The 67,293-nt window shown below is 43.0% G+C and overlaps 2 protein-coding genes and 1 long non-coding RNA gene across 3 annotated transcripts; 2 read left to right on the forward strand and 1 right to left on the reverse strand.

The window, feature by feature from the left end:
* The first annotated feature begins 31,478 nt into the window (after window positions 1-31,478).
* On the forward strand, window positions 31,479-32,273 carry LOC136546838 (uncharacterized). Its single transcript, XM_066538807.1, has one exon. The coding sequence runs from the start codon at window positions 31,583-31,585 to the stop codon at window positions 31,940-31,942; it is 360 nt and encodes a 119-aa protein (XP_066394904.1). The 5' UTR covers window positions 31,479-31,582; the 3' UTR covers window positions 31,943-32,273.
* Window positions 32,274-44,900: 12,627 nt separating this feature from the next.
* LOC136546839 (uncharacterized) lies at window positions 44,901-50,061 on the reverse strand. The gene is made up of 3 exons (XR_010781437.1): window positions 49,708-50,061; window positions 46,090-46,247; window positions 44,901-45,077 (listed from the first exon to the last, which is right to left on the reverse strand). It is a non-coding gene; the product is annotated as an uncharacterized lncRNA (long non-coding RNA).
* A 479-nt stretch (window positions 50,062-50,540) lies between these two features.
* On the forward strand, window positions 50,541-51,555 carry LOC136546840 (uncharacterized). Its single transcript, XM_066538808.1, has one exon. The coding sequence runs from the start codon at window positions 50,650-50,652 to the stop codon at window positions 51,010-51,012; it is 363 nt and encodes a 120-aa protein (XP_066394905.1). The 5' UTR covers window positions 50,541-50,649; the 3' UTR covers window positions 51,013-51,555.
* Window positions 51,556-67,293: the final 15,738 nt, after the last annotated feature.

Below are 67,293 nucleotides of genomic sequence, written 5' to 3' on the forward strand. Positions count from 1 at the left end.
AAAAGAGCAGAACAATGGTAATCTTTCAGCTAATGATTTTAATGAGGTGTTTAATGAGATTGTTGCTAAACAATTAAAAGCACGTGGGTACTACGATGATAAGTACTGGAGTCAAGTGCAAGTTTCTAAAGGTATACTCTTGTTACTGAAACTGAAGAAGAAAGAAGGTACCGTGACAAAGTGAATACAATGGACAATAAGATGCAATGCATGAGTGGTGCTATGAAACTTTGGCTTGCTTTTGTGTCACAAAAGTACCCAGATGATGATTTGCTAAAAAGAATGGAAAGAGCTCTACATGATGAAGTAAGCCTCCATGGGGTTCCTGTCTATGTCTCTCTCTCTTAGGAATGAGTTTACTCATATCTTGTAACTAAGCGTATGTTTTTTCATTTTTCTGTAGGTTGTTGATACTGAAATGGATGGTCAGACTGACACTGAGCAAGACTGTAGTGATGACGGTACCCATGGCGCATGTAGCTATGATGGTATTGAGATCGACAATGATAATGCATACTCTCTAGAAAAATATGTTCAGGTAACACTAACCTTTCTTCACCCTGCTTGTTTGTGATTCTACATTATTGTAGCTATGAGATGCAGCTACAGGAATTAGAAGGGAGCACAACCCTTATTTCTAATTTCTAAGATACAATATACCATGTAAGTACATTCGAATGTCTTAAATTTTAAGGTTACAAATATGCAGGGGGCACATACCCAGAATTCTAGTCAAGTCAACAAGGATTGTTCCGTGCCAAAGTTACCACGTGAGCCAATGGTTGCAAAGGTATGTTAGAAATATACAAGGGGCAAGAAAATTAAGGTCTGCTCTTTTTGGTTGTCCACGTAGCTTCAACAGTGCTTACTGCTGATTGCTTCTCAGACAGCCTACATTTGTGATTTTCCAGGGATAGTTCTTGCCAAACTCTGCTCACCGATCTGCTCTTAGAAAATAAAACCTTGCAGATTTCAATTCACAAAAACTAGAGACAAACCTGAAAACTAAAACCTTTCAGATTTGAACCACAGATCATAACTCTTTTATTATTTAGTGTAAAATGGTCTCACTGGATGCTTTGTCCTGAAAGAAAGCACAAAATAAATATTCCAATGTATTGCTATTTTATGGTCACATGCAGCAACAATTATTTTGTTGTTATCCTTACTGCAGGCAAAAGAAAAACTATCATAGCAAGTAAATAGGCATGTGACTAAAAGTAAATTTACTTAGCAAGTAAATATTCCATACTTGGCTTGTTCAGATAGGAAAGACTGGTGGGAGATTGCAGCTCATAAACACATTTGAAGGGAAATATGCTGCTTCCTTAGTTCCATCTAGTATGTATGATATTTTTTTGAAGGGGTCTTAATGTGAGATTTGGTTAACAATCTTGCTATAGCTCCCAATATGAAGTTAAAAACAATAATCTGATTAAGAACTATTGTATGAGATGTGCTAACATTATGAACTATTCTAGTCATGTACATCTATTTGATTATCAAAATCCGAATTGAGTGCAACATAAACCATGTTACATGTCACAAAATTGATAGTGCAACTATGACTGCAGGTGGCACATATTGAGAATCAAGGTCATGCAGATAAGGGTTCTGAAGGTCTAACTTTTCCACGTGCTACCACAATGACCAATATTGTATGTCTATATTTTATATTATTGTAACACTTCAAAGTATGGCTGAACTTGCTAGATCAATGATATGGTTTGATTGTGTCTATTGCAGAGATCTCAAAGAATTGAAGCTCCTGCTTGTAATCAATCAGGATCGGTATGTGCTTGTTTCCTTTGTTTTGAAGCTAAATTAATTACAAGTTTGATGATCATGACTATGTTTTACAAAATGATAGAGCCAACTGGAAGTCTATCTTATTTCACTAATAAAATCGTGGCCAAAGGAAAGCTAGTGACTACTGATAGCACTCGAAGCATTGGTGGCACTGTGCTTGGAAAAGAATTTGTTGGGGTTTATGTTGAGACCCTTGAAAATAATGGCAATGGAAACAATGGATATGAGATGTTACCTAGACCACTCTTTTCTATCAAAACTATGAAAGATGTTATTGGCTTTCTTGTTGCTTGGCCTCGTTCGCATGTAAGTTCTCTCTTATATTATCGATTTTTTTATTTTGTATTTCTAAAAAATATACTACATATCCCTCTAAACACATGTCTCATTGTAGGTTAAAAAACTTAAGAGTTCAACTCAAGCTGGTACAGCCTTGGTATCTTTCATTCTTGCTATATTGGTTTTATTAGAATTCATGTGTCAACTCAATCTTGTCTTATTTTGCAGCTTGATGGAAACGTGTAACTTGATGTGCTTGGAAAGAGAAGCTACAAGTTTCAGAGTGAACAAGATAGACTTTAGATGTTAGTGAAAAATATAGATATTTGTATAATATTGCCACTTTTCCTATGCTTCTTTATGAATACGGTTTGCTTCTAAGAGTGCACTTTAATGGGTCATTAAACATTATCTTGTTTTGTAAAGACAGTGGATTTTTCAATGCAATGCCTTCGTGATTCACTTCCTCATTATCTAGTCATTCCAATTCATGTGTGTCCAAATTTGTAGAAGTCTCTTTATTTCTAGTAAGAATGTGTAACTATAAATATGGCTATAATAAAAATATACACATTATAAAATGGATAAATATCTTTTTTTAGATGACGTTATAAAACGTTACTATATGATGTTTCTATATTAGTACACACGAAATATAAATGTGTGTAAAATTGTCTATTTTCTTGAAACGCAAAATGATGTTACTAAACAATGTATCTATTTTGTTAGACATGTAATATAAATGTATTACTTAAACGTCTCTATACTTTTTGATACACAATTTGATGTCATTACAAAACGTGACAACATTAGTACACACATAATATAAATATATCTATGAGAACGTCTCTACACTTTTTAACACACAATACAACATCATTACACACCGTTACTACATTAGTACACACATTATACGAATGTATCTATGAGAACGTCTCTAAATTTCTTAGCACATATGAAGCGCTGCTATATAACGTAACTACACAAATAACCACATTATACAAATGTATCTATAAAAGTGTATCAATGTCCGTAGGCATGCAACAAACGTCTCTACAATACGTCTCTTTATCACCTTGACACGCTAAGAGAACTCGTCTCTACAAGTCCTGACATGGTCCATGCGAAGACGCTTCTAACACACTTTATAAAAACATGCCTACAATCTTGTAGAGACGAAATAAAACGTGTCTATCATATAAATAAAACATCACTACAGGGGGTATTTCTAGTAGTGTTTCTTGATCAACCCTTTTGATTGCTTCAACTAAGCATCTCAAATGTTCCTCGGATCACCACTGCCATGTTAGCCTTCCAAGTACCACACTTGGTTCACCTACACATAGGCGGCAAGCCCCTACACTAGGGAGAAGTGACCTCTCTCCAAGAACCATTCTTGACACTCACTTGAAATAACTTGATTGATTGATCTAAGTGATTGACTTAACTTGATGAGTAACCTTGATTCATTCTTTAAGTCCTTTTCTTTTTTCTTGTTTAAGTTCTTTTCTTTCTACCAAATGATTTCCAATAGTCACTAGAACTTAAACTTCAACTTCATCTTCAGTTTGATCTTGATCTTCCAATTTGAGTACCAAATATATGCAAAGTACACTCCACAATCAAATAGCCTTGTACTCTTTGCTTGTCATGCTTCTAGATCATCTCAAAACCAAACTTAGGTACCTCAAACACTTATAAACATGTTTCCAACTTGAGGACCTTTCAATCAAAGCGACTCTAGATCAATCCAACATTTTGTCACTTTTCTGACAGATTTTGTACCCTTCAAAGAAATAAACATATATCCTAAAGTACAAATCCAAAGACCACGAAATTTGGTGGAGATGTTCTTTACTAGGTTATATAGCAGCTATAAAAATTTGAGCTTTATTTGACTTCTAGATTGCTGCTATATATAAATTCTTCCACAACTGCTATATGCTAAAAATGGCTGCACTATAGCTGACAAGAACCACTCCAAAACCGAAGCATTTCTTATCCAATTTTCATGAAATTTCTACAGCATCTTATACCATAAGTCTAGAGCATGTATACCAATTTTTATGCCAATCCAATATGTTTTGATCACTTAAACATGGCTAAGATCACAGCTAGCTCAGATTTTGCAATATAGGACATATTTCAACAATTGAGCTATACTTTATCAAATATGAATCAAACTTGAAGCTAACTTGTTTGAATACTTCTATAAGACATATATCCATTCAAATCACTTACTAAATGTCATCTTATTAATTTCTCCAACACAGATCAATCCAAACTTGATTACTAAGCAATTATCCATTCAATCAACTTATAGCAAGCAACTTTGCATATTTATCCAATTCAATCAACTCATATGCACCCAAATGAAATGATCAACAAGAGATATACCTTGGTTAGCTCATGATCATCCAACTAGCAAGCTTTAACTCAATTATTTGCAAGTCATTAAATATATCTAATGAATCATCAACAACTTGAAATTGACACTTGTATGTTGTCGCACATTTGGACTTCACTCAATTTGTCATGGCATTGGGATAATGATTATCACTTGGCAATACTTGGCTCAACTACATGATCAACAAGATGAATATCATTTGAACCAAGCTTCCAATGCCGATGGTACCTACAATCAATCATCCACTTTTTGATGGTACCCAAATAAGTTTGGGTCCTCCCAAGTTAGGAGCAACATACTTAGGCGTAGCCTTAGTATGAATAGCGGGATGTTTTGCAATTACAACCAATGAGGTACCATTGCCATCCTTTCTAAGCATATCATGATCATCATTGAAATAGGCTTAGAAATTTTACCTAGGGGATATGAATATGCCATGTGTCCCCTTTCTTGGCATGAGTAGCACTTTCTTTTTGCTTGAGCCTTCTCTTCTTTGCTCATGTGGTGCTTTTCATTGCCTTGCCTCTCATGGATTGCTTGAGCCTTCTTCTCAAGCTTGGTAGGACACTTAGAGGCAAAGTGTCCCATGCTTCCACACTTGAAGCACTTGATGTGACCATGATCTTTCTTCTCATCTTCATTCTTGGCTCATCATCTTGGCATCTTGAGTTTGCATTGGATGCCTTGCCTTTCCACCCCTTCTTGTTTTCTTCTTCTTTATCATCAAATCACCACCATCTTCATGGTTGATCTTGATTTGAACTTGGGGTGTCTTCTCTTGCTCAACTTGTGGCTTTGGTTGAGGCTTCACTTGTTGCTTCACCAATTGCTTGGTTGGGCACATTGAGGTAAGATGACCCCAAGTGCGACACTTGAAGCACTTCACATTCCTTAGCCTCTCTTCTTCTTTCTTCAACTTGAGCTTTTCTTCATTGGGGCAACCATTTGCAAGATGTTCCACTTCATGGCACTTGAAGCACATGAAATGAGAGAGCTTCTCTTGTTCTTACTTCTTCATCTCTCTTTCATATCTTCTTTTGCCCCATCTTTTGCCCTTGATCTTGCTCTTGTTGAAGCCAATGCCACTATGTTATTGCGGCTTTCTTGATGATTGACTTTGCTAGTCTTGAAGCCGACTCCACTCTTGTCACCAAAGTTTCTTTGAGTCTTCAACATATGCTCAAAGGTGACTTGAGAGTTGTAGCACCTCTCTAACTTGTTGCTCAATTTCTTCACTTCACTTTTGAGCTCAATGTTCTCCTTCAAAATGTTAGTCTCACAAGACATGGAAGTAGAATAAACATCTATATGTGAAGAGCATGGCATATAAATAAATCATCACAAGAGGTGGATACATGCTTCTTGCCTACATCACAAGGGTTAGCAACAATTTGTGATTTATCATTTGATCCATGTGATGAGCTCTCATTATTTTTTAGTTTCTTTGTAAACACTTTAATGAGAGAAGCATGTTGTTCTAATAATTTATCATGAGATGCAAGTAGTGTCTCATGATTCAATTTTAGCTCATCAAGTGAAGATTTATAAGCATCAAGTAATTTCTTATGTTCTTCACAAGAGTTCTTTAGAAATGCGTTTTCATTTTCTAATTTCAATGTTTTAGCTTTCTCATTTTTAAAGACATGGTCATGCTAGCAAGTCTACTAACAAGCTCATCATATGAATCAACATGATCAACCACATTATCATTTGATACCTTGGTGTCACCTTGTGACATGAGACAATGTGGTGTGGTTGGAGAGCATGTAGTAGCATCTTCGTCATGGCTTGAGCATGAACCATCATTACCATCAAGTGTGCATAGGGTAGCATCAATACTTGCAACACTTGTGGCATCATCATCAACCTTGTCAAGTGAACTTGTAGTAGATTGATTATCATCATCTTCACTTGACCATGAGGTGGAGCAATCTTCCACAATCACCAAATTGTGGTTATGCTCAACACACTCATGCACCTCCTTCTTGGGCTCATCCTCCTTCTTGAATTTGCCATCATCCCATGTGGAGGAATCATCGAAGGTTTCCTTGATGGACTCCCATATCTCATGAGTAGTTCCATTGATGTTTACTTGTTTCATCAAATCAAAGCTTAAAGCATCCATTAGAAAACAACAAGCATGTGCATCAAATTCATAGAGAACTCTTTGAGCTTTGGTGAGATTTTTATGGTCCAAGACATGGGTGAGACCACTTGTGACAACCCACCAAAATTTAGGTCCCGTTGCACGAAAATGATCAAGCATGTGATTTTTCCAAAGTGCAAAGTTTGTGCCATAAAAAATGTGTGCCTCACAAACATCTAGCCCATTAGACGCCATCCTCTCGGGTCGGTGAAGACCACAAATAAGAGTCCAGGCTCTGATACCACTTGAAGGGTCAAGATGGCAGACTAGAGGGGGTTGAATAGTCTTTTCTAAAATTAATTGCGTCGGCTAATCGAAACAAGTGCGGAATTATAACTATCGGTCTAGCCAAAACTACACCCCTCTATCTATGTTTACTAGCACCTTCCAAAGATACTAATCAAGCAACAAAGGTGTTGGGCTAGCTAGAGCTCTCCTAACCAATTCTAGAAGCAAGCTCACACAAACCTATGCCACTAGTACTTTAAGCTACAAGAGAGCTCCTACACATGCTAGTAAGCAAAAGCACAAAGCCAACTAAGCTCACTAGCAATGCTCAATAACAAGGCAACCAATGCCAAATTAAAGAGCGCAATTACTTAGCTACACAAACTAAGCAATGTGACTAACAAGGTTACACTAGCCACACAGGGTGCTACTTCTATGCTACACAAGCAAGAAGATAATTAGCAAGCTACACAAGCTAACTAATTACTAAAGCAACAACACAAGATCAATGTATATGAAAGTAATTGCAAGCTTGTGTAACGGGGATGCAAACCAATGGGAAGAATAAGGTTGACACGATGATTTTTCTCCCGAGGTTCACGTGTTTGCCAACACGCTAGTCCCCGTTGTGTCGACCGCTCACTTGGTGGTTCGGTGGCTAATTGGCATCACCCGCCAAGCCCACACGTCGGGCGCCACAAGAACCTACCCCGGAAGTGAGGGTAGCTCAATGACACGGTTTACTAAAGTTGCTCTTCGCGGCTCCTGCAGGACGAGCACAATGCCCCTCACAAGCACTTCTCCGGAGCGCCGCACAAGCTTCTTGCGGGCTTCCACAGAGACCACCACCAAGCCGTCTAGGAGGTGGCAACCTCCAAGAGTAACAAGCACCACCGGCTTGCAACTCAATCACCTAGTGCCACTCGATGCAACCTCACGATGCAATCACACTAGAATTGCTCACTCACACAATCGAATGATCACTATCAAGTATGTGTGAGATGGAGGGCTCCCAAGCACTACTACACAAGCCACCAAGGCTCTAGTGTGCTCTGCTTGCCGGCCCAAGGCCGACCATGGCTTCTATTTATAACCCCACAAACAAATAGAGCCGTTACCCCTTCACTGGGCGTTTTTCGGGCCGACCGGACGCAGCACCGGACGCACCGACTGTGCATACCGGACGTGTCCGGTCGCTATACCGGATGTGTCCGGTAGCTGTCTGACCACCATGTGTCCGACCATTGCCTCCAACGGCTCTCTGACAAGACGACCGGACGCATAGTCCGAAATGACCGGACGCTCACCTGCTGCGTCCGATCGAGTCTAGTAAGCCTCCAGGGCCGACCGGACGCGATAGTTAGAAACCGACCAGACGCTAAGCCTCAGCGTCCGGTCAAGTACAGCAAGCACCCACTGACGACCGGACACGTCCGGTCACATCGGACCGGACGCTGCCAGCGTCCGATCGACTGTACTACTGAACACCGCCTTTTCTGCTTCACACCGGTCGCGTCCGGTGTGGCGACCGGACGTGTTCGATCGCTGAGTACACCGCCAAATACCGGACGCGTCCGGTCACTCTGTAATCAGCGCGACTCACTCGTTTTCATCACCAACTTCTTCTCCTTTGCAAATGTGCCAACACCACCAAGTGTTCACCATCATGTGTATGTGTGTTAGCATTTTCATAATCATTTTCCAAAGGATTAGCCACTCAACTTGCCACGCCACTCGATCCTAGCGACGATGCAAAGTTAGATCACTCGAGTGGCACTAAATGATCGATATGCAAATAAGTTTGCCCCTCTTGATAGTACGGCCATCTATCCTAAACCCGGTCATAAACTTCTCTACACACCTATGACCGGTGAAATGAAATGCCCTAGGTTATACCTTTGCCTTGCGCATTCCATTCTATCTCCTCCAATGTTGATGCAACACATGCACCAACACGATCAACAATGATATGATCCACTTCATATCATCACGTGATCATATTGGTTCATCGATCTTGACTTTACTTGCTCTTCACCGTTGCCATCGTCCATCGGCGCCAAGTCTTGCTCAAGCTTCACCGCCACGCGGTCCATCGCTCCAAAGCCTTCGACTTGCCCTTCACGCTTGCAACCGGTCCATCAAGCCAAGTCCTGTCTTGATTTTCTCCACCTTGATCACATGACTCAATGTCATGTCTCATGTGCATTTAAGCTCCTTCATCATCACATGTGTGAGCTTTGCAACATCTCCAAGCCATTTTCACCTTCATGGCATATGTTGCTCACACACATGTACCTATGGACTAATCACATGTGTATCTCACATAAATACAATTAGTCCGCCTAAGTTGTTACTCAATTACCAAAACCAAACAAGCACCTTTCAGCGCCGTGGGATCCTGTGGTTGCATCGTGTCGCCGTTTACCTCCGCTGGCACCGGGGTGGTGCTGGCGGAGCGTTGATGTACGGCTGCGCCGCGTACGGCCGCCAGCCACAAGGTGGACGATGAAGTTGACGTGCGGGGCCCGGGCGTCAGCGAGGAGGAGAGGAGGAAGGGAGGGGCGTGGGCGCGTGTTGGGACAGAGCTGGGCCACAGCGTCTACGGTGCTGGCTGGGCCGGCTCGCTTGGGAGAAGGGAAGGGGAGAGGGGAGGGAATGGGCTACTGCTGCGGGCCGAAAGAGGGAGAGGGGAGCGATTGAGCCCAAGTGGCTTTTCTTATTTTCCTTTCTCTTTTCTATTTCCCAGATTATATATATATATATATATATATATATATATATATATATATATATATATATATATATATATATATATGTGTGTGTGTGTGTTTATATGATTTGAATTCAAAATTGAATGCATGAGTATGCAAAAGTGTATCACCATAAGTTCAACAAGTCAAGCAAACATTCACACGCGAAGTTTCACACATCGTGTTTTGTTTCTTACGTTAATTTATTTTGTAAATATTATCTATGTTAGGTATATATTCTAGTTCCTATGCATAGTTTTAAAAAGTTTAAATTTTTAGTGATTTTCAAACTAGGTCAAATTTTTAGGGTGTTACAATGTTGAATTGTACATGAAGTATGGGCCTGCATGTTACTTGTGTACGCGACCTGATCTCCGGTATCATCGGTACAGCTCACGAGAGTCACCACGCACGCGCTTGCACGCATGTTCGTGCATAGGCCTGCGCTGCAGTACTGCATGTCGCCGTGCTCACGGTCTCAGGCTCGCAGCCCACATGCAGTCATGCAGAGTTTCACATCTGTCCTATGGGCCTATGGCACTTGGCACGCCGCCCGTCGCCATGCAAGCGAAAAAATAAATTGGGTTGCGAGAATTCGTGAAAATCTAGAAAAACAAGAAAGACCGTATTAATCTGAAATTTTACGGTAGGCTCATAAATCCTGCAGATTGCATATATGTCTCATATATTCTCGCCGTGACTCACATGCCATCGCACCGGCGGCCTGAATGCCGCTTACTCGTCCATCTATACATGGTTTGCTCGTCCTAGCCTTGAAGGATTTTAGATTTCAGAAAGCAAAACGGGATCAACCTGTACTAAATATTATCCAGTACTATCTAATAGATTGATTCTGATGATCATACATCTGTTAGATCAAGCAACTGCTAGATTAATTTAGGAACCTGTAGTTTTCAGTATGCTGATCTACTATATAGGTGCCGTTCCGCTAGTCACAAAAGCCGGTTTATTCGGCTTCTTTTTTCAGTCAGAACAGTGTTTTTCTCTCCTAACAATTCAATCGGAATAATATTTTTCAGTCAAATTCAGCCCAACAAACGGGGCCATATTCTTGTCTTTGTCTGGCCTTGGAAATCTTGTAATCTACAGTTTCAACATGCACGACGAATTGTTAATACGATGCTAGCATGCAGCTCATCACCGTGGCTAACCAGCAAGCTTGCAGCTACATCTATCTACCCTACTAATACACCAAGTTTTCTTCGCTTAGTCCACAAAAGTGTCCTCCACTGAGATGGCCATCCTAAATGCACCCCAATAATTGTACACACAAAACCAACCACATCCGAATCAACCGCCCAGATCTGTCCTCAATATTCTCTCTCATTACTCACGCACGATCCAACGATCAGCATATTTTATATGGTATTCCTCCTCCCCCTCCATGCGTCGCGGAAAAATCTACCCTACTAATGCACCAAGTTTTCTTCGCTTGGTCCACCCAGAAAAGCGTCTCCCGCTGAGATGGCCATCCTAAATGCACTCCAATAATTGTACACACAAAACCAACCACATCCGAATCAACCGCCCAGATCTGTCCTCAATATTCTCTCTCATTACTCACGCACGATCCAACGATCAGCATATTTTGTATGGTATTCCTCCTCCCCCTCCATGCGTCGTGGAAAAAGGAATATTGACACGAGAAAAATTGACGCACGAGAAATCCGCGGCTCTTTCCACGCGGAGTCTGACTCCGCTCGATCTCCTGCCTCCGCACCTACGAAGCCTCGCCGCAGCACGTCCGCGCCGCTGTGGCCGTTCCGGCGTTCTCAATTCCCGTAAGGCGTAAGCCGTAATCCCGTGATCGTGATCCCCAGAGGGCGGCCGCAAACGTAGCGGCGCTACGGTCCCTCTCCGTCCCTGAAGGCCTGACTCCCTGCCGCCCTGGTGGTAAGTGATTTGAGTTCATCAATATTCAGTTATAGGGCCTGGCGGTGTTTGTTTGATCTCATCTGACAACTTCAATTTTCTATTCGACCTTGCAATCCAATCCATACAGTACAGGCATCAAGCGACCCAAGCCAATAGTTGATCCATTAATTTAATTATTTAATTCATCAAGCTACATAGGAACAGGCCGTAGGCTACAGGTAATTTTTTCTAAACTCCATATTACTGTGATAGACCGATAGGGTTCTAATTTTCTATTTTTCTATTTTTCAGTACTCCTCATCAACGGAACCAGCGACAAACCCCAACCAAGAGGACTAACCTGGCAGCCGGCGTACTTTGTCAACAACGTCGTCGTCAACGGCAAGGCATGGCCGTACCTCCGCGTGCGACGCCGCTGCTACGGCTTCTGCATCCTCATCACCAGCAGCGCGCTCATCTACCACCTGTCGCTCAGCATAGTCCCCGGACGACCCCGGCGACAAGGCTTTGTCCACCGCCGTGATGAAGGACGTGATCGAGGTCGGCAACACCATCGACCGTGCCGGCGACTTGTATAGGTTATTAGTATTTCCATCCGATCTCCGCCTTATCATTTCCTGCAGCCTGAATGCCCGATTAGATTGCCATTTGCAACCTGAATGCACGATTCAGGTGAATTCCTCTAAATCTTTGTACTTGTCAATTTAAACTATGTTTGGTTCCTACCTTTATTAAATTTAATCTATGTTTAATTATGCTAACCTTTTAAATTTAAGTACATTATTTAATATTGCTTTGATCATATTAAGATAATGTTGAAATAGTAGAGGGTGAGGCAACAATCGAAGCCTCTAGCCAAGAAAGGCAGAACAAAGAGAATGCCGAAATAATAGTTCCGCCATCCTCGCCCAAAGCTGAAAAGTTTCCGACACCAGATAACTCAGGTGAATTACTCTAAATACTTTTACTTGTAATAAATTTATAAGCTATGTTCGATTACTACTTTTAGTAAATTTATTTAAGCTATGTATGATTAATCATCATTGCAACCTCATAGATTTGGTCTCCCAAATTATTAATTATTATTAAATAATACTTTGCTCATCTGTAGAGATTAAAAAGTATATAGAGAGTGAGTCAAGAATTGTAGCCTCTAGCCAAGAAACGTTGGACAACAACAACGTCGAAATACTAGTTCGGCCATCCTCACCCGAAGGTCAGAAATATCCGAGCCTTTAATAATAATTTCACCCATTTCTTCGTTTATGATGAACCTCACTGATCAGTCCGTACAACTCACAGATTGGCTACACAAAAATGATGCATATATTCCCATGTGTACAGTCAAATGTACGGTCCGTATTGATGCATTGCCTACTTCTGATGAGCCAAATTAGCACAACATCATCATGCTACTTTTCAATATGAAATAAGGCATTTGTACGGCATGCTAATGTACTAAAGTGGAGCTATATTGATGTAGATGTTGATCAAGAAAGATGCCAAGACAAGAAGCGGAAGCGTGCTCATGAGGATGACGTACACAATGAACTCTTAAGCAACACAAATCTCCTCTCATATTTTGTCCGAGTGGGCCATTGCGTACAAAATGTACAAATATGGAATCTCAAACTGATATTATATATTGCATCTGCAGATCATTATTAGGGGGGAAGCGAGAGAAGTACAGGTCAATGACGATGCCATACAAACGCTAGTACTACAAAAGGCACAACATATGATGCGTGCTGACGATGATGTGACGCCGTTGCCTCGGTATAATAAGCCAAAGAAATCAAACAATGCACAAATCATGACTCAAGGTGAGCCATAATTAATTGAAACTTACTTCTTTAATTTAAATAATTAATTACTTATTACTAATAATAATATAAAATGATACCTCTGCAGATTATGTGTCTACGAAACAAGATGATGAGGTCATTGAATACATGAAAGGAAAAAGTATAGATCATAAACTCGTCAGAATCAATGATGCTTGGGGATGCAGGGATGACCTAGATTGCCTTTTTGAGTCGAATGAGCAAGTCAATGGCGCGGTAAGCATGTTTAACACTGCTTCTGCATTACATAGTGTCCATACAAACTATCTGCCAATCTTTTAATGACAAATTAAAAACTTACAGGTCATAAGTTTGTATATCGAATTGATGCGGCATGAAGAACACCTACTTCATAGAGATGGTGGAGATGTATATTTGGAAAATTCAATGGTTTCTCAAATGCTACGAATTGATGGGAAGAAAGATGAGCGGGATTTGATCTATAATAGAGATGAAGTGGTTCAAACAAGGGCACACAATTATTTAAATGCTGATATGGTAAGCTTTACCATAATTCTTGACAAATGCTAATTTTTTACCCTTTCAAATCTAGAGAAATAATTTAGATAACTCTCTAATACTGCAGGTGTTCCTTCCAATCAATATTGAAAAGTTTCACTGGTACCTGGGTTTTGTGAACGCTTCTTTAGGCCAGATACATGTTTTGGACTCTTTTGGAGATAATATGACAAACTTTGAAGATCTATGGTATACAGTACGTCTAAATAATTGGTATACATATTTATTTATTTATTTATTTAAAATTCTTCAGTACCTGTTCTGTTTCTTAATTAGCCTTGGTGTTTTGATCATACCAGCTCTTAGGAATGGAAAGACTAATAAAATATGCAACGGGGCTTACAAAATTGGACCAAAGTAAATGGAAACACGGTACCAATATGACATCTTGACCAATGAAATATAAGATCAAGGTCCCAATGCAAACAGATGGGTAAAATATCTTTACGTTTTGTGTATATGTCATTGCCTAACCATTATCTGTATGCCTCATATTTGATTGTTTGGAATATTGACCAGCTATAGTTATGGTTTATGGCTTCTTAATTATATGGAGTATTGGACCGGAAGTACTTTATCTGACCATGTAACCCAGGTACTTACTTAAGAATCTACTTCTAATACATATCAGTTATTTTTTAATTGGTTAGCATATAAGCAATTACTGTTTGCAGGAAGATATAAGTAACTTCAGGTTCAAGCTACCTGCGATCTTATATAACTCGCTGTTAAATGAAATAAGAGGGTTACCGGATAAAGAGCAAAAGACTAAGACCGGCGATGACCTACATGAACTTGTCGAAGAGCTCAATGACCTCGATATTTTGATGTCGGGTAACACGAAGTTGACAAGGACGCTAAAGTGGACAAACAGAGAAGACCTATTGACGACAATTTGTGGGTTGTTCCACTTGATCGCCGATGATGAGACTTTAGAGTAAGTCATGCATTCTAAAGTACAACATACTGTTCTAATATAGATATTGCCTTTGTCCATTCTAGATTGCTACAGCAAGTAATTTGTTCCTTGTCCTTGTTTTTAGGAAAGAGTGGATACGAAGTACACGACCATATCCAATTTCTTTAAGTCTTAGACAAATTATAAATATTTTAGATGACGATAGACAGCTGGAACATGAAACCTTTAATATGGCTATTCGAATGGTCGCGTGCAACCAAGACATAGCGCAGAAGAAACAAATATTCCACTACATGGATCTCAAATTTGTTGTAAGTTGATATATATATAAATCATTCTAAAAGATTGTTTATACATGTCATACTTAAATTATGTAATTGTATAATTATCAGGAAATAACTCATTTTGGACGAGATCCACGATGTTGTCCCAAGATTGACAAGGCATACTAAGATCAATTAAAAAAGTATTTGAGTGCTGGTCGGAAAAGCAGTACGACATTAAAGAATGTAGCAATGTAAGTTGTGTTTTGTGTATTACTTTAAAACCTTTTAAATTATTTACCACTTACAGTCTGTGTGTTTGTTTATAGATTCTACTACCATATTATCAAGACGGTATATACACTTTATTCATAATCGACATGCAAAAAATAATCGTGCATATTATGGATCCACTTCAAGATCATGTATGCTTGAAGGGTTATGATCACAGAGATTCATATATACCTACATTACACACTATTGCTAGAAGGTTCAATCTTGCCATGGGATTGTTAAATTATAAGATGAACGACAATATTTATCACTGGAAGCGAGAATACCCTACGTGTGTAACAAATGTTACACATAATAAACACTGGTAATCACTTGTAATATATTTCAACTTTCATATCACAAAAATAGTTATTTGATCTATGTACATCAAATAAACAATTGATCTTCTGCAGGAATTTGGGAGGCTTTCTTGTATACAGTTTCATTAAGTCATGGGATGGCATAAGATTGCCACTGATCAACAATGTAAGCATGTATAGTACATAACTAAGTTTCATAAACTACATTGAAAAATAATAACTTATTTATTGTTATCTGCCATGCACAGCTATCAACTTTGTTGAGGAGGGAATTCTTGGCCGATATTTTGATGAGTAATGCAAAAGAATGTAGCGACAACATCCCTGATAATCTGCAATACATGATTAAGGAGTTAGGTAGAATTTAACTTTGCAATGTGCACTTATATGAAAAGTGTTCCCAGATTATATATAGACTCAAATACAATTGTTGTGTAATAGTAATATTATGAAGAATAAATTGGTTATAATTATGAGCATCCCAAGATTAAAACTGTAGCGTTAGTACGAGCATTATACTAGTGTACACAAGTTACCTGAATTTCTAGAAGAAAATTATTTGATAATAAAATCCTTCTATTTGTATGCATTTATAGTATTTTATTTATGTTCATGTATACGTACCACGTGTTGATAATTTTTTATGCCCTTTTGAATGCATTTATTTACATATCACACATCATGAATCATATACCGTGTATTTGCAAGAGTAAAATTTTGAATTATTACACTAGAAACATGATATAAGGTATATGGTCTCTCTAAATCCTGCAGACCTTAGACTTATCACCTTTGAGAGGCTCATATTATTTTCCTAGCATAATGAATTTTTGGGATGAACGAATGTTTGGTATTAATTCTGAAATTTTGTATATGCCATAATCCTGAAAAATGTTAGGATGCTTCTAAGAATATTTTATATAACCAACCACTATCTTTTTGCACCTTACAACTTGTTTACACGTAGTAAACCCATATGCACATGATTTAGTTATAATGATATATGCAAAACTTCATGAAGAAGGAATATCCTGGACTTGCCCTGAATGATATAATTATATAGCATGATCATTGTTAAATCCTAGTATGATATTTTACTGTCGCTGAAGTGGAGTAGATTTTAAGCATAGTAATTCTTGGTATTGCTCTCAAAGAATGAGTATGTGACCAAGCTAAATCCTAAAGGTTTTATGGGACTCACTGCATGAGAAGTTCTAAAAGATACCATATATTATGATGATTGAATAATGTTAGAAATATTAGAAATTAAATGTTCAAGCTTATATGACCATATAGAATATAAATGCTACTCTATAAACAAATACAATTAGCTTTAAGCTTTGTGTTAAAAGTCAAAGAAGACGAGATGATAAAGATGAATTTGTCTAATTCTAGAAGAAATGTTTCTTGAAATAGAATATCAAGAGCATTGAAGTACTAGAAGTATCCAATATCATCCAAAATTACTCAATATCAAGTAGAAAAGAATTTTTAGATAGCTCTATAAATCAGGATATGTGACTTGCATATATTATACTTTTAGAAGGATTGAGCAAGCATTAAGCTGCTAAATGTCAAGCATTGAAGCTAAGACATGTAAGAATAGATAGAAATTAGAATATTTAAAGTTTCTCTTGAAGAAGAACTTAAATCATGTGCTTATAGATTTGTTGCTCATATCCTGAAGTATTGATAGTAGTGGTGGTAGTGCTTTAAGTTTTAATTCCCTTTGAATTACGTGGATTATGTAAACCCGTAGAAGAGTTAATGGTTACTTTATTAGCTTGAAGACTAATATGAAGTTCTTAGTTGCAATTTTTACTTGCACTAATATATGTTAATCTTGCATAAAATAAATTAGATTTATATGTTTTACATATAAACAATTGCTTATTGCCTATCTAAATAAATTTTATATTAATTTTATCCACAAAGAAGCCTCAATTAACCATGAAGGTTATAGTTCTTTATGCACTACTACCATTGTAGGTAGAAAGGAAACTAAATTTTTAGAAGCACATAAATAATTGGACTATACTAGCATATTAACTGATCTAGGAAGGATCAATTTAGTCAAGAAATAGTATAATCCATAGACTAAGTATTTAATACTTTAGCCTAGAAACTAGAAGTTTAAGTCCTGCCCTGAATATGTTGTTGTACACTAAATAGTGCACTTGATATGTGAATTTCATGCCAGAACCAATGAATACCAGAAGTATGATTGAATTCTATGAAACATTAAAAATGATTATTCATAAATGATGCATGTAGCATATTACTACTTGAAGTAACTATGACATAAAAAGGGGGAGGAATTTTGGGTAAAGGCATAAGAAAATATGGGTAATATATAATAGGCATAGCCTTCCTAAATCTATCCTTAAGTGCATATATTAGGACTTAAAATCCTAGCCGCATCCCTTCCGGCCGAGTTAACTTTCTCTACATTGCACTAATTGCAAGCAAGCTTGTAGCTTTGTATTTTGTTGTTATCTATTACGTTAGATTGAATACCAACATTTCATATTACACATGAATGTGTATCACTAGGTTGTACTAAAAGGTCCTAATGGCTAGAGCAGGGTGAATAGCCTATTAAAAATTTCTACAACAATACTTAGCAAACCGATTAGATAATTATGAGGCGAAGCAAGTGTTGCGCTTGCCTACTAAAATTGCAAGCCACCTACCACAATTTTAGTTTCTATAGTCTCTATCCACACAATGGCTATGTCACTACACTAAGTTAGTGTGCTCTCAAAGGCTAACTAAAGAGCCACACTAACTAAACTAACAAGCTCTCACGACTAGCTACACTAAAGAGCTTGACAACTAGTTTATGGCAATGTAGAGAGAGAGCAAGATGGTTATACCACTGAGTCGAGGAATGAACCAATCAATCATAACAATGAATACCAATGAAGACCAATCACCTCAGAATTAAGTGATGACACAATGATTTTTTTACTGGGGTTCACTTGCTTGCCGGCAAGCTAGTCATTATTGTGGTGATTCACTCACTTGGAGATTCATGCGCTAATTGGCATACACGCCAAACCCTTAATAGGGTGCCATACAACCAATACAAGATGAGGGTCACATAAGCCATGAGCAATTTACTAGAGTATATTTTGGCTCTTCATCGGGGAAAGGTCAAGAACCCCTCACACTCACCATGATCGAAGCCGGAGACAATCACCAACCTTCGCTCGATGCTCCTCATTGCTCTAAGCTGTCTAGGTGGCAGCGACCACCAAGAGTAACAAGCGAATCACGTAGCGAAACACGAATACCAAGTGCCTCTAGATGCAAACACTCAAGCAATGCACTTGGATTCTCTCCCAATCTCACAAAGATGATAAATCAAAGATGGAGATGAGTGATGGGGCTTTGGCTAAGCTCACAAGGTTGCAATGTCAATACAAATGGCTAAGAGAGTGAGCTAGAGCTATCCAAATGATATTTATAGTGTCGATGCAGAAAATGACCAACATGTAAATACTTGTAGTTTTGTCATACGTTGTGATCGGATGTGGCCTAGCACTCAATGACATAGGGTTTATACTAGTTTAGACAACATGCCCTATGTCCATTTTAAGTCGGTCGGTGACTTTATTCCTGAGCCTAGGTGCTTGAAGTTTGTCATGGGGTTACAAATGCAAGTGAGAAAGATGGGGGGTACAGGAGGTCTGGTCGGACTCTGGTCTGAAGGGCTGAGAGTGATAGGAGCTTCGTTATGTGCTAAGTGTTTGAACATTTGTTGTTCATTGGGATCCTTGGTCGTTTGGATCGTGTGTGTTGTTCGAGTTGTTGTGGACTGATTCTCCCCTTTGGGAGACAGTGCACCCCTTTTATAGATGAAGGGGGTGGCCTTATAAGAGAGAGAGAGAGAGAGAGAGAGAGAGAGTGTGTGTGTGTGTGTACATATGCTACGTCTCGTTGCCCATGCCATTAGGTACAAGATGATTGTAGGCGCCCATAACACTATTAATGTCAAATGCATGTGGGAGGTTGTGTCATCTTCTTCTAGTATGGCAGACGTCGGTGCCTGCCATACTGTTGATGCCCAGAGTCATGCAAGGGGTTTTACCATGCTCGTCTGGTATGGGAGTTTGCGGGCACCCACAACACTATAGAGCAAATGTCGGCACCCACAACACTACTTGGGTTCTGACATGCCTAGAAGGTTGCAGGGTACTCTTCTGATATGTCCTGTCGGTACTGTCCTATAGGTGTACAGGGTATGGTCCTTGGTATTGCGGTTAACTTGAGTGACCTGCCTTACTTGCTACATCTGTTTCCCGGTCCTTACCGAGTGGGCGTCCCTAGTCCGTTGGTCCTAGTTGGCTCCGACTATGCCAGTCGGTGAAGAGCTATAAGCAGGGGTTCAATACGTCCCCGGTCGAAGATGCGGGTCGGAGTTCGGAAGCGGTGTTTGGCCAGGCTTTCCAGTCGGAGAGGCGGGCCAAAGTCGGAAGCAAGCATTGTTCCTCCTTGGCTAGGCCTTCTAGTTGGAGAGGCAGGCCGGAGTTGGAAGCAAGCGTTGTTCCTCTTTAGCGAGGCCTTCCGGTCGAAGATTGGATCACCCTTTTGGCCTGTCGTTTAGGTATTTTGGCTGGCCCAGGAGTTTGCACGTCATTCGCAATGTCATCTCTTGGACTGAGCTTTTGCTGGGAAGCCAATCCATGAGGGACCCCGGGTTTATGAACCCAACATATAGACACCCCCAAACAATAGAGTCGTTGGCTCAATTATTGGGCTGACTGTGGGACGACCGGACGCACAGGTCGTTTGGACCGGATGCGTCTGGTGTGGTGATCGAACATGTCTGGTCGCTGCGTCTGGTCGCAGCTTGACCACCATGTGTCCATTTCAAATTGTTTAGCCACTTGCGCCCAATGGCTACCTCTGCGTACAGTATTACTACATGATCGGACGCGCTATTAGAAAATAATCGAACGCGGGAGACACAGTGTTAGGTTGAGTCTAGAGAGCTCCTAGAGCCACTCTGGGCTATACTTAGCCATGCAGCCTGAGGCACGACAGCATGGCACGAAGCCTATTTTTTTAGCCCGACATGAGCACGGCACGGCCCGATGACATGCGGGCCCAGGCTGGCCCGGCCCGAGGGAGTAGGCCGTGCCTAGGCCGCTGCTCAGGCCTGTGGGCCAGCACGGCATGGCCCGGCCTAAGACAGCCGGCCCGACCACCCCCCTTCGGCCCTCCCCCTCCTGGCCTCCTCCCCTCCCGCTCCCAGCCTCTCCGTGTCCCAGAGCGCTGCTTGGCCTAGCCGCCCCACCTCCTCCCTCTCCTCATATATAAGCCACACACCGCAGCCGCGACGGCTCTCACACCCTGAACCCTAGCTCATTTCTCGTCTCTCTCGCCTCGCTCTCATCTCTCTCGCCTTGCCTCGCTCTCGGCTCTTGCCCTCATGGTCTCACCTCCGTCCTCCCCGACTCTGGTGAGGTGACCTTGATGCCTCCCCCCCTCACCTCATATATAAGCGCACGCCATGGCCGTGGCGGCTCTCACACCCCAAACCCTTGCTCATTTCCTTGCCTCGCCTCTCTCTCGGGTCTCACGGTCTCTGTCCTCCCCGACTCCGATGAGGTGACCTCGACGATCCATCTACCACCGGCGAGCAGCTCTCTACTCCTCCTACCTGATCCCCTCACTGTTCCCTCTCCGTCTCTCCCTTCTCCCTCTCCGTATCTCCTCTCTAGATCTCGTTGATTATGTGAGTTGGTTGTCTTTGTTTGTCCCTCCTTCGCCGTCCGCCGTCGTTGCTGACTAAGTGTCGTCTTCTCTCTCGTCGTCTTCTCCAGCACCAGGCTCTGGCTGCGTAGGTGAAACCCTAACCCTAACCCTAACCCTAACCATGTTCTAATTTCTTCTTTTTCTTCCAATGTATGCTTCTGATTTCTTCTTCTTCCATTGTTTCACGGGTCGATAGCTGACGCATCATCTTCTAGCTGTGGCTTAGAGTGAGCAAGGCGGCCACCCGCACCATCGAGGAATGGGGCTGGAGAGGCGGCCATGGCCGATGAGGATGGCCTCCTGCTGGTTGGCCTAGCCCTAGAGGGCGAGAATGACGACGACACTCGAGTCGATGCTGCTGCGTTGTTCGGTATCGATCTTGGGGACGGCTCTGCTACTCCGATCGATGTGGACATGGACGATGGCAAAGGGGCGACAGCGACTGCGAACTCCAACGGCTCTGCTCCTTTGGTTGCTGGTACAGGTAACAATAGTAAGTGCAAATCGCCTGTGTGGGCTAATTTTGAGGAGATCTATGAGGTTATTAATGGTTCTAGAATTTGCACCAAGGCTGTTTGTAAGATGTGCAAATCTACCTTGTCTGCTAGATCTGCTGCTGGCACTGGTCACTTAAAAAGGCACCAAAAATCATGTAGGATTAAAACTGATCAATGTGCTAGGGTTCAATCTAGGCTTTCATACAATCCTGATGGTTCTGTTTATAACTGGGATTATAAATCTGAAGTTGCTAGATCTGAATTATGTCGTTTGATTGCTAAGCTTGATCTGCCTTTAGGAATTGGTGAGACTAATGCTTGGGAAGAATACATTGTTAGAGCTCATAATCCTAGGTTTGTTAAGGTCTCTAGACAGACCATCACCAGAGATCTTGGCAAACTTTTTAATGAACGACATAATATAATTAAGAACTGTGTGTTGTCTAGTGCTTCTTTTGTTGGTCTGACATCAGACATTTGGTCTGGTAAAGCAAAGAAAGACTATATCAGTGTTGTTGCTTATTGCTTATTATGTGACTACTGACTAGGAGTTGCAGAAAAAGGTAATTGGTCTTCGCTTGATTGAGGTAAAACATACTGGTGAGAATATTGTAGAAAAAGTTGCTTGTGTGATTGAAGAATTTGGTTTGCTTGACAAGGTGTTCTCTATTACTCTTGACAATGCTTCTTCCAATACTAAGGCTATGGAAACATTGACACCTATGTTTGCTGGTTATCTGTGTTCTGAACCTACACCTACACCTTTAGATCCTAAAAAGGTTAAGTATCATCTTGTGCATCAATGTTGTGCTTGCCATATTATTAATCTGATAGTAAAATCTGGCTTAAAAAGGTTCAAACCTTACACTAAGGATTTCAGAACTGCTATTAACTTTTTGAATTCATCTAATCAAAGGATTGCTTTGTTCAAGAACTTTTGCATTGCTAAGGGTGTTAGACCTAGAAAGTTTGGTTTGGATATGGATGTTAGATGGAATGCTACATATCTTATGCTTAAACATCTGCTTCCATATAAGGATGTTTTTTCTGTGTTCATTAATTCCAACTATGGCTCAACGTTATTAACTGCAAGTCACTGGTATATTGCTGATAAAATACTTGAATTCCTGGAAGTTTTTTATGACTCCACAGTCACTCTTTCTGGTGTTTACTATCTAACTAGTCCACTTATTCTGCACCATCTGCTAGATATTATAACTCATTTGCATGAAAGTTCAAAGGATCAGAATATATTTTCTATTGTCTATCCTATGAAGCTTAAATACCTAAAATACTAGAAGGACACACCTCTGTTGTATTCATTTGCATTCATTCTTGATCCTAGAGGTAAAATGAGAGGTTTATTTAATGTTCTTACCATAATACAACAAAAAACTAGTTTTGACTATAGTTCTTATTATGGAGGGCTACACAACCTGCAAGCATCACAGGTAAGAGGAAGCATGCATGGGGAAGAATTTTTGGAGGCCCTAGAGCATCTGGTGTTGTTGGACCTTCCCCTGCCTCTGCTCCTAGTCCTTCTTTATCTACTTCTGTTGCTGCTTGTGAGCTATCTGCTTATCTGGACAGTGACAATATCACTACATATGAGGATGACTTTGATCTACTTCTCTGGTGGCGTGACCATAAGCTAACATATCCAGTACTTTCTATCATGGCTAGAGACATTATGTCAGTTCCTGTTTCAACAGTGTCTTTGGAATCTTGTTTCAGCTTGACAGGAAGAATACTTGAGGAGCGGCGCCGACGACTATTGCCTGAACATGTGGAGATGCTTTCTTGCATAAAAGATTGGGAGCTGGGTGAAAGAAGACTACAGCATGATGTTGACAACTAAGAACTAGTAGACTCCTTTGAGCATCTCTATCTTGATGAAGATGCATCTACTTCTGGGGCTCCTTCTACTAGCACATCTGCATCTGTGGCTTCTGCATCTGGTGGTTCTTGAGTTGAGAGTTGAGATTGAGACAGTGAGAGTGTGAGACTTGAGAGGTGAGCTGAGAGCCTGAGACTTGATTATGATCTATATCTGTGATGTATCATGTAAACCTTTGAACATGTTTAAGACTTATAAGAGCTGTGCTGCACTCTTTTTCCCTTTCTGGGGTTTCTCACAAGAATGAATTTTACCTAGAAAGGTTTTTAATGAGGCAGCATTGCACACAGCTCAGTTATCCTTTTAATTTTCTCTTGTTCTCTGTGTGTATGGTTTTGGTTTTGGTTTGAAGCTCTTCTGGGAAAAAATACTTCAAATTTGAATACTTCTTGTTGAGATGAATTTTTTGATGTGTTTTGAACCTACAGGCCTCGGGCTGGCATGGCCTGGTGATTTGGCCGTGCCTAGTAGGCCGGCCTGGCATGGATTTAGGCCCACAGGCCCGTGCTTGGGCTGATGGCAAGGCACGAGGCCCGTAGTGGCACGGCACGGGAGGCACGGCATGCCATGCCAGCCCAACATCCTCCAGGCCATGCCTGGCCTATGCTCGGGCCATGCCGAGCCGGGCCAGCCCGATGGCCAAGTATACTCTGGGCTGACTAAACACGTCCGATCACACCAGACCGGATGCTCCTAGCGTCTGATGAATTGTTGCACTAAAAACCCGAGACTTGTTGGTTCACACCGAACACGTTCGATAGCTCTCTACAATCCTACATCGGGCTATATCACTTTGACCTGATGCTGAACAGTAACTCGTCAGCGTCCGGTCACTCCACTGAACCAAAGTCCGATCACTTTCACTTAGTTGCTCACCTCGGGTCCAAATATCGGACACGTCTGGTCACTTCTGTCTGACTATAGGACACGTCTGGTACCAATTTTGGACGTGTCCGGTCACTCTATGACTAGAACGACTAACTTCTTTTCAACTCTATCTTCTTTACCCTTGCTCAAATGTTCCAATCACCAAGTGTATCACCTTGTGCACATATGTTAGCATATTTTTCACAAATGTTTTTAAGGGTGTTAGCACTCCACTAGATCCTAAATGCACATGCAATGAGTTAGAGCATCTAGTGACACTTTGATAACCGCATTTTGATATGAGTTTCACCTCTCTTAATAGTACGGCTATCGATCCTAAATATGATCACACTCACTAAGTGTCTTGATCATCAAAACGAAAATCTCCTATCAATTTTAGCTTTGCCTTGAGCTTTTTATTTTTCTCTTTCCTTTTTTCAAGTCCAAGCACCTGATCATCACTATGACATCCCTATCATCATGTCATGATCTTTATTTGCTTCACCACTTGGAATGTGTCACCTATCTCATAATCACTTTGGTAAACTAGGTTAGCACATAGGGTTTCATCAATTCACCAAAACCAAACTAGAGCTTTTATGTGCTCTCATCGAGCTACAACTATCTCCACTCCTGCATGAATATTAGTATAGCAGATACATTTGTAGCTAGTAGCTACCTTTGCACTTCCCTCATAATTACATTGGCTAGCTAGTATGCTATGTCTATATAGTTCTTGTTAAACTAAGGAATATTTTGCTTTTAATGCATTGCATGCATAAGCAAGTCTAGGGCCAAGTAGCCTAAGATTAGGGGGAGTTAGTTAATCTAAAAGGGCCAATATGAAATTGGCCAAATGGAGAAGTGACCATTTGAATGGGCTGAGATATAGTGGAAATTGAGTTAATAGATAAAACACTTAATAATGACTTGAGATTTATGAAGAAACGACATTTGGGGAATTTTGCATTCATGGCAATTAGAAAGTCTAGAAGAAATTCCATGTGAGTTTGAATATTGCACGTATTCTATACTATTGAAGTATATGGTCCATTTTTATGTATGGGTAATTGGATTGATTTTTTAGGCTAAACAATAAAGAAGCTAGACAATGAAATAGTTTTCTAAACTATGATATGTGAAAATCAGAAGGAGAACATCCCTGAGTTTGTAGGAATGTTGAACATTCTTAAGTGCACTTTATGTATTCTAGCTCACTGTATTTAATGAATAATAACCCTCGTGTTTAAATATATGCGTGAATATTTTCCATAAAACTCCATCATAGCATACATGAATCGGCCTCCACTTGTAGTTAGAGATACATGAATTTGAATTATTTTAAGCCCATGATAGGGGATATCTTTTGAAGTATGCTTAAAGATTTAACATTGGCATTAGGGGGAGAGAAAGCCTATTTTAAATGCCAAATATTAAATATTTCTTAAAGCTTGAAGCATGAGTAGTATCACACACTAAATCAAACAATAGTTTGACTAATGCTCTTGTGAAGCATGAAGCGAAGCATATGCTAGATATTTTTAAAAAATGATAGAAGTAAGTTAAAGTTATAAACCATAAGTTATGTTTACTAGTAGTAAACTAATTATTATATACTATCAAGCTAAAATCTACGGAGACGCATGTGGGTTCTAGTTTAGTATATACTTGTTAAATAAAATAAGAACAAACTCCGTCATTCTCGTGAAGAGAACACCTCATGAAGAAGGTTAAGCACCTCATGAAGAGGATCATCATGAAGATGAAATCCAACACACTAAGCGCGCGCATCATAGTGTTGGGTACGCAGAACAATAAATTATCTCTTATTTGCGAAATGACAAAGAGATAGAATAATATCATATTATGAGAATATTGGGAGAAAATAATATTTGTCGACAATGGTACCTCTATAATTGAAATGCTTCTCTTATGAGAACCAGGATCTAGAAAACAAAGTTCATGGCAAAATTGCTTGTAGCGATTATATCGGGTCAGTGAAGAAAGCAATTGAGGTTAAATCTCCTACTAAAAAGAAATAAATGTTCTATTATATCTCTGGCAAATGAAATGAATGAATATGAAATATGCAGTTAGTAAGTGGATTCTAAAAATCCATATAGTTCTTGAAGAATAGAAATCACAACATATGGAAATTAAATCTCATACTAAGTATTATGAAGTCTAAGGTAGAATATATATTCATATATGAATATTGAAGTCTCAAGAAGAGTATGTCCTAGAACGAAAAGAGTCATCGAATGACTTTGTGGTGAATGCCACTATCTCATTGTGTATATCACATAATAATCTCTCATGTAGTAGAGAATATATCTCATAGAAGAGAAATGTTATTCAATAAGAATGAGAATATCCTTGGAAGATTTAATCCATGAAGGATTTACCAATCAATTCTTAAAAAACACCATTAATTCCTAAAGTGAATGTAGACCTGAGCGAGAAAATGAGGAATCATACAAACACTCAGAAAGTGTATATTATAAAGCTAGCAATGAAGTGTTGATATCCTTTAAATACCATAGAAGGTATACGAATAATAGTAACTTTGGCAATTGAATTATCCCCTAAATGCCAAATGTAAAAATGGATTTATCATTTAGTGGTACAATCAAAATCTCGAAGATTTATAGAAGATATAATTTAAAAATCCACTAAGGAAGAATTATCAGTATTCAAACTCTAGTATAAGTTTGATACACTATCTAGAAGATATTGAATATTAATTTATTTACCCCCATAATCTTCTGAAAGGATTTATTACCCTAAAAGATAAATTTTATTTATTTTTCACAACTAATAAGTGGTTATTATGCATGAAGCATATTGCTCTTGTTTATACCCATATAATTTATAGAAGAATTATGAGCCAACTTTTTGAAAGATATAGTATTGGGTGCTGCATACCATTAATTAAGCATATATATTATGAAAAATGTGGTTTGAACAATGAAGTCCAAATTTTGGCTTTATGAGGGGGAGCATATTTTTATTGAATCTACCTTGAATATAAACCACTAGAATTACAAAGATCAAGTAGATCATATTTGCTAAAACACTAAAGTTTATGCATAGATCATGAAGATCAATATCTATTCATGAAGAATAGAATATCTTGAAGAATACATGACCAAGAAGGTTAAATATTGTAATCTTTTCCCAATGTAAGTTTTTACTTGAAGGTTTCGGACAAAAGATTTTTAATGAGACAACATATGCAATGCAATTAACGAATGTGATGTATTCTTTTCTCCAAGAACCGTTTTTCCCACTGAGTTTTCGGATGGGGTTTTTAATGAGACTTGTGCATATCATTGTAATCACCAAAGGGGGGTGTTGTAAAATATACGGACTCTGTCCTAGAAGGAAAGGAGAAGAAAGAATTCTAATCCTAGTCCGTTTGTATGTGGGCTCTTATCAAACTCTTAGGTCTTGGCATGGCTATATATACGTGGGAGCTCTATGTTGTAATCACCAATATTCAGAGAAATAAAGAATAGTTGTAATCACCAATATACGCTGAAAACATGTTTTATAACATATACAAAGCTCATGTACCCCAAAGTCCAATGCCAAAACGAATTGTTGGTTTAAAAATGACGCAATCGAGCAAAGACAAAGTGGGCCGCTCTCAATTGGGCCTAAGCTTCCAGTGTACGGTCCATGCTTTAGCGAGCCCGTCGCAGTGAATGTGAAACTGCCCCAACGACAATTTCTCGCCAGGCCGGGACCCGTCGTCTTGTGATCAGCTCGCGCGCGGCCAATTGGGCTTTTCTTCCAGTTCCAACGCGTCCGTCCATCCACACTTACACAAGGCCCAGGCCAGTCTCTCTCCTCAAAACACTTTACTCACTCATACAGGCCCAACGTCTCATCTTGTAGGCCGCCTCACTTGGGTTTTCCTCATCTAAGCGATCCAAGACGATTGTAGCAGCAGAACCAACAAGTCAGCAACCGTTTACTCTCAACTTTTATCAAAAAAAAAACCGTTTACTCTCAACTCACAAGCACATGATCTTTTTTTTAAAAAAAAATCCGTAGTATGCTTACAACTTTCTCTAGGGCATCTCGCAAAAAAAATGAGAATCCGAGCATTCTGTGCCAACACAAAAGAAAAAAAAATGGAAATGTGTGTACATATACCATCCTAATAATTAATACAATAATGCCTGGGTTCTTGTTATGCAAACTAGCTTAGCATTCTTTTTATGGCCCCGTTCGCGTGCCCTTAAATCCGGCTTAATTCGTTTTTTTATTCGGAACAGTGTTTTCCTCTCACAAAATTCTTTAGATTTATCCAGATTCCTCCAAATTTCCTCGCAGCGAACGGGGCCTACGAAGGAACCTTCTTATTTCACCACCAAACAGTTCCCGGTCTCGTCTTGTACCGAGAGTGCACACGCGGTGTATGTAAAGCACTCAAGCATGCTAAGCTAGTTTGCATAACAAGAACGCAGGCATTATTGTATTAATTATTAGGATGGTATATGTACACACATTTCCATTTTTTTTAGGACGGAACTTGTTGCGATAGCTGCAGTATGCAAAGTTTCGTTTATTAGGACGGAACTTGTTGCGATAGCTGCAGTATGCAAAGTTTGGTTTCTGTTGCCACGTCGGCGTCGGCGACCCAGCGTCCCAATCAGAATCAATCGTCCTCCCAAGTCCCAGGTCCCAACAACAGCACAACTTCACAATCACAGTTCACACGCAGAAAATAAACTGATCGATCGCCAGTACCATCACAATGTCAAACACTGAAAAGGCAGCGCGCTGGTGGTCAAATGAGCTCGGTTGGGTTGCCTCCGCCTCCACGGGAAGCAAGCCAGCCAGCCGGCCGGCCGGCGGCGACCGCGACCGGCCAACTCCTGGCCGGTGGCGGCGATGTGGGGGTGTGAGGCGGGCGGTCCCAAAGAAACCAATCAGTCAGGTGGCCGGACCAACCCGGCATATATTCCCAACCAACCGCCAACCGGGAATTGTTGACCTAGATCTCAGGTCATTTTAGAGGTTGGAGTATAATCGATAATGCATGATTGATCGGATAGATATACTGCAACTAATCAAAGGTCCAAGCTCGTCTAATAAAAATCCGGCAAATCTCTTGCCGCCTTTCTAAAAAAAAACTAATCAAAGGTCCATCTTATTAACAGTTGAATTCGATGCAGCTCTCGAGTCTGAACTGAACCATTTTAGCTTGCATCGGTTGGCACTACCATCCCATGATTGTTTTAAGAACACCGCAACCTGCACCATCTTTTTAATCTGGGAATTAAAAAGGATCGGTGGTTATTAGAAAATTAATTTTTAGTACTAAGCCGGAGTTAGATTCGAAGCTGCAACGTACTTGGATATATATACATATATATGCCGTCATGGTTTGTTCTGAAGGTTGCAATATTTTAGTACCAGTACTGTAACACGGTGTATTATTATTCAGAGAGGTAGCAATGGCATACGCTAACTGCTAATAATTCTTCGGTTGTGATATGGTTCATGATTACAAGTCAGCCTAATGATCAGCTGGAAATCCAGAGGATTCAGATGGCGACTACTCCACCACTAGAACAAATTATTACTAGCCCGTTTCCGTGTTTGAGAAAATACTTGGATTTGGTATTTGCAACAGGGAAAAAAAACAGAGAATCGTGTTAAAACTCTGCATTCGAGCTTAGTTAATAAGCCCTGATAATCTGACGGCAAGTGGACAAAACTGTACCGATGATGAACTGTTGCCTGTATGTTCAGATTAACTCTTGAGTGAAGAAATGAGTAATGACTTAAAGTGGTTCAACTAGCATTCCTTCTCTGCTCTCTCGTGTATATGATGATCAAGCAAGTGAGATTGAAGACTTCAAGTCATGTTTGTACAACACTAGCTAGCATTATTAGCAAGCTGTAATAATAATCTTTTAGCCAACCTTCAAAACGCAGGACACAAGCATAGATATTTTATCAACTGCATCATGCAGGTCGTACAAGCTGCCATGTGGTTAGCCTCCTCATTAAAATAACACAAGGAAATCAGCATATAAGAAACTCAAGCGGCATACTGGCGTGCATGACAGCAGCTCAGAATTGTACAAACTAAAAACTACAAACCGTCAGATGAACTAACGTAGTAGATAACTGCCAATTTCTTCCGAGAGGATGCTTTATGCTTGTGTTGTCCGCAGTGTGCATATTTGGAGCTGAAGAGTGCCCGAGCTTGCATTGTCATAAGTCATAACAAAACTTCCTCGCGAAAAGTGGGCCAAAACTCTGGCGTCTGGATCCATTCGTATGTAAGGCTGTAAGCCTAGGCTGTCTGCTGTCATCATCGAGTAAAGTATATTGTACTGTTGCTGTAAAACTTGCTTCAAAACCAACTGAAGAAAAAACTACTGCAAAAACAAAGCCTGGTCGTCGCCAACGGGAGCCACGTTTACAAGGTCCCACTTTGTTTTTTTTTTTTTTTTTTGAGCAAATACAAGGTCCCACTTTGCTTGCTTTTAAACACGATTCCCTTTCTCCCCCATTTCACACTTTGCGCCACCGCCACCGCCAGAGCCCGACCCAACCCATCTAACACCCAACGACGCGCCAGCGCGGCGACGTGGTCGGCCCGTCATCCGCGACCCGATCACGGCCATCCACGTGTCCCGGACGCGCATCTGCTGCCGCTCACCCCCCCTCCCCTGTCTCGTCGTCGTCTCGTTCCTGCCTCCTCCGTCTCCGTCTCCGCCTGCCTATAACTACTCCACCCCGGCCGCCCTCGCAAACGATCTGCGGTTTCTTCCACGCACCAATCCTTTTGCCCAGACCGCACACTAACGAAACTCGCTCGTCCTTCGCCTCCAGCAGCTGATCCGTATTTAGTTTCCGTGCCCACCAAAGGAGATCGATCGATGGGAAACTGCTGCCTCGAGAGGCCTCGCCGCGGTGGCGGCGGCAGTGCCGGCGCCGTGCATTACGCCAGGACGAACCCCGTGTGGGTGGAGGACAACGACGTGGGGGACAGGAAGGAGGAGGAGGCGCGCAAGGGCGAGGGCCCGCCGGCGGCAACCACGGAGGTGAAGATCAGGATCACAAGGAAGCAGCTGGAGGAGCTGCTGCGGCGCGTAGAGGGCGGCAAGCACAGCGGCACAGGCGGTGCGCCCGTCCAGGAAGTCATCTCCGAGCTCCTGTGCGTAGTCAACAGCAGCTCCATCTTCCGGCACAGGGAGGAGGGGCAGTGGCGGCCGTCGCTGCAGACCATACCCGAGTGAGATCCAATTCATGGTGCTCGTCGTTGGCATGTTCGTCGATGATCGTGCTATTATTACCCAGAGTTTTGTGCAGTTGATGGTCGTGCTATTTGCGTGATTGCCTTTGTGTACAGTGTAGTCTTTTCTAGGATGGTGGGATTAAGAACAGAGGACGGATAGGCTATGTAGGGTGGGAGACTAGATCAGCATTGGTTCGTAGTTTAATTATATGTTGTAGATAATTGTTGATTATTTGTATGTAGTTAGTTCCATTGGTCAACATATTTTTGAATTGTAAAACTATGTACTATATACCCATTCTAAAACAATGTAGTTCTAGTTGTGTCTAAAGTCAAACAAATCTATATATATTACCCCTCGGTCCCAAATTATAAGTCATTTCAACTTTATTGGAGAGTCAAAGCTTCTCAAGTTTAATTAAATTTATATAATAAAATAATAATATTTATGTTATCAAATAAGTATTATTAAATTCTTTCATTACTTATGTATTTTTATAGTATACCTATTTGATGACATAAATTTGTGTAATTCTCTCTATAATTTTGGTCAAACCTGAGATGCGTTGGCTCTACAAGAAAGTTGGAATGACTTATAATTTGAAATAGAGGGAGTAACTGATATTGAAAACGGTAAATTTATTTCTTCCGACACTCACTTTCTTCCCTGTTTGCCCATGTGATATATGGTCATCTCTCAATCCATTGTCCCTCGCTCTTATTTGGCTTATAAGCCATGGCTAAAAGTATTGTTGGCTAGTTTAGTGTGAGAGAAAAATATTATTCGTTGGCTGATAAGCCATGGCTTATAAACCAAATACGACCAAACAGTCTGTTGAGCTAAAAACCTTTGTTGGCGCCCACCACTCGCATGTCATGGTTTGGTCACCCAAGCCTAAAGATGGCAACGGGCCCTGACATCCGATACCCGACAGGTATTTGATCCATTAGGGGACAGTGATGGGACCATATCTTTACCCGTGGGCATCTAAATGGGCAAGAATCAATCCCCGACGGGTATAGCGGGTACGGAAACGTTCCCTGTTTATCCGTCCCCGTTATCCGTTGAGGAACCCGACTATTTGAGCTGTCATGCGAGTATTAAGCCCAAAGAAGCTCAATATAGGTATCTTGGCCCAAATCTTAACAGTTATATTTATAGCTTGTGTATTCTAGGAACCCTAGTTTAATTTTTCCTCACCATCTCCGCCAGCAGCACAAGCACGCCTGCCTCACGAGCGCTCGTGCCCCTCGCTTCCTCAGTTCGGTCTCTCTGCCACCTTTGCTTCTCCTCCTCGTAACCTCGCTCCTTCTCCTTGGCATCTCCGAGACTCCGACACTTATACCCGGATGAAGAAGAAACGTCTCCGATTGCAAAGCTGCGACCCCAAGTGTCCTTGTTTATCGGGTATGCAGTATCCGTCGGGTATCTGTTACCCGACCGATGGCCGACGGGTACGGGGATAGACAAGAATCTATACCCGAGATAGTTAACGGGCACGGGGATGGGATGAATTCTCCGTAGCGAGGAAGAGAACGTTCCGGCGATACCCGACGGGTACATCCCCGTTGCCATCCTTACCTAAGCCCGTGCATGTCGCGGGCTGCATGTGGGCTTGCATTGCCTCGCCTTGCCCAGCCAGGTAACAGAGAACAAAATGTGTTTAGAGTCCTCGCTAGGTCACCTCGTGGCCTACGCAAGTGAGTTTTTTCTTGCCAAAGCACGTGAGCGGAAATCGGCTCTCCACCGTCAGCAAGGCGAGGCTCGACTGTCAAAGCAAGGCTAGATAAGATTAGCTTTGAACCAATCGTGCCCTTAGTGACCAAGCTCGATCGCCACCACGGTGGCGAAGCTAATCAATTCTATTTTTCATTGAGTTCAATCCTAAATTAAGCTCATATTAATTGAAAATATGTATAAGTTCAAAACTTAATTGGAAGAATGAATTAAATGATAACAATATTGGCCCGTTCGGCTTACCTTATAATCCGCACTATTCAGCTTGTTTTTTCAGCCGGAACCGTGTTTTTCTCTCACAACAATTCAGCCAGACCCGTGTTTTTTCAGCCAATTCAGCCAAGTTTCAGCAAGCCGAACGGGGGCATTGCTAGAAAGTAACTGTAAAAATAAAGAGAGCAAAATATTGCATGTTTATTGAGATGTAACATTATAACGCATTGAACATGCCAAATTCCTATAAAATCAGGGTTCGTATTACATAACACAGTGATACATTGTTCTCACACACAGATTTTATGAAAACTCAGACCGCGAATTTGCAACATTGTATACCTAGTGCTCGAAATTAGATCAAACCAGAGGGGCTATTTACAATTATGCTATTGAAATTAAATTGAACAACAATAGAACGTTGTCGGGCCTGCCAACTTCCTATTCAGCCTTGGATGCAATTTGGGTCCAGGTTAGTGAGGAAGCAAACGTTGGCTTGGGCCACAAATTCGGCCGTAATCAGAGTCCGTCACCGCCGACTCAGCTCTCGCTTCTGTTCCTTGACCTGTGCCGCCTCCGTCCGTGGAGGTGGAAAACGAGCTGGCACCACCGCCGGTTCCATTGGGGAGTACGCTGCCGCCACCGTCGCCGAGTGCGGGGCTCGGTGGACGGATCGAGGCTGAGTCGACGGTTGGCCGCCGGCCGCCTCTGTGGCATTGTAACGCGACGGGGGCCAGCCCGCCGGTGTCACCGGCCGTAGTCGTTCGGTAGACCGCCGCCGCCCGGACAACGTCGTTCGATGTTCATGCAGTGCACGAAGTCACCAACACCGGTGCTGATACTGCTGATCCTAATTAGCATGCCTCATAACAATTAACACATACTTTAATAGTAACTGTTAATTAATCATCTAATTACTATTTCTAACAAAATGAGCTCGGTTGGTTGCCACCGCCCCCATGGGAAGCAAACAGCCGGTGGCCGCGATGTGGGGTACCAACCAACTCGGCATACATCATGTTCGCTTCTCTTATAATCCATACTTTTCGTCTTCTTTTTTTAACCGGAACAGTATTTTTCTCTCACAACAAATCAGTCGGAATAATGTTTTGGCTTGTTTTTTCAGCGAAGCGAACGGAGCCTTATCCCCAACCAACTGGAAATTGTTGACCTACATATATCTCATGTCTTAGCGTTGTAGTATATTGTTTGATCGGATAGATACACTGCAACTAATTAAACGTCTGTCTTAAGAGTTCGACCTAGCTCTCAAGTGTCAAGTCTGAACCGAACAATTTTATTTCTAGCATACATTGATTGATTGGCCCCATCTCATCATTTTTAGAGAACTGCAAACCTGCACCATCTGGAAATTAAAAGAAATGGTGGTTATTAGAAAAATAGTACTAAGGCGGAGTTAGATTGGAAGTTGGAACTTGGATATACTGTCATGCTTCATCCTGAAAGTTGCAATATTTGGAATGAAATCATACAAGGTGAGAGGACCATTTCTGAGTAACACTGTATTATTCAGCGAGGTAGCAATGGCATACGCTAACTGCTGCTAATCATTTTTCGGTTGTGATATGGTTCATGATTAGAAATGAGCCTAATTGATCAGCTGGAAATTCAGGGGATTCAGATGGCGACTACTCGACCACCAGAACAAATTATTACTAGCCGGTTTCCGTGTTTGTGAATATACTTACATCCGGTGTTTACAACAACTGATAAAATAAACAGAGAATCATCTGATTTTCTAAGAGGAAAAAGCATATTATATTTCAAAAGATGTCAAAACTCTGCAATCGAGCTAAACTTAAAATGTACTAGCATCTGCGATTATGTAGATTATATTATTATCTCTGCTATAGTGTAGGCTGGAAGACAGGAAAGTAAATAATCTACCATGACGCTGGAGGCGAAATTAAGCCCTGATAATCTGACGGTAAGTGGACAAAACTATACTGATAAACTGTCGCCTATATGGTGACATTAACTCTTGAGTGAAGAAATATGACTAACGACTTAAAAGTGATTCCACTAGTAATTCTATGTGGTCTCATGCATTCAAGACATGCTTGTATAACACTAGCTTGGATTAGCAAGCTGCACTACTATTTTATCTAACCTTCAAAACGCAACACAAGCATAGATATTTTTTAGTTAAATGCACTAGCTGCCCTCAAACTTTGTAAAGGTGTGTCACGTAGGTCCATAAACTTTAAAAATGCATTTTAGAGTGCCTAAACTTGATAGATGCTGCATCGTAGGTCCATCGGCATTCCATGCCAGCTGGCATATTTTTTTTACATTTAACCCTCCTTTTTCCTCTTGTCGCACGAATGGATCCTTGTTTCCCTCTTCTCTCATGTGTTGCTGTCCTTCCTACCAATGGGCAACACCTCGTCATCCGTGTGGTGTGAGAGCTTATCACCATCAGCGGCGCCACCATCGAGAGCTTGTCACCATCAGCGATGGGTCGGTGGTCAGAGAAGCGTCATTCGCCATGTGCGTACCAGTGTTGTTCCATCCCCTCGTGCAATGTCGTGAGGACGCAAGATACCCTAACACCGGCCACACAGGGGATGATGAGGTGTTGACCATTGGTGGGGCGGAACAACGGCACACAAACAATGCAAGCAGCAGCGAGCGAGGCAAGGGGAGAGGGGAGTGGCGGTGTCCACCGGGTTGGCCTCGCCGTGATAGAAAAGGGAAGCAAAGATTCATTTGTGAGAGAAGAGGGGAGGGGAGGGTTAAATTAAAAAAAATGTCATGCTGACATATCATATCAAGCATAGAACAAACAAGACTGACAAGGACCTGTGATGCACCACTCAACAAGTTTAAAGAATTAGAAATGCATTTTTAAAGCTCATAGACCTATGTAAATACATCTTTTTAAATTTTAGGACCTATGATGCATTAAACACATATATTCTTCTACAAGCTCCTATGTGGTTAGTGTGGCAGAACCGCCTAATCTAATGCCTCCCAGGAGTGCTCGTCTTTCATTAGACACTAAGCACTTGAAGGAGAACACTAAATTACACGGTCCCGTCGGGCACACCCTAGGAGAGAACCCGAAAGTCCACATTTTTGCCATCAGGATCACAAATGAGAGAATAAAGCTTACATCATTCTGAACCATTTCTTACATCACTTTTAATACAACATCAGAGTATAATATTTATTAATATAACAGGGGAATGAAATCATATTATCAGAGTTATGAACAATTTAACTAAACAGCGGAATATAAAAATGTGATTAGAATTATAGCGGAAATGAATATCTAATCATGACATGATGAAGTATTGATATATAAACTATGGCAACAGATTATGAAACTTTCATTTATAAAAGTATTTGGTGAGATGTATAAATAACAACTACGATCGCAGCGTAAAGGAATCATCGCTGAGCCCATCAAGAGGTATCTCCACATAAGGGTCAGCTCTAGCATCCACCTGTAACCTGCAACAGGGCGAATAAAACCCTGAGTACTCAATTGTACTCAGCAAGACTTACCCGACAGGAAGAAAGAAAAGACTCCAAGGATATGCAAGGCTATCTGGCTTGTGGACTTATTGCATTTACAAAAAGCATTACTAAGTGTGCGTTCTTATATTCGATTTTTATTAATAGCCGCATTGGTTCATTAACTAACCATTCTATGTAAGCACCTGTACTACTTTCAAGCAGGTGGTAAGCAATCAGATTTTCTTTTCTTTCCATCTTCCATCTTTCAGTTCTTACTACGGTGCTAGGCATGAAATAAGCCGTACCGGATCGCCTGGCGATTCGCGAATCAATGCCCCCAGCTGGGTACTCTGAAAACACACGCCCTGTTTGTACCCAAGGCACAAGCCGGACCAACCCATCACTCTCCTATCCTAGGGTCCTAGGTCCCCATCCAAACTGGGACTCCAAGCCCCCGCACCTGAGTCCCGGACTCAGTGCGGTGCAAGGACCTCCTCCACCAAAAAGAAACCCTGACAGTCGGTCCGAAACGAGCCAGAACCCACGACAAAAGAGCAACAAGTCTTCCAAGCGCCCATACCCAAGTATGTGCTCGGGATAATAAGTCTGTGACTTACCTCGATGGCTTATGCAACGACCGGTCCTTAATCAACACAGACAAGGAAAACAGTGTAACTAAGCTATGCCCCGCGTCCACGGCGACACAACCTCTTACACCCACCAATACCTAAACCATATCCCTGCCCGGTCACCAATTTCCTTTCCACCATTTATATTTTTCAAGTGATAATAACACAGTAATATATTTCCTATCTCTCACGAGTGACAGGCAATCACTCGACTTCTACTGGAGTCCTGTAGCCTAGCAATCTACACGATCCTGTCATACTAGTAAGATTTATAGGATAAAGATATATTTATGCAAGTGGGTTTCATTCAACTCCTTAAAACTTAATGCACAGATATAATTTAAACTGCAGAAAAGTAGGAGTTATGCACCGGAGCTTGTCTGGGTAAGATATATATTAAAAGTTAGTATCTGCTTCTTCAGATCATCCACCATCAACTAGATAGAAAGCCCATTGCATCATCTCCTAGAGAGAATACCATTCACCATCTTCGGATTCTTAATCATCCTTCAATTGATCCGTTGATCCATCATCGTACCTATATGATATGCAATGCGATGCAATGCAAAGATGTAATTAATCGACTGCAATCGGGACTCGTAAAATACGATTTACGCCTCTCAAACTAACGGGCTAGTTCTAACGACGATGGCACCTAGGCTACATATACACGTTGTCGGATAAGTCGTTATTTCCCAACAATTATTTTAGTTATATAAACCAAGATTGTTTCTTTATTCTATTCCATCAATTTAATTTTTATTCGCAATAGGACATCTTATCTATTTAGCAAACTAATTATTCTGGAGCTACAAAAATTACAGTGAACAACTAATATGGCTAGAAACCTACTGTAAAGATTTTAGATCCAATACTATTACCAATTTACCACGAAAATTCCTATAAGTTTATATTTTACACTATTAAGTACCTTAAATTAATTATATAGCTTCCAAGAATATTTTCCAACTATGTGAACAAAGTATACTAGCAGGTAGATAATGATTTTAGGAGATTAACAAAATTAGTTTTACCATTTTTAGACAACTACACAATTTTATATTAATTTTTACAGTTAAACTAGAAACCTATTTAAAAAAGCACTTAGAATTGAAAAGGACCGGCGGCAACAAACTGGCCCAGCAGCGTGGGAGCATGCAGGCCTAGGCGCGGTGACCAGCGGTCGGCCCAGCGCGGGACATGCGCGACCCAACAATGCGCCCGGCCGGCGGCCCACCAGGCGCACACGCGGCAGCAGCCCACGGGGAAGAATCCAGCAACAGCGGCACTAAATTGCAAAAAGGCCCCTGTACTTTCCTTAAATTAATCCGTGGTACTAACGTACTATTTATGTGAGTCTCGTATTTTGCAATAGGGACCCTGTATTACTTCTATTCTTGGATTCTCACCCTTCCTTCCTTCTCAAAGCAGAGTACGACCGGGGCAGAAATCCACCGGACATAGGAGGGCTCACCGGCGGCGGTGCCATCGTGGGGGCGGCGTGGCCACGAACGATGGAGGCGGCGCATGGGAGGGCAACGCTGTGGAGTCGGAGGTCTGGCATGGCCGTGGGCATGCGCGTGCTCGTGCACGCACACGACAGTGGTGAGAGGCGTAGCAACGGCGGCTTCCATGGCCCGGCGATGGCCATGGCGACGAGAACGGCCGTGGGTGCTACCAGAGGGGCAACGCTCGTGCGCTAGCGCGGGGGAGGGCCGGCACCAGGCAGACATGGCGGAGTGCGGTGACTCCAGCGCGAGTCTAAGGGAGTCAGCGCGCGCCCGCGATGGACCGGCGGTGGACAGCGATCTTGGCCCTGGGCGGTGCTATAGGGCAACGACCATGGGGACGCACGGGCCATGAAGGGATCCGACCTAGCCATGGCGTGGGAGGACGGCGTAGGCCAGAGGAGGGGCAACGACGCGTGGGGAACAAGAGGAGCCACGGCGTGCTCGAGCGTGCTACGCGCGTAGAGGCAGTGAGGGCGTGGCCACACCAGAGTGCAGGGTGTGCGCTGCAGCGTGGTATAATGGTAGCGGTAGCAAGGGGAGCCGAGCACAGACGATGGCGGAGCGCTGCTGCCTGGGCGCGCTGAGGAGCCATAGGCCCGCGTGGAGACAAGGGCACGCGCACACACGAGGTGAAAAAAAGGGTGGAAGGCGACAGGTCAGCAGGGAGGACGAGCAGGAACTGGGATTGCTACTTCCAGCACGGGACCAAGGAGCTTTGTGCGCGCTCACAAAGAGGATGAGGAGGGCAGCGCCGAGGAAGCTGCAGGACGCTCGAGCAGCAGCGTCGACCTTAGCGGTTAGAGGAAAAGGAGAGGGATGGAGAGGCAGGACTAGAGCACAGACGCCTCCTCTTGGCTGTAGAAAACAAAAGGGAGAGAGAGAAGCAGCGCTACCGACACAGAGGTGACCCAACTTGGCTTGCCTTGGCGCATCGGGACTTGAAGTTTTGCTGGTTAGCCATGGCACACAGCAGAGAGCAGAGAGCACGCCAAGAGGACAGGGACAAGCAAGGTAGGCCGAGGTAGAGACATGGGAATTTGTGGGTCAGAGCTTTGCTCACCGACCACGGAGATAACGGAGGCAGCAAGGACTAGCGGAGGCAGACAAAAGCAATCAAGAGAGAAGTAAAAGCAAAGGTCGGGGAGCATGGAGGGCGATGGATGAGGAGACTTCACAATACAGAGAAATACAGGGCCACGATGAGAACGAGACAGGGATCAATAGCAATGCCAGGCGAGTACACTCCACGCCGCGCCAGGGAAAAAAATGAAACTGTTGCGCTCTCCCTCTCGTCAGTTCGTGCTTATCAAAATAAACCCTTGAGTTCATATATATATATCGCTCTATTTATTAATGGATTTTTATTCTATTTATAAAAGTTGCTTTTCATGCTTAACCAATTAAACAAGCCGTTCGCTACTTATTTGCTAGAATCGTTATCGGACATTCCTAATTATTTCTATCTTGAGCGTTTATTTGAGTCCACGGGACTAAATCACATAAGATTCATTTATCGCCTCAGGTACGTTTTAAATAAAAATTTTGGGAAACTCGTTTAAAAAATTCATCTTAGGCCTAAAGCACGGTGCTAAACAAGCTCGTAACACCAGGGTGTTACAACCAACCCCCCTTAAAAAGAATCTCGTCCCGAGATTCGAAGCAAAAACCAGAAGGGGAAACGCGATTACATTCCGTAGATTAGGGCTTACACGAAAGATTACATGACTTCGAATACTAAACCACATGGGGATCTAGGGATACATGGTTAAGAGCAACCTGGTACAACCGAGACTTAATCCAGAAGTCGAGATAGACCAGGACAATAGAGAAACAACAAGATAATGATTATCCAAAACATGGCATAGGTCCAACAGATCCAGAAACAGTCAACTGAGAAATAAAACATCGTGAATCCTAGGACCAACTAACCAAAGGGAACTTGAACTTCTTCGACAGATCAAATTCTTTCTTCTTCTCAGACTACACCGTCACCTCAGACTGGTGAATCTCGCTTCACAATGGCAACTAGATCTTGTAGCTCTACTTCGAATGCGAGGGAATGGGATGAAGAAGAAGAACAAGGACCAAGTGTATTTTATAGCGGTGAACGGAGGTGGGGAGCAACACACCAGAAGCGGATGTGGCAGGGATGGGATACACAGATGGTGCATGCTACAGGGATAAACACGGCCATGGTGTGCTCCCTGCACAAGCAAGCGGATAGGAAATAAAGGAGGGGGGATAAGAGGGTGCGCTCGACGAGGGAGATGTGCGGGCGGTCGTGTCCCCAAAAGAAGAAAGAAAGGAGAGGGAGAGGGAAAGGGGGTCCGATATGAGGGACAAGGCATGAGAGTCGAGAGCCAACTGGATGCTGGGAAAAGGTGAAACGCACAATGCATAAAGACGACGAGTGCGGCACGATGCCACGGCCACGTGAGAACGGGGAGCTAAAGGTCCCGACACAGATGGCGTTCGTTGGACACGCAACATAATAACCCAACATGCGTAGCACGGTCAACTAAACACAGGGCTTAGGACATGACATCCCCTTAGGCTTTACAACCACTCCCTACTACCCGAGGCTAACTTTCCTTACTACTCTTCTTTTTCTTTCCTTTACTCGACCACATCCATCTTTCCTGTAGACTAAGACCATGTCATACGTTCTTCCTCCAAAACCACCTTCTCTTGCTTACCTTGAGAGAACACTACATCATCAACCCATTGTGGATTTTCTGTTTGAACACCAGAACGTTTCCAAGGAAATTATTTATAGCAAAAGTGGTATTGCGGTGTAACTTGGTAAAGGTACTTGGTCAACAATCTCGATACCAGCGCGTGCCGAGCAGCGTCACCATGTGGCAGCTGTTCCATAGGGAGCCCCTAGTTTTGTCACAGCCCCATAAGCTATTAACCAGGCAACTACTACCAATTTACACGCCATAAAGGCGGTGGGGTCATAGACCACAATGTAAGGGGAGTATTGCAAGGGAAAATTCAAACAACAAAGGTTCCCTTCACAACAAGGGACAAGGAATTCAAATCCAACGGCAGATTTGATTTAAGAGATTCAAGTGCTCTACTAGGACATCCACAATTAGTCGATACAGTGTCCAATAACACCCAATCATGGCTGATCTGCTGGCATTTGGGTGTCAACTTCTCTTGTAACCCACTTAATATCACCCTAGAAAACTTTAAGCACGTCTAACGAACTGAGGGTAGATGAACACAATAAACACAGTGAAATAACAAGATGCACATTCCCAACGGTCTTATATGGGTACAACGTATAGGCATTCAGGCTCCCATTCATGACACAGCATTCACCTACGGTCGGGCGATCTCAACAACTACGGACAAAATCAACGGCAAGAGTACAATACTAGAGGACGGCGATGAAAAGCACTACTACTATGGGTACAACATCCCAAGCAACTGATCTACATCTTCTCATGGCAATGGCTGAGTGAGAGGAATCAAGGGTTTTTCTTCTAACACTTCCGAATGTGGAGGTGCTGGTGGTTCTACATCACCGGTTCTCCTTTCTGGCGGGTGGATAGGGATCCCTTCCAAGATCGGGGCATCCTGCCTTTCAACCGCTAGCGTCCTCCGCTTGGCCCTAGTGATAAGATAGGCCACCCGCAGCTGATGGACATGTCGATCTTCAGCCTCCTTCAGAGCTTCCAACATGGTAGTCTCCCGGCTCTCAGTAGCTATAGCGCTGGCATGTGCTTCGGCGAGCTGCACCTGGAGCATCCAGTTGAAGATCTCGGCTTCCTCGGCACGATGGAGGCAGCTCCTCAATTCCAAGGCTTACCGATCATACTGCTCATCCAGAGCAAGCAGGTACATGGTCAAGTACACCATGGTAGGACTGTCCTCTTGCGCATCTCACCCTTGCAAAGCCTCCATGTGAGCCCTCCATGCCCGCCGATTCTTGTCCAAAGGTGGAAAGAACTATATGGGGGTACGGGCAATGGGCTCCTCATAGATCTAGTAGAGGTACCGTAAGGCTTTGTGGGCCATAATCTAGTAGGTGTCGGTGAAGCTAAACCTAGTTGCGGTCACACTCCAGGCTTCAGTGAGGTCGGGGAACTCTTTACTCTTCCCAATGTAGATGGTAACCTCACACCGATCGGTGCCATGCTTCTCATACTCACAGCCCTCATACTCGGGACGATCTTTGACTCCGAGCTTTTGTAGGGTGGCATGCAGGATTCTGGGAAATCCCTCAATATTCTGGCAGTAACTACTAACCTAGACTCCTGCCATTTCTGGCGGTGATGGTGAGGAAGGCTGAGTGAAAAGCTTGCTAAAAGGAAAAAGCTAAGCGAGCTAAAGCGCGCCGAGTGGTGGTACCAATGGCTAAGCCAGGCTCTTCTTATAAAGGTGGAGCGTTCAGTGGTCCTGACCCGGTTCACCAGGGTTCCTACGCGGGATCACTATGATTGAATCGACCAAATTCCGCACGTTCAAGGCAAGCGACGTGCGATGCCATTACTGACTAGTACGACTACAAGTCAAGGGTCCAACAAGAGTGCGGAAAAGGGGTACGAAGAGACGTGGGTCATGATAGGCGTGAACCATAGGCAAACGTGGAACATGAAGCCATAGTGCAGACCTAACTCTGGAACATAAACAGGCCAGTCGTGCACAATACGACACGTGTGACACCTAGGTATGGCGTATCTACAAGCAATATGAGTACTACAATGCACAAACAGGATATCTATGAATGCACGTCCTATACGTCCTTTCACTATTGCCAACATATAGGGCAACTGTTCTCAGATTTTTGGCACATCGTTCTCTCCCTGTAACTAGGCGATACTATCGGACTATGCTTGAGTTAGTGTACCTGCAGAAAACTTGATTAAGTCTACCTAAGTCAGTAGAGTGCCAGCTATCCGGGATATATAACCATAGTAATAGGGCTACTTATATAACTTCGCATACAAACGTCCTAACTTTTTGAAAGGAATTTGTTGTCAAATTTTAGTTTAGAAAAGGTTTTCGAAACCATATTTCCTCATTTGCTCTCTGATACCACCTGTGGCAGAACCGTCTAATCTAATGCCTTCTAGGAGTGCTCATCTTCTATTAGACACTAAGCACTCGAAGGATAACACCAAATTATACGGTCCTGTCGGGCACACCCCAAGAGAGAACCCGAAAGTCCACATTTTTGCCATTAGGATCACAAATGAGAGAATAAAGCTTACATCATTCTGAACCATTTCTTACATCACTTTTAATACAACATAGTATAATATTTATTAATATAACAAGGGAATGAAATCATATTATCAGAGTTATGAACAATTTAACTGAACATCAGAATATAAACATGTGATCAGAATTACAGCGGAAATGAATATATAATCATGACATGATGAAGTATTGATATATAAACTACGACAACAGAGTATGAAACTTTCATTTATAAAAGTATTTGGTGAGATTTATAAATTACACTATGATCGCAGCGTAAAGGAATCCTCGTTGAGCCCACTAGGAGGTATCCACACACAAGGGTCAGCTCTAGCATCCACCTGTAACCTGCAACAGGGCAAATAAAACCCTTAGTACTCAATTGTACTCAGCAAGACTTACCCGACAGGAGGAAAAAAAGACTCCAAGGATATGCAAGGCTATCTGGCTTGTGGGCTTATTGCATTTGCAGGAAGCATTACTAAGTGTGCGTCCTTATATTCGATTTTTATTAATAGCCGCATTGGTTCATTAACTAACCATTCTATGTAAGCACCTGTACTACTTTCAAGCAGGTGGTAAGCAATCAGATTTCCTTTTTTTCCACCTTCCATCTTTCAGTTCTTACTATAGTGCTAGGCATGAAACAAGCCATACCGGATCGCCCGACGATTCGCGAATCAATGCCCCCAGTTGGGTACCCCAAAAACATACGCCCCACTTGTACCCAAGGCACAAGTAGGACCAACCCATCACTCTCCTCTCCTAGGGTCCTAGGTCCTCATCCAAACTAGGACTCCAAGCCCCCGCACCTGAGTCCCAGACTCAGTGCGGTGCAAGGACCTCCTCTACCAAAAAAAACCCTAATAGTCAGTCCGGAAAGAGCCAGAACCCACGACAAGAGAGCAACAAGTCTGCCAAGCGCCCATACCTAAGTATGTGCTCGGGATAATAAGTCTATGACTTGTCTCGATGGCTTATGCAACGACCGGTCCTTAATCGATACAGACAGGGAAAATAGTGTAACTAAGCTATGCCCCGCGTCCACGGCGACACAACCTCTTACACCCACTAATACCCAAACCATATCCCTGCCCGGTCACCAATTTTTTTTCCACCATTTATATTTTTCAAATGATAATAATACAGTAATATATTTTCTATCTCTCGCGAGTGACAGGCAATCACTCGACTTTTACCGGAGTCCTGTAGCCTAGCAATCTACACGATCCTGTCATACTAGTAAGACACATAGGATAAAGATATATTTATGCAAGTGGGTTTTATTCAACTCCTTAAAACTTAATGCACAAATATAATTTAAACTATAGAAAAGTAGGGGTTATGCATCGGGGCTTGCCTGGGTAAGATATATATTAAAAGTTAGTATCTGCATCTTCAGATCATCCACCATCAACTGGATAGAAAGCCCATTGCATCATCTCCTAGAGGGAATACTATTCACCATCTTTGGATTCCCAACCATACTTCGATTGATCCGTTGATCCATCATCGTACCTATATGATATGCAATGCAAAGATATAATTAATCGACTGCAATCGGGACTCGTAAAATACGATTTACGCCTCTCAAACTAACGAGCTAGTTCTAACGACGATCGTACCTAGGCTACATATACACGTTGCCGGATAAGTCGTTATTTCGCAACAATTATTTTAGTTATATAAACCAAGGTTGTTTGTTTATTCTATTATATCAATTTAATCTTTATTTGCAATAGGACATCTTATCTATTTAGCAAACTAATTATTCCAGAGCTACAAAAATTACATTGAACAGCTAATATGGCCAGGAACCTACTGTAAAGATTTTAGATCCAATACCATTACCAATTTACCACGGAAATTCCTACAAGTTTATATTTTACATTATTAAGTACCTTAAATTAATTATATAGCTTCCAAGAATATTATCCAACTATATGAACAAAGTATACTAGCAGGTAGATCATGATTTTAGGAGATTAACAAAATTTGTTTTACTATTTTTAGACAGCTACATAATTTTATATTAATTTTTACAGTTAAACTAGAAACCTATTTAGAAAAGCACTTAGAATTGAAAAGGACCGGCGGCAACAAACTGGCCCAGCAGCGCGGGAGCATGCCGGCCAAGGCAGGGCGAGCGGCCCAGACACGGCGACCAGCGGCCGACCCAGCGCGGGACAGGCGCGGCCCAACAATGCGCTCGGCCGGTGGCCCAGCGGAGGCCGGCGGCCCACCAGGCGCGCACGCGATAACAGCCCACACGGCTGCCAGCGGCAGTCCGGCCCAACAAGCTGGCCCACGGGGAAGAATCCAGCGACGGCGGCACTAAATTGCGAAAAGGCCCCTGTACTTTCCTTAAATTAATCCATGGTACTAACATACTATTTACGTGAGTCTCGTATTTTGCAATAGGGACCCTGTATTACTTCTATTCTTGGATTCTCACCCTTCCTTCCTTCTCAAAGCAGAGTACGACCGGGGCAGAAATCCACCGGCCATAGGAGGGCTCGCCGGCGGCGGTGCCGTCGCGGGGCGGCGCGGCCACGGACGACGGAGGCGGCGCACGGGAGGGCAACGCTGTGGAGTCGGAGGTCCAACGTGGCCATGGGAATGAGCGCGCTCACGCACGCACACGACGGCGGTGAGAGGCGCAGCAACGGCGGCTTCCATGGCCCGGCGATGGCCATGGCGATGGGAACGGCCACGGGTGCTGCTGGAGGGGCAGCGCTCGTGCTCTAGCGTGGGGGAGGGCCGGCACCAGGCGGACATGGTGGAGTGCGGCGACTCTAGTGCGAGACCAAGGGAATCTGCGCGCGCGCCCGTGATGGACTGGCGGTGGACGGCGGTCTTGGCCCTAGGCGGTGCTATAGGGCAGCGGTCGTGGGGACACACGGGCCACGAAGGGACCCAGCCTGGCCGTGGCGCGGGAGGACGGCGCATGCTAGAGGAGGGGTGATGGCGTGTGGGGAACAAGAGGAGCCACGGCGTGCTCGGCGTGCTACGTGCGCAGAGGCAGCGAGGGCGCGACCGCGTCGGAGTGCAGGGCATGTGCGGTAGCGTGGAATAACGACAGCGGCAGCAAGGGGAGCCGAGCGCAGACGACGACAGAGCGCTGTGGCCCGGGCGCGCTGAGGAGCCGCAGGCCCGCGTGGAGCCAAGGGCACGCGCACACACGAGGTTGAAAAAAAGGGGGAAGGCAATGGGTCAGCGGGGAGGACGAGCAGGAACTGGGATTGCTACTTCCAGCACAGGACCAAGGGGCTTCGTGCGCGCTCACGAAGAGGAAGAGGCGGGCAGCGCTGAGGAAGCTGTAGGACGCTCGAGCAGCAGCGTCGACCTTGGCGGTTAGAGGAAAAAGAGAGGGATGAAGAGGCAGGACTGGAGCAGAGACGCCTCCTCTCGGCTGTAGAAAACAAAAGGGAGAGAGAGAAGCAGCGCTGCCGACACGGAGGTGACCCGACTTGGCTTGCCTTGGCGCATCGGGACTTGAAGTTTTGCTCGTTAGCCACGGCACACAGTAGAGAGCAGAGAGCACGCCAAGAGGACAAGGACAAGCAAGGTAGGCCGAGGCAGAGACGTGGGAATTCGTGGGTCGGAGCTTTGCTCGCCGGCCACGGAGATAACGGAGGCAGCAAGGACTAGCGGAGGCAGACAAAAGCAATCAAGAGAGAAGTAAAAGCAAAGGTCGAGGAGCATGGAGGACGATGGATGAGGAGACTTCGCAATACAGAGAAATACAGGGCCACGATGAGAACGAGACAGGGATCAATAGCAATGACAGGCGAGTACACTCCACGCTGCGCCAGGAAAAATAAATGAAACTGTTGCGCTCTCCCTCTCGTCAGTTCGTGCTTATCAAAATAAACCCGTGAGTTCATATATATATCGCTCTATTTATTAATGGATTTTTATTCTATTTATAAAAGTTGCTTTTCATGATTAACCAATTAAACAAGCCGTTCGCTACTTATTTGCTAGAATCGTTATCGGACATTCCTAATTATTTCTACACACTGCGTAATTTATCTTGAGCATTTTTTTTGAGTCCACGAGACTAAACCACATAGGATTCGCTTATAGCCTCAGGTACGTTTTAAATAAAAAAATTCAAGAAACTCGTTTCGAAAATTCGTCTTAGGTCTAAAGCGCGGTGCTAAACAAGCTCATAACACCATGGTGTTACAGTTAGCTTTCTTGTTAAAATAACACAAGGAAGCGAGCAGGGTCTAAGACCTAATTAATCAGCATAAGATTATAAGAAACTCCAGTGGCGTACTGGCACGCTATGTATGCCTAAGCTGTCATCATGGAGTAAACTATTGTACTGTTGCTGTAAACAGTGGCGAATCTAGGATTTTATCGAAGGATATGCCATCCTAAAATTTTCATATATAATCTAGTAAAATCCATTTAGCAATTTAATGACAAATTGTAAAATTTGCACAGTAGTTCAGCATCATATATACTAAATAAAATGAAAGGTTTATTATATTGAAAGGTTAAGATAAAAATTTGTGCAAATTATAATAGATGTAGTTGAAACACCAAACTAATAATTTAAAATATACATAGAAGAAGCAAGATAAGTACGGCACAATGTAACAAAACACTTGTGATGATATAATCATAATTCATAGACGATGTAATCTCTTTATAATAAAGAAATAAATAAAGAACACAGACAGATGGAAGAAAAAATACTGGTAATGATGACTCACTTGCGATTAAACAAACAATTAAACAGAAAAATACTAACTGGACGACATGGGCGAATCCTTGGTTCTGCAGTCTTGTTCGCATGAGGCATGGTCACATCCGCATTAGGAAATCAAGCATGATTTTAGAGATGAGAGATCAGGCATGATTTAGAGATGAGAGATCACATATGAGAAGGATTGCAAAAGAAAAAAGAAGATCGATACTATGCACGAGAAATAACAAGAGGATTATATTTCTACAAAGTGCAAACCTCTTGCCACAGCCACAACCATGGTCTGCGTCGGGCAGCCTGTGACCCATCGGCGAGACGGCAAGTCGATGTGCGGACGCGGAACGCCGGACGGTGTGGTCGATCTACATACGGACGGGGCGCCGGGAGCCCAGGACGGTGCGTTCTGCGTTGGTGCGGAGTCGTGGAGGACAGACGGCAAGATCGCAAATGGGATAGGATGATTGCGACTTCGATTTGATCGAGCGACGAGCAGTAGAATTGGAAAGTCGAAGGTCTGCCCATGTGATCCAGCCATCCATGGATGCGTTACTGCGCAAGGTAAGCCGGCGGCGAAGACTAGATAAGATTGTTTTTTACCCGTCTGTATACCGCTATACCCTATACGGTATACGTACGCTCGGCTAGACAGGGTATGCCGGGGCATACCCGGCATACCCCGTAGATCCGCCCCTGGCTGTAAAACTCACTCCAAAACAAGTGAAAAAACAAAGTACTGCAAAAAAAAAATAAGGCCCGGTCGTAGTCGTTGGCTGGTAGCTAACGGGAGCCACGTTTACAAGGTCCCACTTTGCTTTTAAATACGATTCCCCATTTCCCCCATTTCACACTTTGCGCCACCGCCAGAGCCCGATCCGGCCCATCCAACACCCAACGACGCGCCAGCGCGGCGACGTGGTCGGCCCGCCCCACGGGCCCGTTCGTCCGCGACCCGATCACGGCCATCCACGTGTCCCGGACGCGCGTCTGCTGCTGCTCAGCCCCTCCCCCTCTGTATCGTCGTCGTCTCGTTCCTTCCGTCTTCCCCCGCCACGCGCGCCTATATCTACTCCACCGCGGCCGCCTTCGCAAACGATCCACCGTTTCTTCCACGCACCAAATCTTTTTGCCCAGACCGCACACAGATCGCCTCCAGCAGCCGATCGGTATTTAGTGTCCTTGTGTACCCAAGGAGATCGATCGATGGGAAACTGCTGCCTCGAGAGGTCTCGTGGCGGCGGTGCTGGCGCCGTGCATTGCGCCAGGACGAACCCCGTGTGGGTGGAGGACAACGACGTGGAGGGCATGAAGGAGGAGGCGCGCAAGGGCGAGGGCGCTGGCCACGCGCCCGCGCCGGCGGCGACCACGGAGGTGAAGATCAGGATCACAAGGAAGCAGTTGGAGGAGCTGCTGCAGCGCGTAGAGGACGCCAAGCACGGCGGCGGTGGCGGCGCGCCCGTCCAGGAAGTCATCTCGGAGCTCCTGTGCGTGGCCAGCACTAGCTCCAACTTCCGGCACAGGGAGGAGGGGCAGTGGCGGCCGTCGCTGCAGACCATACCCGAGTGAGAGGGATCTGATGATCATGGTACTTGAGATATACGGCCTGTTCGCATGCTGCTTTTCTGGGCGGATAAGATATAAGAGAAAAATACTGATAGAGGCTCCCATATGAGTAAGATCTTGGGAAGGGATAAATCGATATAAATATTTTTTCTATAAAACCTACTGAGAGATTGTTTCGAACCCATAACCTATGAGAATCCGTAAATCGTAAAAATTAAATCTATTTACGGGCTCGTGGATAGGCATGTTTGTATCGCTAGTCACTTGTTACTCATATTTATTGTAGTGGCATTAGATAGAGTGTACATTTTACTAGGTCTTGGATCAGGAAATCAGTCTATCTTGAGTTACATATATAGATACTCTATATAGACTATGCAGAGTAGTTGATCTTGGTGTTTAGCTGACTATTGCAAGAGAAGTCATCTTCGCTTGTCTGTTTTGTTTTGGACATTGGATTGCCCAACCATGGAGTACGGATTATTATTGAGCTTCTAATGTACTTGTTAGTAATTTTAGCTCCTTTCAGCTTGGTAGAACTGTATGGAGTGGACGGTTTCTTAATCGTGTTGGGAAAAAAATGTACTGTACTGTTTCCGTGTTTGGTTTAGTAGTGCTCTACTGCTCTATGTCCCAGGCGGCCGAATTGGGTTTTGACCATTCTCTAGAAGGATCTTTAATTTAATACAGTGCCAAATCCACTGATCATGGATGAAGCTGCAGCAGGAATATTGACATGCAGTAGAAGTGTAGAACCACAACCACTGTTGTCTGTTGACATGCTTTGTCTCTCCTCTGATCATTGAGATGAGTATGTCTTAGCCCTTAGGCATGTTCGTACTTCGTAGCAGCACTTTTTGTTAAAACTGTTGAATCACTAGGACCATAGATCTAGCCGGGTACCGTGGTTCTATTCGGGATATGATAGACACTGTATATCCTAATGCTTGTGAAACTAGAGGGACAAAGAGAGAAGGGGAAAGTGTTGAACCTGATACCGCAGAGGGGGAGGGTTCGGAAGACGTCATCAGGTTCGTCGGTGTAGTCTGCGCTAGGGCAGCAACGTAGGGCAGCGACGGTCGGTGAAGAGGTGATGCGCAGTGGCGACCGGCGGTGAAGGCAGTGGAGTCCGGTGGTGGCGTGGCTGGTGGCTTTCCGTCACTGGCTGCACGCCCTCTAGATCGGATTAGGGTTTTATCGGTGGGGAGCTCGGCTCAAGTCAACCTCGTGATAAGAGCCGCCGGTCCCCATCTTTTTTTATAACGCAGGGTGGCAGGGGCCCTCCAGCCATGGTGGGCTAGGCGTCCCCGATCAGGGCGCGAATAAATGGCCCAACTGGGTCGTTGGGTCCAGTTAGGTTAGAGATCAATCTAACAATCTCCCTCTTGATCTCTTTCCATCTTTCACTTTCATATCATTTACTTTTATTCATTCCATTACAGATTAGCGCATAGAGCATGTCTCATCGTCACGGTTCATTGTCGATAGATTTAACAGCTACAACACACTACTCTGTTCTGAAATAGATACTTATCTTTGGCCTTCTTTTATCCAGGAATTATAGGCTTTCCCTTAAATCCATGACAGCTACATGTTCTCTGAACATGTTGGGTGGTAAGCCTTTTGTAAGCGGATCCACGAGCATTTTTTCTGTTCTTATATGCTCAAGACTTATAACATGACTCCGGACTTTATCTTTCACAACATAATATTTTATGTCAATGTGTTTGGCAGCACCACTTGACTTATTACTGTGAGCATACTGTACTGCTGGATTATTATCGTAGTATAACTTAAGGTTGACTTGAGCCAAGCACCACTTGACTTTATCTTTCACAACATAATACTTTATGTCAATGTGTTTGGTAGCACCACTTGACTTATTACTGTGAGCATACTGTACTTGACTTCAAACCGGGTATGAACTTCTTTAGCCAGTTCACCTGCCTCGTTGCCTCATAACCCGCTACAAACTCGGCATACATTATGGACGATGTAGTGATGGTTTGTTTTGAGCTTTTCCATGAAATAGCTCCCCATGCGAGAGTGAATACATATCCATATGTGGATTTTCTATCATCTCCCGCATAATCAAAATTTGAATACCCCACTATATGGAGTGAATCAGATCTTCTATACGTCATCATGAGGCATTTTGTTCCTTGCAAATAACGCAAGACTTTCTTTACTAATTTCTAGTGTTCTATTCTAGGATTGCTCTGGAATCTACCAAGTAACCCGGTAATAAATGCCAAGTCAGGGCGCGTACATACTTAAGCATATTGCAAACTTCCGACAGCTGAAGCATATGGAACCGCTTTCATTTAATCGATCTCATATTGGTTCCTAGGGCATTGAAAATCTCTATATCTGTCGCCCTTGACTATAGGAGCAGGTGAGGGACTACATTTGTGCATACTGAATTTCTTTAAGATTTTCTCTATGTATGTCTTTTGTGACAGTCCTAATACCCCTTTAGTTCTATCTCGGTGAATCTCGATCCCTAGAACGAACGAAGCTTCACCAAGATCTTTCATATCAAATTTTGAGGATAAAAACTTCTTTGTCTCCAGTAGTAGACTGACATCACTACTAGTAAGTAAGATATTATCCATATACAGGACAAGGAAGATGAACTTCCTATTCTTAAACTTTGTATAGACACAATTGTCCTCTACATTCTCTTTAAACCTAAAATTTTTTATTGTCCGATCAAACTTCAAGTACCACTGTTTTGAAGTTTGTTTTAATCCATAAATGGATTTCTTTAGGTGGCATCCCATTCGTTCTTTTTCTTCCATGACAAAACCTTTCGGTTATGCCATGCAAATATTTTCCTCTAAGTCCCCGTTGAGAAATGTCGTCTTTACATCCATTTGATGTAATTCTAAATCGTAATGTGCCACTAATGCCATTATGATTCTAAAGGAATCCTTACATAAAACTGGAGAAAATGTCTCATTGTAATCAATCCCTTCTCTTTACGTAAAGCCTTTTACCACAAGTCGCGCTTTATATCTCTCTATATTCCCTTTAGAGTCAAGTTTTGTTTTGTAGACTCATTTACAGCCTACTGTTTTGGCTCCTTTATGAATTATTTCCAAATCCTAAACTTTATTGGCATTCATAGATCTCATTTCATCTTCCATGGCCTCAAGCCACTTTGATGAATGATCATTTCTCATGGCTTCTTCAAATGAGGTAAAATCATCCTCTATTTGAAATTCTTCAGTATTGTATACTTCATAGTCAGCAGGAATAACTGATTTTCTAACTCTTTGAGACCTTCTATGGGCCTCCACATTTGGCACATCTACTGTTTGAGGCTGTTGTTGCTCCCCCTCATGTGTGGCACTTGGTTCTATAGGATCCTGAAGAACAGGTTCCTCATCGTCATTCATTGTTGCCATAGGCGGAATAACAACAGGTGCTGGCACCATAGTATCTTATACTATCGGTGCAGCGACAGAGGTAGTGAGAAAAATGGCTCATGAATCATCGGAGTGGACGCATACACCCGCTTCTCTTCAATGTTAGTTTCTCGAGCTACCATGCTCTCCCTCATCATTTCATCCTCTAGGAAGACAGCATGTCTCATTTTCATAAACTTTGTATATCTGTCTGGACAGTAGAAACAAAAACCTTTTAACTTTTCTAGATAACCAATGAAATGGCAACTCGCTATTTTGGGATCTAGCTTTCCAATGTTTGGGTTAAATACTTTAGCCTCAGCAGGACTCCTCCACACACGTAAGTCGTTTAGTGAGGGTACTCTTCCTGTCCATAACTCATACGGTGTTTTGGGCACCGACTTAATTGATACTCTATTGAGAATATGAATGGCGGTTTTTAACGCCTCTATCCACAGGCTTATCGGTAAGGTGGAGTAACTTATTATACTGCGCATCACATCCATTAGGGTACGATTGCGTCTTTCAGCTACTCCATTCTGCTGAGGTTCGCCCGGTGTAGAATACTGGGCTACTATGCCATTCTCCTATAAAAACCTTACAAAAGGTCTAGGAACTTAGCCATATAGGGTATGCCGATCGTAGTACTCCTCTTCACGGTTGGACCTGACTATCTTAATCTTTAAATTGTGTTGGTTTTCAACTTCTGCCTTAAATATCTTAAATTTATCCAATGCTTATGTTCTTTTTCTTCCACTCAATGTAGTTATCACCTTTGAGAGTGGGAATCTCTTTGATACAACTTATCAAGTTGTATCCGCCTGAAAACATAATTCAAATAGAGTGAGAACATAAATAATAACAATAACAATTGTATGCCTTAGTTTCAACGTTGGTCAAAATTAAAACATGTAATTGTTCTCTACACTAATTCTACATCATCGTTGGACAGAAATAGAATTAACGCATGACAAAAATCATTATAATATTGCCATTAATTAACGTTGGTCAGAATAATAACAATATTATAATCAATTAAAACATATCCATCTTTAAAATTAAATTCTCCCGTTGGTTCGAATTTAATAATGAAAATAACATCTTTAAATACGCAACGAAAAATAATTCAATTTAGTGAATTTTACCCACAGAAAAATTCTCTTTTCTATTTTCTTTAAGCCATTAATCAATTTACAGGAAATAAACATTTACTGGAAAAAGAAAAAATGAAAACTGATTCATTTCTTTACTATTCCTACGGCCCAAAACGGCAAAACGGCCCACGGCCCACGCCCGTGTGCGCACTGTCCCGCGCTCTTCCCCGCGCCTAGGCCGCAACCTGGGCCTGGGCCGGGATTTTGGCCTCGTGCCCTCGCCCGCCTGGGCCGAAAGGCAGCCCGCTCTATCTGAGTCGTCCACACCGATCCGACGGCCGTCTACGCCCGTCGCAGGATCAAAAACAGCGACCGCCGTGGTGCCCTTGAACCCTAGCACCATTCTGCTCTTTCCTCTCTCTCTCTCTCTCTTCGCCGCTCTCTCTTCTCTCCTCAGCACAATAGCACCGAGCGAGCAACCGAGAGCGACGACGGCGGAGCGGGTAGCCATGACGCCGTCGCCGGCCCCCTCGCCGGCATGCACGCTCCCCAGCGGGTGAGAGCGCCGCCGTCGAGCAGCCTGGGCGCGGCGCCCCTGTGGCCTGAGTCCGGCGAGTAGCTCCCCCTGGGCTCGGCCTTCTTCTCCCCGCGCGCCGTTCTGCACGACGACGAGGTAATCCCTCTGGGTCTCCCTCTTCCCCTTTTCTCCTTCTTTGGTTCTTGTTTGCTCTTCTCGGTTTTGACCGATTGGGATGGGAATTAGGGTTAGGGTTTTGGGATGGGCACTGTTTATCTTCTCCAGAGGGACTCTACGGTTTTAGGGTTCGGCATCGCGTGCTGAGCCCTCCTTCTTCTTTCTTTAACCTAGTTAGGGTTAGGGTTCATCCAAACCCTCTTTCCTTAACCCAGTTAGGGTTAGGGTTTAACCGAACCCTCTGTTCTTTTCTCAGATCCGAACGGATCTAAACTGATAAGCTAGATCTATACCTAAACCTTGCTCCGATACCATTGTTAAAACTGTTGAATCACTAGGACCATAGATCTAGCCGGGTATAGTGGTTCTATTCTGGATATGATAGACACTATACATCAACTAGAGAGACAGAGAGGGAAGGGGAAAGTGTTGAACTTGACACCGTAGAGGGGGATGGTTCGGAAGACGCCATCAGGTTCGTCGGTGTAGTCTGCGCTAGGGCAGCGACGGTTGGTGAAGAGGTGATGCGCAGTGGCGACCGACGGTGAAGGCAGTGGAGTTCGGTGGCGACGCGGCCGGTGGCTGCGCGCCCTCTAGATCGAATTAGGGTTTTGTCGGTGGAGAGCTCGGCTCAGGTCAACCTCGTGATAAGAGCCGTCGGCCCCCACCTCTTTTTATAGCGCAGGGTGACAGGGGCCCTCCAGCCATGATGGGCTGGGCGCTCCCGATCAGGGCGCGAATCAGAGGCCCAATTAGGTCGTTGGGTCCAGTTAGGTTAGAAATCACTTTTGTGTAAAGCAGGCAACGTGGCTGCCCTACAGCTGTGGCCCCGTGGAGGCTGGAGTTCATCAGAGTGGCTGAGATGTGAACCTCCGCTCCATCATGATTCATGAATTATGATCATTCCGGGTGCTTGCTTTCCGAGCATGTCCTGCATTTGTTTTTTCTATTTCTTCTATTTTGGATTTTCTCCAAACAATTCGAACTCCTTTATTTGTCCTTTTCTATTTGCTTCCATTTTCTCGGTGGGAGAGATCTTCTGCTGAGTTCTCACCAGCACGTTCGTTCACTTGTCCACGTACGTGAATTTGTTTTCTTTGAAGATAAAATTGTTTTGGTCGTCGATTAACTAAAATTAATTGAGATATGGATTGATTTTTCAAATGCTAAGTTTTTTTTTTTTTGGTTTTCCAACAGAGCTTCTGTTCCACGGCATTAACAGTTCTGTTCGGCCGTGCTGACTTTAAAGGAAGTCAAGTGTTTTTAATTTTTTCAATTCTGTTTTTTTTTATTGAATACTCACGAGATCGACAAATTTTTGTATTAATTAAGATAGTAGAAATGTTTACACAATGCCCTTGGCCGTAGCTGCGCTCTGATTTTCCGTTTTGTTCAATTCAGATTTGAATTTTGAATCCAAATTGTTGCTTGACAATTGAAAACTGCGACAAAGAAAGCAGTAGTAGACAAGTAAATTAACAGTTTATATTAGTATGATCCGAAATAACTTGGTCCACAATTACACGCATGCATGGCAACCGGATTTTGCAGTTACGGTAAGATGGATTGAACTTAAAAGAACAATCCATAGAAACATTCTTGGGTCGTATATATCATTGTGACGCAGGGAAATTGACAAGTTCTTGTGTTTGATGTACTAGCAGTTGCTAGCTGGTGATCCGTTCACTCCATCTATGATTTGTATACGTAAATAAATATAATCACCGTCATGTCGACGGACCTCACAACTCACTTGGACGAAAATCGTCGCTAAACTTCAGACTTTTTCCCCCTGAAGACTATAAGTATAAGCAGCCGTGGTCCTTTTTCATATCCGTTATATTATCAACTTGTAGTCTTTTATATCCGTTTCATGGAGGATTGCGATGACAAGGTTTGTCGCTTACCCCAATCCCAAGCCAAGGGATCATCCCTTCGTGGAAGCCGCTTACTCTTGCATGCCTCTTCATCTTCTGAGCTGTTCAGCTGATGGTTTTGTGGCTAATAAGCCGGTTAATATTATTTTGTTATGAGAGAAAAACACTGTACCATGACTGATAAACCGGGCTGATAAGTTTATAGATGGCTAGGCCAGAGAGTGAAGTTATTATTTTATATCTCACTTGCAGACAATTGTCGTTTGGCTTGGTAAATGGTAGAACCAATGCCCAAAAATGATGTCCGCACCTCAAAGTCAAATCCGTCTGATCGTAGTATATTTTTTAATAATTTATATTAGTAAAAGCTATGTCTATAAGAAGTGCAGACCTGGTGCAGTGGCGAGAGCTGTCTCACTGAGTCACCAGGTCGTGGATTTGAAACAGCCTCTCCGCATATTTGCGGGGGAAAGGCTTGCCTCGGTTTTTTTTCCCCCTAGACCCCACTCATATGGAAGGCTCCGACACTGGGCCTGCCCTTTTTTTAGTAAAAGCTATGTCTATAAGTAATTAATTGTCCTTGCTTTATCTTAAATATTAATAATGTGCGAATAATAGTTATTAATATGACTTATAATGTGTATATATAGTTATTATAACAATGCATTTTTTTTATTATTTACAAAGTATATGTATAGAAGTTTAGTATATTTCAATCTCTCATATCTGACTTGTTTTCTAAAACCATTGCATGTATACTTATATAGACAATAATGTTAGATTGATATCCAAACACGAATCAAACTATCTATAATAATATCTGGGGATATTAAAAGAGTACTAGAGTAAAAGTGACGTCCGTATTTGATTTTATACGTATTTGACATTCTTTAGTTTCCGTTTTTTAACATAACAAAATTTAGTACCATTCGGCCATCCGAAAAGACATCACATGCACATACGCAGGTATAATAAGAGGACAAACTAAGCCCATTCTGCCATGCGAAAAGGCTCACATTAAGCTGGGCCAGAACTTGATGTGTACTAGTACAAATACTGCCTACTGGTACTACTAGGGAAAAGGCCGTAAAGAGTGGCAAAAAAAAAGTTTCTCTTGCTTGTGTCCCTGTCTTTTGCATGTGCTCCCCATGTGTCCATAATAATGGGTAAAGCAAAATTTTATAAAATCTTTCAGCACAGACCAAGAAAACATGCCGATGGTACTTTATTTTATTCCCTGCGTGGAAAAAAAATTACTCCCTGTGTCCTAAGATAAGTGTTTTTTCTAGTATTTGAAATTTGTTTAAAAATAAATATATTTCTAGATATGGTTCACCTAGTCCTAATAATTTTTTTATCTTCTCTACTTCCAAAGTGCAATCATTACATGTTGAAATAGCTTGATATAAATATGTATTTTTCATGTAGAATTGGTCTTCTCCAAAGATCATAGAAGTGCACTGTTTTTGACTGAAACAGTAATGTTTTGTGATTTTTAGGACAGATTAGTGTTCAATGGAAATTACCTATGTATACTGCTCAAGGATTTTTAGAATAAATTAGTGCTCACCAGAAATTATCCACATACCTCTATTTATTGAAGATGAACCGTGTCAATTAAAACCTCTTGTTAAAATAAATGCATAAAGACATGCATATACCACACTATAGAGCTGATATGAGTTCAATTAGTAGTCTTTTTTAACTTTTAGAACATTAAATTTTCTAGGACAAAGGGAGTACTAATTTAATTTCAATCCGATCAATTAGTAGACACAGTAAGGCCCTTCAGAGTGTAGTGTTAAGGTCCAGTTTAGTTGTAAAAAATTTTGCAAAATTTTTCAAGATTTTCCGTCACAACGAATCTTTGGACGCATGCACGAAGCATTAAATATAAATAAAAAATAAAACTAATTACACAGTTTAGACGAAATTCAGGAGACGAATCTTTTAAGCCTAATTAGACTATGATCAAACATTAATTGCCAAATAACAACGAAACCGCTACAGTAAAAGTTTGCCAAATTTTTTTGCCATCTAAACAAGGCCTAAGCCGATGCCCGAAATGACTTTTTGGGTTTCAGGCATCACTTCGGCCGGTGCTCCAAATTCCAAAATGCACGCTATGTCGCCTGCTGAGCCTTGTCCCTTTGTGGCCTACATGGTGCACCGACGTGATCAGGAGGGGAAGGGAGGGATAAAAAATCAGACAGGTGGCCTGTGCCTCGGAGTATGTTTTAGGGTAGATGTGATGAGTAATTAATCTGTTTCTGCTAGAGGAGATATTGAAAAATAGGAGAGATGTTTGATGGGAGATCTAGGAGATGTGATATATGATGGGAGTTCCTTGGAGAGAAGAAAAAACACAGCATTGCAACTGAAGCTGTAGGGAGTTGAATAGAAAAAAAAACAGAGAGTGTGTGTACTTGGTTTGGTTGTGATAAGAATCTACGAATATGTTATAGTACTTACGGGGTTCGTGCTACGTTTGTCTTCCAATCTCAGGTAAACGCCATGTTCGCTAGGCTTATAAGCCGTATTTTTTCAGTAACAAATCATATTTTTTTTTTACAATAAATCAGTCAACAGTACTTTCAACCATAACTTATTAGTCAAACGAACATGGCATAAGTTGATGTACTTTATGTTAGATACTCATTGTTTTCTGCAAGTTGTGGCAGGAATCTTGCAGATCTTGTAAGCTTAATTTTTTTTTGAACTCTAAGATCTTGGTAACCGCAACTACGAGTATGTACAAGAGAGTAACAATAATTAGTGACAGTGCGAAATATTTTAGCAGTTTTCATATTATTTTAATTTAGAAATACGCTACACTCGGTGTTACGATCGCATTTAGCACTGTGTTTTAGGCCCAATAAAAATTACCGAAACAATTCTGTCGGATTTTAAAATTTTAAAGTATGTTTAAAATATCCGCTAGCGATTCTAGCAAGTAAATGGTAAATGGCTTGTTCTGTTGGATTGAGCATGAAAATAATTTTTGTTAAAAAATTAAAATATCACTTGTAATTAGAACTGAAATAAAAACCAGGAGTTAATCGTGTTAAGGCCCCGTTTGGCAGGGCTTCTCCACTGGCTTCAGGAGCCGTTTGGAGCAATTTTCTACCAAACGGGGTAAAGTAAAATAGCTTCACTTGTGAAGCCCCTAAAAACATGCTCTCACAGTGATTTGGGGGGATGAAGCCAAAAAAAGTGGCTTCTCCCGGCTCCTCCTCCAGGTCCCTAAAAACATGGTCTCACAGGGAAGCCATTTTGTCAAACGGTTTACCAAAACCGCTTTAGCTCCACCGGTGGAACTGTTCGTGGAGCTGAAGTTAAAGAAATAGCTTCACTAGTGAAGTGAAACCCTGCCAAACGAGGCCTAAAACTTACAATAAAATAAATAAAAACCAGTTTTTCACGTCAACATCTGAGATTATATTTAAAAGCGTTGTTGTCCTTCTTGCACTGTGTTCTGTACGTTTGAGTACAGTAGTGCGTCTCCCTTGCTCTGAATAAATCTATCATCCGAATTATTAACATCGCGCCATGGCAGAGTGAAGCCGAGTCAGTCCTGCCTGTCCGCTTGTTCGCTCTCTTGAACTCTGCTAGTCTTTTACGCTAGTACTCCCTGCTCATTGCTGTTACTACTGTGTACTACTTTTTACCTGCCTCCGTTGTCCCATCGCTCTGCAATGTTGCCGGGGCACGTCGCGCGGTCCCTAATTAATGGAAGTTGATCGGGCTATTGCTGATGCTGTCCGTGCTGCTTGTACGTTTCTCTAGCTGGTGACAGGGAGTGTCTTGTCCAATTATTTTTAATGGAAGCACCAGCAACTATGCAGTGGCAGTGCAACGAATCTGATCGACCAGACCACATGTTCGTCTGCACTCGCTCAGGCCTCTCCTTTTTCTTTCGCGCTGCTACCGCCGCCGCCGCTTTTATTTCCTTCCCTCGGCTTGCTACGTGTTGTACAGCACTGCCCCGCACCGCACCCCACCCGCGAACCGCCGTGGCCAACCACCGATGCCAGAGCCGCTGCACCCACGCGTCCCCTCTGCTCTCCCATGCGCCTGTGCCCAGCTGCCTTCTTCCGCAACCCGCGCTGGTCCAGCATCACCGCCAGGGCCGAAGCCGAGCCGGCTGAACCGCGATCGCACGCGCCCTTGTTTTGCATGCTCATCGGTTGCCGAGCCCTCGGTCCCGCTGCGCTGCCCGCCGTTTCGGTCCCGCGCGCCCATGCTCCACCTGCTGCCCGGAGCCATCCTGCCAGCGCCGCAGCTCCGTCGGTCCGCGCACCTCCTTGCGCAGAGGTCCACAGCACCTCGCCTCGCGCCTCACCCCGCCGGTGCTGGCCATCCCCACGAGCAAGCATGCACTGCCCCTGCCTTCCCGCGCTGGACCGTGGCCATGCTCCTCCACCGGCGCAGCCCCGGGCGGGCGTCATCGGCACCTCCGTGGCCGAAGCCGCAACGCCCCGCCCAGCACGTGGAGAGCCACGCCGCCAGTGCCTGCGTACCCGGGCGGGCCGCCGCTGCCCCGCGGCTGATTTTTCCACCACCGCCCGGGCCGCAGCGCTCCGCCGTCGTCTGCGCCGGCTCCCTTGCTGCCACGCACGCCCTGCACTCTAGCGTGGCTGCGCCCTTGCCGTCTCTGCGCGCGCAGCGCGCCTGAGCACGCCGTGGCCCCTCTGTCCTCCGCTGTCGCCTGTGCTACTCCCCGTCCTCTGCTTGCCCGCATGTCAGAGCCTCCCACACCACCGCCCCGGACAACGCCGCCCCACGGCCCCGCCGTCGTCTACGCCGGTGCCCTCCTCTTCCTTCCTCGCTCTGGTCCGACACATCGCCTTCCTACTCCTGTGGCTGCCCACAGCTGCGCGTCGGGCTGCCGTGCCCCGTTCGTGCACCCTAGCCACTCGCACGCTTCCTTCGATGTCGTTCTCCTTCCCCGCGTCGTGGGTGCGACCGCCAAGGCCGTACCCGAGCCACGAAACACCTCCCCGCTCCTTAACCGCCCGTGCTCGATCGTGCCGCAGCATCCCGCCATGGCTGCCCACCGGTGCCGGCTCTCTCCCGCGTGCACGAGTTCCTTGCCACGCGCCATCGCAACCGCAGCGTCTCCACTGCCGATCGAAGCTCCTCAGCTCCTCTGCTCCGAGCGGCTCCGCTCCTAGAAAAGATGAAGCATGGTGAGGAGGGTATATGTCCAAGACAAAAATTTATACGAGGTCTTTACTGCGAATACGTGAGCCATCGGAATAGTACAGGTTGTACTGCAGCATAATTTAGTAGAAGCTCAGGGATCTTTTTGCAAATATTACCGCAGCCGCTGTGGATCTCGTGACAGGGCCGGTTTGTTGGGCCAGCCTACTCGTGCTACCAGCTGGCCTGACCTATCGCCCCGCGCCTGGGCCATTGCCTGCTGCTGGGCCGCCGCGCGCCCATCCATCTGGGCCACCGTCTGCCCGCCGCTAGGCCTGGCCGAACGGGCCACTAGGCCGGCTGATGTCTGTTGGCCATTTAGTTCTAAGCGATTGCTAATTTAGTCTCGGAAATAAAATTATAAAATCAATATAAAATAGTATAGGGATCCAAAAATAGTGAACCCAGTTTTGTTGAGTTCCTAAAATCATGAGCTACCTGTTAGTAGATTTTGTTCACGTAGTTGGATAATATTATTGGAAGTTATATAATTAAATTGAGGTACTTAAGAGTATGGAAAGATAAACTTGTAGGAACTTTCATGATAAATTGGTAATATTGTTGAATCTAAAAATTGTACAGTAAGTTATGAACAATATTAGGTACTCACTATAATGTTTATAGCACCAGAATAACTAGTTTGCTGAATAGATAATGATGTCCTATTGCGAATAATGATTAAATTGATAGAATAAAATAAAGAAACACCTTGCTTTCTATAACTAAAATAATTGTGGGGGAAATAACGCCTTATCCGACGACGTATATACGTAGTCTAAGTATGGTCGTCGTTAGAACTAGCCTGTTAACTCGAGAGGCGTACGTCGTATTTTATGAGTCACGATTGTAGTTGATTAATTACATATTTGCATTACATCGCATGCATATCATATAGGTACGATGATGGATCAACGGATTGATCGAAGGATGATTGGGAATCTAAAGATGGTGTAACGGTATTCTCTCCAGGAGATGATGCAATGAGCTTTCTATTCATATGATTGTGGATGATCTGAAGATGCTGATACTAACTTTTTAATATATCTTACCCAGGCAAGCCCCGGTGCATAACCCCTACTTTCTGCAGTTAAAATTATATTTGTGTATTAAATTTTAAGGAGTTGAATGAAACCTACTTGCACAAATATATCTTTATCCTATGAGTCTTACTAGTATGATAGGATCGTGTAGATTGCTATGCTACAGGTCTCCGATAGAAGTCGAGTGATTGCCTGTCACTCACGAGAGATAGGAAATATATTACTGTATTATTATCACTTAAAAAACATAAATGGTGGAAAAGAAAAATGGTGATCGGGCAGGGATATGATTTAGGTATTGGTGGGTGTAAGGAGTTGTGTCGCCGCGGATGCGGGTCATAGCTTGGTTACACCGTTTTTCCCTGTTTGGTCGGTTAAGGACCGATCGTTGTATAAGATTCTAGGTAAGTCACAGACTTATTATTCCGAGCACATACTTGTGTATGGGCGCTTGGAAGACTTGTTGCTCTCTTGTCGCAGATCTGGCTCTTTCCGGACTGACTGTTAGGGTTTCTTTTTGGTGGAGGAGGTCCTTGCACCGCACTGAGTCCGGGACTCAGGGGCGGGGGCTTGGAGTCCCAGTTTGGACGAGGACCTGGACACCCGGGATAGGAGAGTGATGGGTTGGTCCTGCTTGTGTCTGGGGTACAAGCGGGGTGTGTGTTTTCGGAGTACCCAGCTAGGGGCATTGATTCGTGAATTGCCAGGCGATCCGGTACGGCTTATCTACGGTTTAGCATCGTAGTAAGAACTGAAAGATGAAAGATGGAAAAAGGAAATTTGATTGCTTACCACCTGCTTGAAAGTAGCACATGTGCTTACATAGAATGGTTAGTTAATGAACCAATGCGGCTATTAATAAAAATCGAATATAAGGACGCACGCTTAGTAATGCTTCTTACAAATGCAACCCACAAGGCAGATAGCCTTGCAAATCCTTGGAGTCTTTTCTTTCCTCCTGTCGAGTAAGTCTTGCTGAGTACAACTGAGTACTCAGGGTTTTATTCCCCCTGTTGCAGGTGATAGGTGGATGCTAAAGTTGACTCTTGTGTGTGGATTCCTCCTGGTGGGCTCAGCGAGGATTCCTTTACGCTGCGATCGTAGTTGTTATTTATAACTCTCGCCAAATGCTTTTATAAATGAAAGTTTCATAATCTGTTGCCGTAGTTATATATCGATACTTCATCATGTCATGAACAGATATTTATTTCCGCTGTTATAATAATAAATGTTATACTCTGATGTTGTATTAAAAGTGATGTAAGAAATGGTTAAATGATGTAAGCTTTATTCTCTCATTTGTGATCCTGATGGCAAAAATACGGATTTTCGGGTTCTCCCTTGGGGTGTGCCCGACGGAACCGAGTAATTTAGTGTTCTTCCTCGAGTACTTAGTGTCTAATGAAAGATGAGCACTCCTGTAAGACATTAGATTAGGCGGTTCTATCACAAATTATGACAAAAGTAGCATAATTAGGCATGATACCATCACTTCGCGTATGAAACATGACAAGTATGCACAATATTCCATACAAATCTTTGCGCTGAAAATTGTGTTATAATGTCTCCAATGATCTAGTTAACTATAGTCTAGAGCTAGCAGGATAAGGGGCTAGAATGAATTCTTTACAATGCACCTCTCTCACACAACATTATATAAATGCAACTATTTTTTCTTCTACGTTTAACAGCTTAGAACTAGCATTAACTTTCTAATTTATATTGTTGGAGATCCTCTTACAGAATGTAGGAATTTCATAGGAATCAGTTCAATTTCATAGGAAAAAACACAGGAATAGGGAAAAAATCCCGTACAAGAATCACACAAGAATTTCACAGGAATCAGTTCAATTTTACAGGAAAAACATAGGAACGGGAAAAAATCCCGCATTAGGAACGGGAAAAAATCCCGCATTAGGAACGGGAAAAAATCCCGCATTCCCCTGATAATGCGGTACTAGCAATGACCAATGTAGGCCTTGTTTAGATTGCCTCAAAATTCCAAGTTTTTTCACTCTCTCTGCATCACATCAATTTTTAGACGTATGCATGGAGCATTAAATGTAGGTAAAAAATAACTAATTGCACAGTTTGATTGTAAATCACGAGATAAATCTTTTGAGCCTAGTTAGTCTATGATCGAACAAAGTTTGTTAAATACAAACGAAACGTGCTACAGTGTCCAGATTAAAAAAAATTGTAATCTAAAAAGGCCGAAGCAACGAACCTAGCAGTAGAACGCCCGGAAAACCCATTCAGAATGGGACACATCCATGATGATGAGGTCGCACAGAGCGCATGTGTGAGATGGTACTATGGCACCGAGACAGTGGTCACAAAAGCAAAGATTCCCTGCTACGGAGCTATTCGTACCTGTCGAATGATTTGATAGTTAACACAGAAATTACTACTCGTGCGTTTTCAAACGGAAAGAAAAGAAACCCTGAAGTTTCCTTCTTCAACAAAACATTCCAGACGCCCGGCAAATTGCTTGAGAACGGACGCATTCGTGAATCGTTGTTGACGTCCCAAATATTGTAACTATTCGAAATTAAACAAAAACGCCATACTATTTTTGTACTCTCTATACCCTAAAACAAATACACTTTTAAGATCTTTAGAGAAGATTGGTGTAACATGGAAATTACATACTTACCCTATCAAAACTGTTTCAACATGTAGGCCTCTTTTTGTAGGATTCCCTCCTTGGCTCATTTGGAGTAGCTTCTCTGGTGAAGATGAAGCTGTTTGAAAAATATTTGGCAAAGATTGCTCTAATGGTAGTTTTATAATAACTTATAGTATTATGTTTGTGAGAAAGAACTAGGAGAAATTACTTTTCTTGGCTCAGTTCCTCTATAAAAAACGGTTTCGTCTCCTGCGGATGCTTTGCAAAGAGCCATTTTTTACTAGAGTTTGACCGTAATTGCACTTCGTAAGTACTCCTTTCGTCCAAGGTTCAGAGCT

The sequence above is a fragment of the Miscanthus floridulus genome, chromosome 3 (genome assembly GCF_019320115.1).
Source record: "Miscanthus floridulus cultivar M001 chromosome 3, ASM1932011v1, whole genome shotgun sequence".
NCBI classification, from domain to species: domain Eukaryota; kingdom Viridiplantae; phylum Streptophyta; class Magnoliopsida; order Poales; family Poaceae; genus Miscanthus; species Miscanthus floridulus.

Excerpts from the sequence above, each read along its gene's own strand:
- LOC136546838 (XM_066538807.1), top strand. The coding sequence starts at position 31,583 with ATGGGAAACTGCTGCCTCGAGAGGCCTCGCCGCGGTGGCGGCGGCAGT.
- LOC136546840 (XM_066538808.1), top strand. The coding sequence starts at position 50,650 with ATGGGAAACTGCTGCCTCGAGAGGTCTCGTGGCGGCGGTGCTGGCGCC.